This window comes from Mesoplodon densirostris, chromosome 16 (genome assembly GCF_025265405.1).
Source record: "Mesoplodon densirostris isolate mMesDen1 chromosome 16, mMesDen1 primary haplotype, whole genome shotgun sequence".
In the NCBI taxonomy this organism is placed as follows: Eukaryota; Metazoa; Chordata; class Mammalia; order Artiodactyla; family Ziphiidae; genus Mesoplodon; species Mesoplodon densirostris.
In genome coordinates, this window is record NC_082676.1 from 45,408,733 (window position 1) to 45,474,989 (window position 66,257).

Sequence of the window (66,257 nt, forward strand, 5' to 3'; positions counted from 1 at the left end):
TTTCAAGTTTTTATAAGTCGCAGCATTTTTTTTGTTTCTTTTGGGCCGTGCCATGCAGCTTGTGGGATCTTAGTTCCCCGACCAGGGGTTGAACCCTGGCCCTGGGCAGTGAAAGCACAGAAGCCTAACCACTGGACTGCCGGGGAATTCCCCCAAATCTCAGCATTTTACTCCCTGTGTATTTGATAAACAGACCTTGTTAATGTTAAATATAAGTAAATGTTGAAAATGAAACTTTCATGCTACAATTTCTCACTCCTGTTTGGAATTAGTGATGTGGTGGTGATAACCCATCAAGCAAATTATGTATTTACCAAGTATATTTTATGTGCTGGGTAAGATACAGTTCCCAGTATCAAGCTTAAATAAAGGTAGCTAGACATGAACAACCTAGTAACTACTCAGAGGAAACCAGGTGGGTTTGGCACCTGAACTGGGCCCAAGCTACAACCACTTTCCTGGTATCTCCCAGTAGGATATCCAGAATAGAGCCTATTATATGTAGCATTTTGCTTGGCAATCAATCATACAAAGCTCACTAGAATAGCTTTCAATCCTAATTTAGCTTCTCTGCCTTGATCTCAAGCTGTCACAGCAGTGGTGACAGCTTTAAGACAGGAGCTTTTCCACCCTGTACCATAGATGAACTCTTGAGGCTAGAGAGGTGAACTCAGTTTAAATGGCTCAGGGATCTCTACCAAGCTATGTGTCCAGCTCCATTTTTTTTTTTTTTTTTTTTTTTTGCGGTACGCGGGCCTCTCACTGCTGTGGCCTGTCCCGTTGCGGAGCACAGGCTCCGGACGCGCAGGCCCAGCGGCCATGGCTCACGGGCCCAGCTGCTCCATGGCATGTGGGATCTTCCCGGACCGGCACACGAACCCGTGTCCCCCTGCATTGGCAGGCGGACTCTCAACCACTGCGCCACCAGGGAAGCCCCAGCTCCATTTTTATATTCCTTATCCTCTCCAATGTGTACAAAGGACACAAGGCACACAAGCTAGCTTTCTATTCACAGAACAGTTTATTGACCTACCTCACCTGGCCGGCCACGTGGCCCTCTGGCCGGGGAAGTGTCAGTCTAGCCGCAACTCGGCTGGGCTGCAGCCTCTGCCTTGAGAAGGGGGCACGAGAGGCAGGAGAGAACACTGGCCAGGGCAGCCATGAACACAAGAGAGCCCCAGCAGAGGTCCAGACTCAGCTCCACTTGATGTTCCTGTCTTCCTCGGTCATGGCTGGCGTGTCAGTGACGAGGCCGGTGCCGATGGTCCGGTTGCCATCTCGCAGGGTGAAACGGTGGCCTTTTTCTAAGATCATTGGCTGCCGCAGGATTAGGGTGAGCTTCAGGTCCTCCCCGGGCATGGCAAGCTCCTGGAGGGCAGAGACAAGGACCACTCATGGTCTTCAAGGCGCCTCCATTCCCTATTTGTTTGCTACCAAGGAGGTTAAAGGTATGGGAAAATGAAGCAGGGTGTTGACTCCTTCTGGGGATACCTTCATCCCAGCTGTTAGGCACATGCAAACAACATACACAAAGGCAGGAAAGGACTGGTGATTAGTGTTTCTAACATTTTTCTTGAGAAAAAAATGTTTAGGGAATTTTGGGTTATACAAGTTTCTTAGTTACAGGGCTTCTCTGAGCTCTTATGTAAAATACACTGGAACTCTCAACCACAAGAACTTCTCTGGGAAATCTCTGTGGGTAAATGCTACCAACGCTAAGGAATACTGGATGAGGACTGATTCCCCCTAAATCCACTGATCCAGGCCCTTCCGTCACCAGTTCCACTTGCATCATCAGCCAGCTTCTCTTGAGGAGGGAAAAGTCCCCCACACTGTCATATACATCGTACCTTCCCTGGAGGCAGGACAATCCGACAGGCCATGTCCCAAGTCAGGGAGAACATGACAGGCATGAAGTGGGATACAAAGGGCTTGTGGCGGCCACCCTCCTCCTTACTGAGGATGTACACCTGTGAGAGAAAACGAGGGTGGAGCTGGGCGTGGCTGGAAGCCTCTCCATGGTGCCTGCCCACCATCACAGGGAGCCCTCACCTGTGCCTCCACCTTCTGGTGGGGCTGGATGGAACCTGGCTTGGCCATGACCAGGCCACGCCTCAGGTCCTCCCGCTTCAAGCCGCGGACCAGGGCCCCGAGGTTGTCGCCTGCCTCTGCCCTCTCCAGGCTCTTGTGAAACATCTCGATGCCTAGGAGAGAGGAGGGAGGAGGGAGGAGGGTGTGGGCAGAGGGAAGGCACAAGGGGTCTGGGAGGGGAGAGACCTGGAGCCCCTGGGTCCCAAGGCTTCCTTCTGTACCTGTCACCACACTGCGAATATTCTTGCTATGTCCCAGGAACTCACACTCATCTCCCCTCTTCAAAATGCCACGCTCTAGTGTGCCTGTCACCACCGTGCCCCGGCCTGGGAGAAACAGGACAGGATGTCAGGGACCCCAGGTGAAGCTTCTGTGAGAGAAAGGGAGTGCAAATGAGCAGGGTCCTCACCGGGGATAGAGTACACTGACTCTATAGGCAGCAGGAAAGGTTTCTCCAGGTCCCGGGTGGGCACTGTGATGTAAGTGTCCACAGCATCCAGCAGCTTCTGCACAGACTTCACGCCTAGCTCAGGGTCACGTTGCTATGAGCGGGAGGTGACAGGATGCTGAAACTTCCATTCTGCTCCTCTTACTTGCCAAGAGCCAGTCTCCAGACTCAGAGCAGAGCTCTGATGTCCATCCATCCCCATCCCCAGCCAGCAGCAGCTCCTGCCCGACCCCGCCCTCACCTCAAGGGCACAGAGGGCAGAGCCAACGATGATCGGAGTCTCCTCCCCTTTGTAGCCAAACTCAGTGAGCAGTTCCCTGATCTCCAGCTCCACCAGCTCCACCATCTCAGAGTCCTGCACAGCATCCGCCTTGTTCACATACACCACCACGCGCTCTACTCCAATCTGTAGGCGGGGAAAGACATAGAGATAGTGTCCTGAGTGGCCCAACGCCCCGCCCCCTTCCTCCTTCCACCCGTACCCAGGCTCTGGGTACCTGTTTGGCCAGTAATAAGTGTTCTCGGGTCTGGGGCATGGGGCCATCGTTGGCTGCCACCACCAGGATGCAGCCGTCGAGGGGGGCTGTGCCTGTGATCATATTCTGGGGAGGGAGAGGAGAGGAGACGAGAGGAAACACTCAGTGTAGGTCAGTGACCTCCTCAGCTCCCCAGCCACCTCCTTACCACCTGCTGTGACTGGCCAGGCCCACAGATCCATGATCTCAAAACCATACATCTCAAGTATCTTAACCTCCTCCCCACAAGCCTAACATTTTTCCCGAGGGGAGGCAGTTCCAGGCCCTGTCCCCAGCAGCTCTCACCTTAACGTAGTCTGCATGACCAGGACAGTCAGTGTGGGCGTAGTGGCGCGCAGCGGTGCTGTACTCCACATGGGCGGCATTGATTGTGATACCTCGGGCTCGCTCCTCCGGGGCGTTGTCAATCTCCTCGTATTTCTTAAATTTGGCCCCACCTCCCTCGGCTAAAACTAACGGAAGGAAGGGAACACACGTTTCAGCTGAAGTTCCACAGGTAGGGGAGGGGCTCAGGCCACACCCCTGGACCTCTCCTACCTAAACAAAGGACAGTCTGGGAGAAGCAAGCTTCCGAGACGCCCTCCTTCAACTCCTGGAGCAGAGGTAACTTCAGGTCAGAAAGAAAGGTTTATAGGGCCTCAAGGGCCATCCCTGTGACTACTCTAGGGTAACACCTCTGCTTACACGGCACTCCCCAGCGCTGGAGGTAGGCCATTCGGGGTCCCCCAATTTATGCATCACAAACTTCTTCATGTCTACGGGAAATCTGTCTCCTGCATCCTGCAACCTACTTTCCGCCCGAGTTCTGGCGCCTGGGGTCACACTAAACACCTCTAGCAGCCTCTCCGCGGGCTCCACCTCCCTGGCTCCAGGTCCCGCCAGCAGAGCGGGCGCTGCCGGAAGCCTCCACCCCAACCCTGCTTACTTTTCGTGATGGCCGCGGTCAGTGTGGTCTTGCCGTGGTCTACATGGCCAATGGTACCCACGTTTACATGGGGCTTGTCGCGCACATAGATCTTCTTGGCCTCCACAGCCAGGCCGCGGCACAAGAGGGGCAATGCCGGGGCCTTCAGCGGCCGCAAAAGACCCTTCAGCAGTGGGGTCGGGCCGGCGCCGAGACCTGCCGGGGCAGAGGCTTGGAGTCAGGGCGGGGGTCTGAGCCCGGCCGCTCCAGAAGAACCCACGTGAACCCGGGCCGCAATCGCCCTCCCCGCCCCCTCACCGCTGAAGAGGGGCGTCGCGCGCAGCAGGGTCGAGGCCGCCATTGTGGTCGTACTGGTGCCCAGACTAGTGTGGACCGGGCACTGGCAGCAGCGCGTGCAGTAAGCAAAGGGCAACTGTGGATGGAAGTCGCTTCCGGCGGAAGTGAGGGCCGAGAGGGCAAGTCTGGGAGCTTCTAGCCCCCAATCTCTATGGCCCCGTCAACTTCCGGGCGCGGGACGTAAGACGTCCAGGAAGGTGCTGATGGCTCTCGGCTGGGTGAGGGTAGAGAAGGTTTCCAAGGCGCCCTCGGGCCTCGCGAGCTCAGGGCCCACGCAGTTCTCTCTGGTGGCACCGGGGGGCGATGTGGAGCGTCCCACAGCGCACCTACGCCCCGGAGGCTCATGGGCGTTGTAGTTCCCAGGGCGGCGAGCTGTGCTGGCCCTGAGCGTGGGAGGGCGAGGCCAGGTCTGGAGGCACGGTCCCGTCCTCCTTGAGGCAGAAGCGGCTGTCCCGGCGTGGATGACTCCGGAGCGTCCTGGCCCCGAACCCCCTGGAGTGCGACCCGCTGCGCGGGTCTGGCGACAGATCTGGCGGCCGTGTGTCGCAGCTGGAGGTAGGACCAGGCCCTGCGGCCTGGCTGAGGAAGACCGTCCTGGGAATCTTTCGGAGGTGGGGCTCTAGTATGACCCATCTCTCCGCTGAACCTTTGTTTTCTTATCTGTAAAATGGGAATAGTAGTATCTACTTCATAAGGAGATGCTGACATCTGGCTCTGAGAGGAAATGAGCTGGGCAAGAGACAGAAAAGGGCTCCAGAAGCCTCCAGGTCCCACAGTCTTTGACCCTCAAATACCCCCGCTCCTGGCTCACAGCCTGAGGCGACAAAGTTTGCCGTCCACCCTTGTGGACCCTCAGCAGGCCAGAGAGTAATTCCTTCGATCGTCATTCCACCCACCCAATTTTATAGATGCCCAGGTGAGAGACAAACTTCTAGTGCCTTTAAGGGCAGCCTGAGTCTTTCTTGTTCCTGCTGTGTCCCTGGCTCCTACCAGAGGGCGGGGCACTCAGTGAGTACTCAATAAATGTCTGTTGACTGAATGAATGAGTGCAAGGATGACCTTTAACTTTAACATCCATCATCTCATCACCCTGGGATGATAATAGCAGCTGCTTAACCTTGATTAATGTTTCCGAAACTCATCAGACTCAATTGACGGTGTCTGTTTCAAATAGATTCCTTAATTCCTCCCTTGGAGATTATGATTCAGTAGTGTCTGGGCATAGGCAAGGAAACTATATTTATTTTTACCACACACAAACACCCTTGTTAAGCTCAGAGGAGTTTGGGGAACTCCTGGGAATTTCCTAAGACACTATTGGCCACCACCAGGATGTGAGATTTTGGGGGTTGGTACTTGAACAGATGCTTACTATTTTAGTGGTGCTATATTTATTTTAATGTGTATTAGTTTGACAGAAAGACTGGCATTGTAAATATTGAGTTGAAAAAATGAATCAATTTGAAAAACAATACTTGGTAGATAAAATGGGTGGTATGAATATATGGCAAATCTGGGGAGAGGTGAACATGAATGACTGAAATTTGCAAAACAGTGCTCGGAAAAGAGTCCAAAGGGAGAGAATTTCTTGTAGAGCTATTGAGTGTAGCATCCTCTGTAATAGTCAGGAGTCTTGATTTGCAGATAACAGAATTTACAGGGGCTGGTTTGAGAAGAGAGGGATTTGTTTAAAAGTGGTAGGCAGCTTGGGACTTCCCTGGTGGTCCAGTGGTTAAGAATCTGCCTTCCAGTGCAGGGGATGCAGGTTCAATCCCTTGTCAGGGAACTAATATCACACATCCTACGGGGCAACTAAGCCCACGTGCCACAACTACTGAGTCCACGCACCACAACTAGAGGGAGGCCCGTGTGCCGCAATGAAGAGCCCACTTGCCACAACAAAAGATCCCTCATGATACAACTAGGGGCCGATGCAGCCAAATAAATAAATAACAAAAACAAGTGGTAGGCAGCTTATAGACTTGTGGGGCAGGCTGCAGAAATAGCTCCTAAGCCATAGAACTGATCTGATAAGAAAACCGCTGCTATTGCTGCTGCCACCAAGCACTAAATGCCAGGATTTAGACTTATCTGTAACAGTGACTGCTTATGGCACTGAAGCCACTTTTGCATCAAGAAAGTGACCTTCTCTCTGGGCTTCCCTGGTGGCGCAGTGGTTGAGAGTCCGCCTGCCGATGCAGGGGACACGGGTTCGTGCCCCGGTCCGGGAGGATCCCACATGCCGCGGAGCGGCTGTGCCCGTGAGCCATGGCCGCTGAGCCTGCGCGTCCGGAGACTGTGCTCCGCAGTGGGAGAGGCCACAACATTAGAGGCCTGTGTACTGCAAAAAAAAAAAGAAAGAAAGTGACCTTCTCTACTCTCCACCCCCAAAGCCAGGCAAATTCAAAGGCTCACATGGATGTGTCTGATTGGAGAAGTTTAGATCATCATATTTCAGTGTTCTTGTATCAGAGGAGGCTGAGGGATGTATTTTCTAACTTTGTTGTAAGAACAAGACTGATAGCAGGGAATTTCTCCAGACGTCCAGCCATGCTTATGACCAATATCACAGTGAAAGAGCAGAATGAATACAAATGCCCAGTACGTGGATACAGTAGCATAAATTTTGACATAGCCACTAGATGAAATGTTGGGCTCAGGGTTGCAGAGACAAGAGCCAACCACCTGTGAAAATGCTTGTGAGCAGTGTTAAATGAAAGAAGTTTGGCCACTATAAAAAAAAAAAGCAAGTGTACAAGGTGGGAGTGGGGACAAAGTGGAAAACAATTCTGATTTTAGGAGGCTGTAATTTGCTTGGAGAAGGAGAGGTTTTTCTCGCAAACATTTCTTTTATGTGATTACAGTTAAAGAAGTTTTTTGTGCAGAATCTTGAACTCTTTAAAAAAGATGCTCTTGAAATCAAACGACCTTCTTGGTCTCCCCAGCAGTGCGTTCGTTCTGCTCTATGACAGACACTTTGAGCTCCCGCTTAACAACTATTTTTCCATCTTCCTGCAGTCAGGACCCTGATTCTGTTCAGGTGGCCCTTTCCCCAGTTCCAGGAATAAATCCTGACAGAGCTAGCCCACTTCTGTTCATCTTATTCTCCTTGCCAGGGGGTTTGTTTAGGGTTACGTGTGTGATTCCTTTGGGGCTAATGATTGGTAAGAAGATATCTACCTTGGGGAGGGCTTCTAGGAGAGGATCCCTCACTTTTAAGGAGACACTGACGAGATGGACATCCTTCAGCTTCTGGAAGTTGTTGGGTCTGGATGGGAAGCCTGGAACTACTGTGCCCATCATGCTCCCAGTCCATGATGAAGCCAAAATCCAGAAGAGGGCAAAGCGAAGAGGATCTTAGACGTCTGGGCTCCTCATGGTGTGAGATGACAAATGTCTTTATTGTTTAAGCCAGACTATGTCAGAGTTGTCTCTTACTTGCAGCCAAATACACCCTAACAGATAAGTCTGCCTTACAGCACTTGGTACCCTGAGACATATTTCTTGGTTTCACTTGTCTGAGACTGAGTGACTTGAGTAGGGCAAGGACTGGGCTTCCTTCATCTCCGTATACTCTGTGCCTGGCCACAGTAGGCCTCTGTGCATGTTTACACTTGAACTATATTAATGAGCCTTCCAAACCGAAGGGTGCTACCACTGTGATGCTATGAACCTAACATATACAAAACCGGACTCTCTGTATTCTCCCACACTCTCCCTACACATCTGAATACATGGCACCACCTTTCTCCTTTCCCCTCATCTGACATCTATCCATTACCCAGTCCCACTTATTCTCTCTCCAAAATAAGTCTCAGTGTGACCACTTCTATCTCCACTGTCAATACTGTGGTTCAAACCGGGATCACCTCTCCCCTAGGTTACCTCATGACCTCTCCAATGGGTTTCCCAGCTTCTGTCCTTATCCTCAATACCTGTCAAATCCATCCTCCACACAGCAGCCAGATCAATCTTTAAATGTGATTCAGAAATGAATCCTCCCTCAATGACTCCTTATTACACTTAGAATAAAATCCAAACTCCTGCTTTAAAATGGGTGAACTGTATGGCAGGTGAATTATATCTCAATAAACCTACTATTAAAAAGAAAATCCAGAGTCCTCCCGGTGGCCCACAGGATGCATGATCTGGCCTCTGCCAGATCTTTGACCCCCATCTCAGTACTATTTTCCTCACTCTCTCCCAGCCACACTGGCCATCCTTCTGTTCCACAAACATCCACCATTGCTTCTACCTCAGGATCTTTGCAAATGTTCTTCCCTCTCCCTGGAATGCTCTTCCCTAGAGATTTCCCCACAGCTTGTTCCTTCTCATCTTCCCACCTCAGATGTCACCTCTTCTGTCACTCTCTTATCAATGGTCCTCTTTGATTTTCTTCATAGCATCTAAATATCCAAAATTATCTCAGTAGTTTGCTTGTTTGGGGGGTTTGGTTTTTTACTTTTTTTTCTGTCTCACCAGCTCCTGACAGTAAGAACTTATTTTTCACTCTAGGAACAGTGCCTAATGCTTAGGTGAAGAAGTATTTGTTGAAAGAAGAATTTGTTGAATAATTTCAGTTGAGCATTCAATTAAGCATTGTGTTGGGCTTAAGTTTCTCGATGTTTTCAATGGAAGGCAAATTTTGTATTCACATTCATTTAAAAAATAAAGGTGAGTCACTGTAACTTTTGGGGCTTCTGCTTTATTATCTGTAAAATGGGGATGAGTGAAGAGGTTAAACCTGATGATCTCTAAGATTTTTTGTATCTCTGACTTCTAAAAGGAGATGGGGTCTCCTGTAATTGAAATAGGTTCTGGGGTGACCCACAATTTAGTGGCAAATTGGGGACTAGGACCCAGAGCCTTGTTGTTGGTGTCACTCAACAGACTTATTGGAAGCTCAAGGGCATCCTTCACTCTTCCCCACCAGCCAGCCTGGCAGTGTCTCCTCAGAAATCTTTCTGGACATTCTCCTTGGAACTAACCGCACTGCACTGCCTTGGCCAGGTCAGCATCAGCCCTCTCCTGGACCCCTGCACCCGTCTCCTCTCTGCATCCAGTCCTACCTCTCCCATACTGGCCCTGGATGCCCTTCCAAACACAGAACTCTTATCACACTCATGTCACTCAGATGTGACTGGAGACATTCCAGTTGGAAACACTTTGTGAATGTGACACAAAAGCTCCTAAGTAAAAGGCACTTGAGAGGCAACCTAGGTGTGTTAGTCAAGCATGGCTTCCTAGAGGAGGCTACACTCTGAAGCCTGAAACCAGGGGGAGGAAGATTGGCAGAATTAGGGGAAATGGTGTGTGCAGTAGCAGAGGCAGAACCTGAGTAAAGGTGGAGTTCTTCAGCTGTCAAAATGTTCTGATTGAGCAAAGCATGATTTGCTTGGAGGGTAGGAGGTTCTGGTCAAAGCACCAAGGCTGAATTTGACATCCCAGAAAATAGGACAAAATGAGAGAAATTTCCATCTCTTGGGGTGGGGGAGGGTCAAGATGACCTCCAGAAGAAGCCCACAAGCAACCATTTCCCCTTCAGTCAGAGACTCCAGTTTTCCTTTGAAGAGCCACCCTCTGCCATGCTCAGCCCATGGAGTTTGATTGGAGCTGAGCCCATCCCAACCTCAGGTGATGGGTACGTGACCCAGTGTTTACCAATCAGCATAATCTATTCCTCATAGTCACAATTGTCTGTTCAGTGTTAGTATTCTGTTTCAACCCTCACTGGTGTACTGAAGTGCAGTTCTGGCACTGACTGCCCAGAGTTAGCACAGACCCCGCAAGTTAAGGGCTCACTCCTTCACAAGACCGCACCCACTTCAGATGCCACCTGCAAGTGGGGTCCCCCAGCCATCTCTACTTCTGGTCAACTGCCTACGGATCTGGGAGTTTCCCATGACCCCCATCAGGTTTGATAATTTACTAGAACAACTCACAGAATGCAGGAAGGCACTATACTTACTATTACAATTATGATTACATTTTATAATAAAGGATACAAGTCAGGAACAGCTAAATGAAGAGCTACATAGGGAGAGGTCCGGGAGGGTCCACAGAGACACAGAGTCGGGGCACATCACCCCCAGCCCCCGACACATCAGTGTATTCACCCACCAGGAAGCCCCACTGAGCTTCAGTGTCCAAAGTTTTTATTAGGGGTTTCATTACTTAAGCATGATTGATTAAATCACTGTCATGTGACTGAACTCAATCTCCAAGTCCCCTCCCCTCCCTGGAGGTCAAACTGGCTCAAAATCCCAACCCTCTAATCACAAAGTTGGTGTTTCTGGTGACCCCATCCTGAAGCTATGTAGGGGCTTGCCATTAGTCAGCTTGTCAGCAGAAACTCAGGTGTGACCTAAGGGGCTCACGAATGACAGGCACATCTGTCACTGAGGAAATTCCAAGTATTTTAAAAGATCTGTGCCAGGAACATGGGACAAAGACCAGACAAATTCTTTATTATAAGATAGATAGGCATTGGGTGACCCAAGCTGAGCTGATGAGACACAACCCTATTGCACTTGCTGGAATTACTGGGAAAGCTATGATCTTTTTCTGCTAGGATTATGAAGCTGGTAGAGTGCCAGCTTGGAATTCTGGTGGCCATCTTGCTATCTATGAGGGGAAAACCTGCCTGAGGAGGAAGACAGTCCAGAGGAAAGCAGAGCTGAGACAGAGAGCAAGTTCAGACGGACATCGTTTGAGCCTGTGGCTCCAGCCACACCTAACATCATTCTACCTCTGATTTTTAAATTCTGTAAACCAATAAACTCCCCCTCTTTTCATGTTTAAACTACCTTAAACGGAGTGGGGGGCTGTTCCTATTACTTGTAACTGAAAGCATCCTGAGTGTTACATCCCCCGTTCGTAAGGAGGAAGAAGTGTTTTCCCTTTCATATTAATACCTTGGCTTAACCTGGGCCCTGGATCCATCCTTCCCACCTTCCCCAAACTTCACTCCTTCAATTACCATCCTTTCTACTGGCTCCTTTCCCCTAGGACTTCAGACATAATCAGGTTTCCCTCAGGATTGAAACAAACAAGCAATCCTTTCCACCCTCTAAAATTGCAGCCCTCCGTATCTCTCTCCTTCCCTTTTTGGCCAAACTATAGGGCAGCTCTCAGCATTCCTCCTCCCACTTGTTCACCTTCCATTCATTCCTCAGTCCACTACCATTGGCTTCTGCTTCCTTTTCACTTCCCTAAAGATACTCTCAACAAAGTCACTAAGCAATCTAAGTCAATGTATTCTATAGGAGACAATGGCGATGCACAGTACCATGGATTCCTCTTTATCATTTATCATTCCTCTTTATCATCCTCTTTATCATTTGTGTGTGAAGTGTTTGCCCAATCCCCCCCCACACCACACACACACACACACACACACACACACACACACACACACACTGTATTCCCACACCCCCTGGCCTTTGGTGTGTGGTTTTTCTTCCAAATAATTAGACCTTCCAGATTTTTTTTTTTTTTTTTGAGTACTGTCCTCAGGCTACTGGAGTCTTTGCTTTGACGAAGTGCCTGAGAATTGACATCTCCCAGGGGAAGCCCTAGTCTACAGCTGAGGGATGTTGGTATATGAAAGGCCCAGCTCCCTTGTTTCTGGATAAATCTGAGGCACAACTTACATCCAGGGCTCCCTTGAGGAATCAGGCTGAACTACTCTCTTCCTGAAATCACATGTTTGCTTGGTTTCCTCTCCTGCTTCTCCCACTCCTTTACTAGTTTCTCCTGGTAGAACTTTTTAAATAAATCACTTGCACAAAAATTCTCATCGCAGAGTATGCTTTTGGAAAATCTTACCCAAGACAACATCTCAGCACTTTCTACTTCTCTTTCTTTGCCTGCCTGTTAAATGTGGCTTTTCCCCCAGAATTAGATTTCAGGCTCTCTTCTCTCTACACATATTACCGGGATGATCTCATTCATGTCCATGGCTTTAACCACTAATGTCTGATCACGACCACACTACTTTGTGCAGCTGAGGCTGTAGATCCATCTCTGCTGGACAGCTCCACCTAGTTGCCTACAGGCACCTCTTACACCAATACAGTAGTCACTAGGCACATGTGGCTATTTTAATTAATTAAAATGAAAACTTCGGTTCTGGGAATTCCCTGGCAGTCCAATGGCTAGGACTCGATGCTTTCACTGCCCTGGCCCGGGTTCAGTCCCTGGTCAGGGAGCTAAGATCCTGCAAGCTGTGCAGCATGGCACAAAAAAAAAAAAAAAAAAGAAAAGAAAACTTCAGTTCCTTAGTTACACTAGCCACATTTCAAGTGCTTAAAAGCTACATGTGGCTAGTGCCTACCAAACTAGGCAGTACTAATACAGAACATTTCAGTCATTGCAGAGAGTTTTATTGGACAGCTTAGACACATTTCCAAACCTAACCCATCATCACCAGCCCCTTACCTTTCTGTATTCCTCAACTTTTCTCTCTCCTGGACAAGGATGGGCCAACTATAGAGAAAGGGTATGTAAGGGTATCAGGGAGCAGGGGGGTGATCACAGAACTAGAGGCCTTTCCATTGACATCTTTTTCTGAACTGGAAGATGGAATTGACAAAGATGGTGATGAAGACCTTAACAAAGGCCATCTGGGAGCCGATGTTAATTTGGTTAGAATTGGGGTAGAGATGGGGACAAAGGCTGATTAGGCCAGAACTTGCCCTTCCACAATGATTTTTTCCAACTCCATCCAGTAGCCTCAGCCTCAAACAAACATCTTTGTGTGAGTCAGGGCATTTATCCATCTCCAATCTCGTGGGTCACGAGGCCTTTGGGTTTCAGGATAAGCACATGATCCAAGCCAATCAGCTAAAGTCAGTTCTGGAAATTTTACTGCAAATCTCAGAAAAAAAGACATGCTCCTACGAGAGTTGCTAAGCTACAGGTCTTAAGTTTGGAGCTATGGAAATCCATTTTGCCACTAAGAGAGGCATGGGGAGAGCTCAGCCTAGAGGTGAACCACAGGTTCCCAATATCTTTTGGCCCTTTTATTCAGCTGTTCCTGAAGAAGCTTGATCCATTCTTTTCAATGGCTTGAGCAAAAAGATTCCCTTATTGCTTAGGCCAGTTGGAGCTGGGTCAATGAGAGACCTGATTGATTAGGATCTCATCGTGCTCATGATTTCGACTGCCCTCTACTACACCTTAATGAGTCTCAATTTCTATATCTGGCCTTGATGTCTCTCCTCAGCTCCAGACTGTATGTCCACCTGCCTCCTGACGTCCCACAGACATGCCCCAAACTGACCTCATTATTCCTGCCCCCCCAACCTTTATTTCCCAGTTCAGAGCTGGGACCTCCTAGAACCTCCAGTACTTTCCTCAGAGAAGCCAAGGTCGTAAGTTCAGGCTCCGCCTCCTCGCAGGGCCTCACCAAGGTCACCCGCATCTTCCCTCCCCCAGCTCTTTGGCGGCGGTGTCCTCGAACCCCTCTGCAGCCCGGCTGGGCGCTCTAGGCTACAGCAGGCCCTTCAAAAAGCCTTCTCAACTCGCTGGTTTCCTGGACCGGTGGCTACCCTAGCCTTCATCAGGGCCTCGGGATTCTATTCCTCTAAGGTGCCTTCTCCATGGTTGACTGCTCCCTACTGTCCCGACTTTCCTCTGGGAGGACGCTCTGGTGGGACCCAACCCCTTCCTATGGCTGCTTCTGCGGTCCCTTTTAGGCGCAACTGGAGAAGTCACTAAGCCCTCCGAGACACCCACCTTCTCAGCTCTGGAAGTGTGGCACGGAATAGGAGAATGGCGGAAGTGAGTGTGAACGTGCCCTTCCTTCTCCTCGTTCTTCTCTATGGTCACTTCCTTCGGTGACGGGAAAAGGGGGTCCCGGCGCCTGCGCAGAACCGGGCTGGGAGCTAGTCGCGGAGGGGGGGTGGGGCAGGGAGCGGGAGCTGCCGCCGCCGCCGGAGCTAACCGCGGGGACCGAGATGCAGGTGGGACCGGAACCGGAACCCCCCTCTTCCAGTCCCTCTTCCCTCTCCGCGACCCGGCCCCGGCGCCTGCGAGGAACCTTGGGTGGGGGCGGGCGTGGGGGGCTAGAGGCAGGAGGGGCGCCCGGCCCCGGAGAGTGCAGCAGAGCGGGCTGCTTCCCTGGAGGCTGCGGCCCCGGGGAATGGGCGGGTAGAGGGTGTCCAGGGAGGAGGGTCGGGTCGGAGTGGGTTGACCACCGGGTCCGGAGGGTCCGAGCCAGGAGCGGAGCCTGCACGCTCCACCACCCGCCCTTCGGGAAATATCAGAACTGAGCCGAGAGGCAGGTGCACTGGGAAAAGGTGCCTGAGTTCTACTTGGCAGAAGAGAAACTGAGTCACCAGCTCAGGAGCCGCAGGGTCAGCGGGCCTGAAGGGGGCTGGGTCTGCCTGTGGTGCAGAGGGTTGGGTCGGCCGGTGTGAGCTGAGGTGGCCTCTGCTTGGAGATTGGTCTCTCTGCTGTGTCTGCACCTCTTGGCTCGGTTCCCCCGTGCTCCATGACTCTTTCGTCTCCTGGCGTCTTCTCGTTGGTTTGGAATTGTCCCTATGGTTGGAGCCATCTGAGTGTGTAGGGTTTAGGTCAAGGAGAAAGGGGAGGGGGCGCTGACCGCGGGTCTGAGCAGGAGTCTGAGGTTTGGGGAGATTTGCCTGAACTGCTTTCACCTCATTCTTGGTGCCAGTCATCTTCCAGTATAATATGGGGGAGGAACACTAACGGAAGAGCCATGGGTTGTAAATTCCATGCCCAGCTCTGCCACTTGCTAGTTGTAAGACGTTGGGAAGGCTCTTCCTTTCGCTGATTTCTCTTTGAGAAAATTGGAACCCATAAAGATAGTAATAACGGCAAGTCATTTATTGTGTGCTTACTTTGTGTCAAGCAGGGACATGTTCTGTTTAATTCTCGCAACAATTTTAGGGGTTAGGGATCATTAGCTCTGTTTTATAGATACGAAAACTGAAGCTCTGAGAGGACATGTCATTTGTTCACGATCACACAGCTAACAGGTGGCAGAGATGGAGTTTCATTCTAAGCCTAACTCCAGAACCTGTGGCCTTAACCATCAGGCTAACCAGCCTTTAGGGCACGCTCCCCTGTGAGAGAAGAGGGAGGTGAAAACTCCAAGGCCCCAGCTTCCTGATATATTTTATTTACTTTGTGGCCAGCAGAGACTTGCCCGGACCCAACCCACAGTCTGTCCTCACCTGGTGCTGCTGCCTCTGGGTCCCCGCCTGGAGGGGCACCAGAGAAGTGGGCTCTGGGCATTCCAAGCCTCCTTGACAACAGTGCTTGGGTGCTGGGCCCTGGGGTCGGCTTTCAAGACAGTTGTTTGAATCCGTCATCCATCCATCCTCCTTAATGAGCAGCCTCCCTCCTCGGAGATGGACCTCGGGATACAGGAGGCAGGGTCTCTGAGCGCTGCAGGCCTAGCTCCCCTGAGAGCTGGGGCAGTGAGGGGCGGTGACTGAGGCTGGTGCAGTCAGGACTGTACGGTGGGAAAAACAGTAGACTTGGAGTTCTGAAACTTTTTCTGAGCTTCGGGTTCCTCATCTATTACAGAGGTTGTGAAAACCTCTCACAGGGAAAGGTAAGAATGGCACATGGGAGGCACGTAGTAAATACTGAAGGATGGTTTTAGAGAAGGGAGGTGACGTGGAGAAGAGTCCCTTTCAGAGGCAGGTGCTGCACAGCCGTCCACCACACCTGGAGCTGAAGCCAGGGAGAGTGGACTGGGGAGGCAGCTGGGTGGGTGCAGGCGAGACCTGGGGGTGGTGGGGCACGAGGATCTGGGGAAGGGAAGGGTGGCAGCGTGGTGTTCAGCCCTGATGCTCTCTTGAGGAGTCTAGACCAGAGGAGGGAGTCTGGCTCGGGGTGGGGCTCTGGCCCCGGTCCCACCTCAGCAGTGACTCGATGTATGTGCCTCTTCCTTCTGCAGCTGCTGCCGCTCTCCCTGTGTCTTCTGGCCGCTTCCCTCTTTGCTGCCCCTCCCCACAGGCTCTCCCTCTCCACCTCCTGGGGGCCATCATGAATGGTGCCCCTTCCCCGGAGGATGGGGCCTCGCCCTCCCCTCCCCCCTTGCCCCCACCCCCTCCCCCGAGTTGGCGGGAGTTCTGCGAGTCCCATGCCCGGGCGGCTGCCCTGGATTTTGCCCGCCGTTTTCGCCTCTACCTGGCCTCCCACCCCCAATACGCAGGGCCTGGGGCTGAGGCTGCCTTCTCCCGCCGTTTTGCTGAGCTCTTCCTGCAGCACTTTGAAGCCGAGGTGGCCCGGGCCTCCGGCTCCCTCTCGCCACCCATCCTGCCTCCTCTGAGTCCTGGTGTGGAGATCCCGCCACAGGACCTGTCCCTTGAGAGCTGCAGGGTGGGCGGGCCCCTGGCTGTGCTGGGCCCTTCTCGATCATCTGAGGACCTGGCCGGCCCCCTCCCTTCCTCAGTCTCTTCCTCTTCTACAACCTCCTCGAAGCCGAAGCTAAAGAAACGCTTCTCCCTCCGCTCAGTGGGTCGCTCGGTCCGAGGTTCAGTCCGCGGCATCCTGCAGTGGCGGGGGACTGGTGATCCTCCCTCCCCAGCGGGGCCCCTAGAGACCTCGTCGGGCCCCCCAGTGTTAGGTGGAAACAGCAATTCCAACTCTTCTGGCGGGGCTGGGACCATTGGTAGGGGACTGGTTAGCGATGGAACATCCCCTGGGGACAGATGGACTCACCGTTTTGAGAGGCTGAGACTCAGTCGGGGAGGGGGGACCTTGAAGGATGGAGGAGGCGTGGTGCAGAGGGAAGAGCTGCTGAGTTTCATGGGGGCTGAAGAGGCAGCCCCTGACCCAGCTGGAGTGGGCCGGGGAGGAGGGGCAGTGGGGCCTACCTCAGGGGGAGGAGGGCAACCTCAGTGGCAGAAGTGTCGCTTGCTGCTTCGAAGTGAAGGAGAAGGAGGAGGAGGAAGCCGTCTGGAGTTCTTTGTACCACCCAAGGTGAGGGCCAGAGGAGGAGGGTGGGTGACCGGGAGCGAGGGATTGAGCGCTGGGGACGTGGCCCACATGCCTAGCTTTGCTTACTTGGATTTTTAAAGCTAGCTCTTGACTCTGGGTTCCTAGCGTGGGCAGGACAGAGAAAGTAGTGTTATTTGTCTAACTCCCTTGGGGTGTGGAAGGAAAGATGAATCTCAAGGGAAAGGAAAGCTGGTCTCTGCACACCAAAAATCTGGATCTTGTTCTCTCTCCCAACTTAGGCGTCTCGGCCTCGACTTAGCATTCCCTGCTCTGCGATCACCGATGTGCGGACAACCACAGCCCTGGAGATGCCTGACCGGGAGAACACGTTTGTGGTTAAGGTAGGAGCCCTGGGCTCCCTTGTCCACTTGGAGCACTCTTAGCACATTGAAGCAAGAGATACTGATGCAAGAAGGGGCACACATGCCAGGTACCTTGACGGTGTGTCCCTGGGGCAGCAGCTTTTCTGGGACGAGGGGTGAGAGGGAGGATGTTCTTGTTCCTGTTGGAGGTGAATTAAGGCCTCGAGACCTGGAAGTGGCCTGTGGGCCTCCTCTTGTCCCCATAGGTGGAAGGCCCCTCGGAGTATATCCTGGAGACAGCTGATGCTCTACACGTGAAGGCCTGGGTGTCTGACATCCAAGAATGCCTGAGCCCAGGGTGAGGAGCCCGTCTTCTGTCACTGAGGGGACCAGGGGGTGAGGGTGGTGAGCAGCCTTTTGCCTCTCCCCTGGTGACTTTCCTCCCAGCACCATTTTCCCTGTCTCTGCAGACCCTGCCCTGCTACCAGTTCCCGCCCCATGACCCTCCCCCTGGCCCCTGGGACCTCATTCCTGACAAGGGAGAACACAGACAGCCTGGAGCTGCCCTGCCTGAATCACTCGGAGAGTCTGCCCAGCCAGGGGCTGCTGCTGGGGCCCAGCGAGAGCAGCGACCGCCTTTCGCAGGGTAAGGGTGGAGCCTTAGAGAGCTGTGAACCTCGGGACCCGCCACGCAAGAACCCCCGGCCATCAGGCCCAGGCCCTCTCTCCAGGCTCTGCTGTGCACCCCATGCCTGCTCCTCAGCTGCCACGACCAAATGTCTGACTTTTGTCCCCGAACGTGCCTGACCACAGTTTACAGTTTAGAACCATCACCATCAACAGCCCCACACGAGCCCCAGGCCAGCTCCTCTCCAGCCTTCTATGCCCGGTCTTGTCCCTCTTCTGTAAGCCTTGTGCCGGCCACCACTCTGGCTGGAGGTAATGGTTCTCTTCTCCAGAGTTTCCAGAACGCTTTGTACATATCTTTGTTTTGTTCTTACTCGCATCTCTGTGCACATGTTGACGATACTAGATTTTCTTTTGACTCCCTACTTTTAGACACACGTATATGCTACCCACATACATAAACACACAAAGATGCGTCTGCCTGGCCCCAGCTCACCTTTCTAGACTCCACTACACCCTTTTTTTCTGATCCTCCATTCCGAGCTTCAGTTTCACTGTGCTTAGCACACAGGCTGTATGCGATGAGTAAACAAATGAATTAAAGACTCTTTAAGAGCCAGAACGGACCTTACAGGTCGTCCATTCCAATCTCCTCGTTTCTCAGGCAGCTAAGAGCAGAGAGGAGAAATGGCATTTCTGAGGGCACCTGAGAGTCACTGACAAAGCGGCTATGCCAGCTTGTTGCCTGAGCCATAGCACTCTGCACTCCGCATATTCCCATCCTCGGAGCACTGATCATGTACAACATGCCTGTAGGCTCGCGCCTGCCGCTCAGCAGACATTGAGGAGCGCCCTAGTACATCCTCGACCCTCTGTTAGGCTCTGGGGCAGGCTGAGGGGCTCAGAGCTGCCCCGTGGGCTCACAGTCTAGCGGAGTTGGCAAGACATCACTCCCTCTAAAAAGCAGGACTCCCAAATGGAGACCCTGTGCTTAGTGTCCTCTGAGCGGCACCAGCAGGAAGCCTCGGGAGCTCAGAGGAGGAAGAGAATCATGGAAGGTGGGATAGACGGGGAATTTACACAGGCGAGGTGCGAAAAGAATGTGGCTTGGAGAAGCTAGGAGAGCAGAGACCTGAGATGGGGAGAGGCCCAGAGAGCTGGAAAAATTAGACGGGATAATTGGGTTAAAGTGGAGGACACAAGAATACAAGTTAATCTGAAGATCAGGTTGGTTAGGTTGGGGGGATTCACAGAAGGAGAAGCTTTGATGCCTCTCAGAGTTGGGGGTTTTGTCCTGCAGGCAAAAAAAGGACCCCTTTTAAACGTGAAAATATTTGAGGGATTCTACCCCCCCCCATCCCCACCTATGCGACTATAGCTGTAATTTCAACTGTTGATTCAGAAGAGATGTAGGCACATTAGGATTCTAGGACCTTGTTGGAATAACTGCAGTCCTTCAGCAATGCGTGAAGCATAAGTTAGGAGACATTGATAAAAACAGTCAGGGCTCAGTGCCTGAAGAAAGATTCAGCATTTCAGCCAGCTGACCACCAGTGTACCCAGGGTAACCTGTCAGGTGGGGAAGTGGGCCCAAGCAGACCAATCCTCCCAAAGAGTAGCTTCTCAAGCTCTCAATTTTGCCCTCCTTTTTTTTTTTTCCCAGGGGCATATGGGGGCCTCTCAGACCGCCCGTCAGCGTCCATCTCCCCCAGTTCCGCCTCCATTGCTGCCTCCCATTTTGACTCAATGGAACTGCTTCCCCCAGAGTTGCCCCCCCGTATCCCCATTGAAGAGGGACCCCCAGCAGGGACAGTTCATCCCCTCTCGGCCCCCTACCCACCCCTGGACACTCCGGAAACAGCCACAGGTACCAGCGGTGTGAGTGTGTTGTCTGCCTCCAAACCTGGTTGACCACCTGCCTGAAACTCTTGGTCTTGGGATCCTGAGGGATCTGACCTGGGGGCCTGATGGGGGAACGGACGGGGAGTGACATATGAGGGGAAAGCAAGGCTTTTCATCTCCCAGGATGAGGGAGGCTTCCCTGACACCTCAGTTTCCTTCCCTCTCTCTTTCCTGAAGGGTCGTTACTGTTCCAGGGAGAGCCAGAGGGAGGTGAGGGGGATCAGCCCCTCTCAGGGTATCCTTGGTTCCACGGGATGCTCTCTCGACTCAAGGCCGCCCAGCTAGTGCTGGCTGGAGGTACCGGCTCCCATGGCGTTTTCCTGGTACGTCAGAGTGAAACGAGACGGGGTGAATATGTCCTCACTTTCAACTTCCAGGGCAAGGCCAAGGTGAGTGAGGAGAAGGCTCCGCTGTAGGCAGTGGGCCTGCGGGTAGGGTGGGGAACGCTGCCATCAGGGGAGAAGGGTTCTGTGACTGGCGGGGTTCGGGCTCCTGCTTTACCCCACTCATCCTGCCCTCAGCACCTGCGTCTCTCGCTGAATGAGGAAGGTCAGTGCCGGGTTCAGCACCTGTGGTTCCAGTCCATTTTTGATATGCTCGAGCATTTCCGGATGCACCCCATCCCTCTGGAGTCCGGAGGCTCCAGTGACGTTGTCCTTGTCAGCTATGTCGTGTCCTCCCAGCGACAGCAGGGTGAGCAGAGCAGGTCTGCAGGGGAGGAGGTGCCCGTGCACCCAAGAAGTGAGGAGGTGTGTGTGCCAGAAAGACGGGGCGGGGGGCTTGAGGAGAAGAGGCTTTGTCAGGGAGAGAGGGGTAGAGAAGTTTCCTGTGTGCTGGGTTTCTTGGGGAAAGGAGTACATGGGGATGTAGGAAGGCAGGGGGCTCCGTGCTGGAGCCGGGAGGAAGTGGAGAGCTGGGTTGGCGCATTCCCATTCCATCGGACCCTCTGTTCCATCGTTTGTCTGTCTCCTAGATCCATCCTCCCTGGCCTTGTCTTTGCCCTTCATCACAACCTTGCCTTGGGCCTGCCCTTCTTGGGGGTGCTCGGTCTGATCCCCCTCCCTCCTCCCTTGATGTCTGATGTCCCTGTCTGATCTCTCCCTTTTCCCCACCCCGACGTCCCATCTGTCCCCACGTTGCCCCTCCCCCCCAGGCCGGGAGCAGGCCGGGAGCCATGCAGGGGTGTGCGAGGGAGATCGATGCTACCCCGATGCCTCCTCCACCCTCATGCCCTTCGGAGCGAGTGACTGTGTGTAAGTGTGGTCCTCCTCTCACCGCCGCCCATGATCCATCTTCCATGGATGGGGGTTGCTCAGGAGATGGGATACGGGGGAGATAGCACATGGCTCCTGGGGGGATGAGTGAAGGGGAGGCTGCTACAAGAGCTTGCCTCCCTCCACAATCAGTCTGTCTTCTTACCGTTCCTATCCAGAACCGAGCACCTCCCATGACCCACCCCAGCCCCCTGAACCCCCTTCATGGACAGATCCCCCACATCCTGGGGCAGAAGAGGCGTCGGGGGCGCCAGAAGTGGCGGCAGCAACAGCCGCAGCAGCCAAAGAGAGGCAAGAGAAAGAGAAAGCGGGCAGTGGAGGGGTCCAGGAAGAGCTGGTCCCCGTGGTTGAGCTGGTCCCCGTGGTTGAAATGGAAGAGGCCATAGCACCAGGCACGGAGGCCCAGGGAGGCGCTGGATCTGGTGGGGCCCCCGGGGTAACCCTGATGCTGCAGCTCCAGCAGTTACCACTAGGGGGCGATGGAGAAGAAGGGGGCCATCCCAGAGCCATAAATAACCAGTACTCCTTCGTGTGAGATACCCTACCCCACCCTTTCTCCACTCTTCTTGCTCCCCAGCCCTCAGTTCGTGAGATTGGGGCTGGGCAGGGACATAGAGGAGCAGTGGGAATCCCCTCCCCACATGCTTCATTACCCTTGACGGCTAAGGGCATATATGTTGGTACAAAAAGGTTCAAGAGCCCTGCTAACTCCCCAGTTCATACACTACAGGTGCCCTGTCCCCTGGGCAGGGGATTCAGGCTCCAATTACCTCCCCAAGGGGCTCTTATGGTCAGCCCCATCCCTGGGGGCATTTCCCCATTAACCACTCCTCAGCCCAAGGAAGGGTGAGGGGGAAGGGCTGTCAGTTATATTAAGGTGGTTGTTCTTGTTGTTTTAAACAAAATGGAGAAGCATAAATAAATAAAAGGGTTTATCTCAGTTCCATCGTGATGGCTGTGGCCAGTTTTTGCAGTGGGGACTGGGACAGGTGGGTCAGGAAGGCAGCCCACTCAGTGTTGCGAGCTCCAGAGCTGAGAGACTGGAGGGCTGGGTCAGGTTGAGTCCCTGTTGCTCTCCAGACCTGTGTTTTCGGCCCATCACTCCTCTGGGGGCTGTCCTGTTTCTTGAGCGGTAAGTGCAGAGCCAAACGGTGCTTCTCGGGGTCTCCAGCCAAGTTCTCTTGATGGGACAGGACAGTGAACGGCAGGATTGATGACCTCCAAGGAGCCTTCCTGCTCTGAATTCTTCAGTTAAGGCTTCCTACCCTAGGGAGAAAGCAGGCCGAGAGAGATTGTACGGGGGCTGGGCTGGGGGCATAGTGGCTGTGTTGGGAGAGATTTAATGTGGCAGCCAGAGGGACCCAAGGGCAGGCTGACTGCCCCCCTTCTCAGAGCCAAGCTGGGAAGCTGCCAGATAGTTGATAAAGAGTGCTGGTTTCCACTCCTGCCTTTGCTTCTCATTTGCTGTGTGGCCTGGGCAAGGTGTAGCCTCTCCAGGCCTCAATATCCTTATCTGTAAAATGGGAAGTTTCATCTAGGTTGGAGCTGCTGACATGATTTGCTTGGTCTGGACAATGTTTCCATTGGAATTTCACATAAAAGTCCAGATTACTGGTTTCTCTTGAAAATTAGAAGATCCAGCCTCACGTGGTATCCACCTTCCACTTCTGCTCCATCCCCACCAGCCCACTTCACTCACATGATGTACCTAGCTAGGCCTGTGAGCATTTGAGTTTGCAACATCTCCTCCCTGCGCCGAGCTGCCCCCCACCACCCCCACCGCCGACCATTAAACCCAGGCTCTCCTCTCTGGACTGAATTGTGGCTGTGCCCTCCTCCAACCGAGGGCACCCCTGGGCTTCCCAGCTCTGTGGGTGCCAACAAGGAGGGGCCGGGTTCTGAAGAATCCCACCTGTTTTGTTGGCCCTCTCCCTTCCCCACCTCCATCCAGTTCTGCCTCTTAACCATTCTGCCTCACTTTCCTTCCCGGGCAGTGTGGAGTCTACACTTCCATGCCCCTCAGCCTCTGCCCCCACCCCCGGGAGGCCCTATGACCACGCTTATGACCTTGCTATTCTGGGCCTTGCGTCCTGTTGGGAGATGGACAGGAGACAGCTGGGCTCACAGGCCACCCAGCCTAGGGGGCTAGATGGGGGAAGCCTGCTGACTCTCCTGGTTTTGTCTAATCCCTGGGGCTACCCCAAACCTTGGCCTCAGGAGACTGGGGATAGGATTGGCCTTGCAAAGGGAGGGGGATGGTTTGGGGATCTGGATGCTGTGTTCTCAAAGTGAGATGGCGAGTGAACGCTGTGGCGCCCCAGGGTAAGCAGGACCTGATCCTCTCCTAATCTAGCAGCAACTGGTGCTGCGAGGCTCCCCCCTCCCACTAAATCCTGCCAGCCCTCAGGGACTTGCCTTCTGAAGATGTGTGGGGGAAGGGCACAAGAGCCTCCTCACCACCCCCCCGCCTGCACCCCCAAGATTTGCATGTCTTGGCTGGAGGAGCCTAAGACACTTTCCCTCTAAGCCTGTCTACGGATGGTTCAGCTGAAGTTCGGAACTGGCCGGGGATTGAGCAGGCTCTACCTCTGTGTCCTTCAGAACTAACGACTCTCCCATTCTCAGCTTCAGTGCTCAGGAGGGGACGAACACCTTCCACCTCTGGGCCTGGAGACCCTAGGTGAGGGCTCCAAGAGAGCACGCGCCTCCATCCCAGTTCACACCCAGCCTCCCTGATGGTGATCCTTTGGCAGCTCTTGGCTGGTGGCTTTCCCTCTCTGGCTTGTTTCCCCTCTGGGAAGCTGGGGGAGGCAGAAATGAATAACCTTACAGGGCCCTGTTGGCAGCAGTGCCCTGTAAAGCCTGCCTCCTTTCCTCGGCCTCATGCTCTCCAGTCCCTTGAAGCCGAGATCTGTCCAGTCTTCTCCCCCTTCTCCGTGTTGGGCATTCCTGCTCCTTTAAGACAGTGCCCCTGTCACTCCTCTAGGTGGTGGTGGGGAGAAGCCAGCCAGCACCAAAAGGCTTGGCAGATGCTGAGCCTGACTCTGGCCTAAGAAGGTGGGTGCTGGGCCAGGTGGAGGATGTGACCCCCAACACCTCACACCATTGTCTGAGCCCTCACACCCGCACATTGCAGCAGGATTCTGCTTCAGGGAGGGGTTTGTTGGACCCATGAAAAGGGAGAGGGAAGGAGCGCCGTGTCCTCGACTCACCCGAGAGGCTGCCCTCCCCCAGGTCCAGGCAGAGGAAAGGATGGGTATGGGGGCTAAATCCTTCAGTGCCATCCACCCCTGCTGGCCTACCCGCCCCCCAAAAGTGGGGCTTCCCTTTCCTTTGCCCCGCTGTCTCCTGTGCCATTGTCTGCTTAGGGACTTGAGTGCCAGACAGCGAAGCGACCTTGAGAACCCTTTCAGTGGCCTATACCCCTCACTGTTCATTTCAGGAAACTGAAGCCTAGATGGAGGAAGGACTTGAGGCCAAGGCCATAAGCCTGCTTCCCCTCACTGACCTCTCACAATTCTCTCATTCAGCCTTTCTCCTCTCTGCCCTCCTTTCCTCCCCTGCCCATACCCCATGCTACCCTCTTGTCTGTTCCTCCCGCAGCTGGTAGTAACCAAGAGATGCCCCTATCCCAGAGCAGGGATGGGGGTGGGGTGTTCAGAGCAGCTGCTTCTCTGAGGAAGCTGATACTGAGGCCAGCCGCTCAGCAACAGCTTGTGGCTTTGCACCCAGCCCTGAGCCCCCACCCACCTGGCTGCTGCATGCCAGCTCCCTTTTCCCCACTGCTCCTCAGACTTCCCTCTGACCCTGGCAGCCCTATCTCTATCCCCCCAGCTATGACTGTCCTTATTTCCCCTAGACCTGTCCCCATCAATCTGCCCGCCGTCCATTCCTTTGGTCTGGAGCCTCTGCTTTATCCAGCTTCCCCGAGCCCCTTCCCTTAATGTCCCTTCCCTCAGCCCTCTGCCGACAGGGTATGCCCAGGGTATGCCTGAGCACACAGCTCCGATCCTCACTCCCTTTGAGGACAGCTACTTCAGGGCCAGGGCGGAGTGCAACCACACGCCACGTGGGGTCTGCCATGTAGACCCCGTGGGTTAAAGAGAGCACAGTGTGGGATGAGGTGACCCTTATTCCATGACTTGGGGTGACCCCTGCCCCCATTCTGAAACATTGATCCCTCTCCCTCTGCCATCAGCACATTCTGTAGGCTCATGGGTTACCCGGCTGCCTGGGTATTCCATTTTCTTGGTGGGGGGCATTCCCTGTCAGGGTGCGGGGCCCTGAAGGCTCTGTTCCCAGTGGCTGAGTTAGAGCGATGGGGAGGGGGGGTTTACGGGAGAGACAGGCAGTCCTGGCTTTGCTCACCAGGGCCTGGACACTAAATCCCTTGTTGATGGCTGCGGCATCCCCTCCCTAGGGTAGGGTTACCGTCTTCTGCCCTGTCCCCTTGACCCTCTCCCCTCCCTACTTCCCCTTGTCCCTCTAGAGCCACTTCCTCTGGCCCCCAAGGGATGTTCCCCCCCTTTTCAATCCCCTGAGGGTTGGAGTATCTCTGCTGCCCTTTCAACAAGGTAAGTGAGAAAGGAGGAGACTGGGGCAGTAGAAACAGGCAGGTTCAGGGGGATGAGACGGGAAGGGGACATGAGGAAAGGGAACGGTGAAGGCCTGAGAGGAGAAGTGGGCTTAAGGGAAGAACTGGAAGGGGTGAGGCTGGAACAGGAAATTCAGTGCAGCTGAAGAAGTCGAGGCAATTGGGGGAGGGCTCAGTAGCAGAAGACAGAACGTGAAGTCTCTGCCCCCCCCTTCCCTGGGGCTGGGGCCACCTTAGCTTCCCTCATGAGTGACATCTCAGGCTGCAGCCCCACTGTTCCCCCTCTGTCAGCAGAAATATCTCTCTCTTCTGACCCCTCCTGCTAGAGTCTCAGCCAGCCAATCCCTGATCTGGGGGAGGGGGGAGCCTGGCCCCCCCCCCACTCCCTCATAAGGACCAGCTGGGGGCTGAGGCGGGTGGCTGGCTGCTGCAAGTGGAACGGGGGTCGGAGCTTCGTGGAGGAAAGAATAACTTGGGGGTGCAGGAGAGAAAAAGGAAGAAACCCAGACAAACAGGCAGGTGGACACACTGAAGAAGGCCCCTGACGTGTGAGAACCCCCCAGAAGGAACACACCGCCCCCTGGCCCCCAGGAAGGGAGCACAATGGAGGCTGCACACTCCAAGACCACAGAAGAATGTTTGGCTCATTTTGGGGTGAGCGAAACTACAGGCCTTACCCCGGACCAAGTTAAGCGGCAGCTGGAGAAATACGGCCACAATGGTAAGTGTCCCTTGATGGACACACACACACACACACACACACACACACACAGACTCACAAACACACTGGAGCCTCTCCCTCCAGGGTATCTTAGGGAAGAGGTAGGACATGGTCCAATGACTGCAAGGGAGGGGAGGATACTGAGAAAACAGGGTCCCTGAGACCCTGATTTTTGGGAAGTTTTATGGGATAACCCTGGTGAATCTCAGCTGCCCTTTTGATGGCCTGATTCTCTTACCTTAGCCACAAAGTCCTGGGTGGGCGGCATTAGACTGAACGCCAAATGAATATGTCCTTTTCTTCTTTTTTCCTGGGCAGAGCTCCCTGCCGAGGAAGGTAAGTTACTGGAAGCCCTGAGCTCTCATAAATGACACCTCCTCCCCTCTGTGCCCCACTCCCTTCTCCCTGCCCTTCCCTTCCAACTCCTGGGGCAATTGTTCCTCCCCAAAGGTTAGAGTCTGGCTGGGGGCAGAAGTTTCCAGGCACTTTCTCCTTGAGGCATCCAGTCCTTGAACAACTGCCCACCACTTTGAGGAGCCTGTTTCTGGACTCCCGGCCAGCTCCTCTCAGCCCTTTTCTCAGTACCAAATGGCCTGCCTGCACCTGGAGTCCCAGCTGTTCATCCGTTAGACCTTAACCCCGGGGGCCCCCTCCCCTTGCCTCTTCCCTCAGGGAAGACCCTGTGGGAGTTGGTGCTAGAGCAGTTTGAAGACCTCCTGGTGCGGATCCTTCTCCTGGCCGCCTGCATTTCCTTTGTAAGTGTGGGAGGGCATCTGGGGGCAGGCTGGGAGTGTGGGTTGGGGGGATCTGGAGAGTCTGCTGGCGGGCAGCTCCAAATCATCGGCTCCTGTAGACCAAGCGTTCAGCATCCTTTTCTACAGACCAGAAATGAGGGAGGTGGGGTGACGCTGATTTGTATACTCCTCTGTCCTCCCCCACACCCCGCAGGCAGGTTTTATTTTAAGCTTTAAGGGTGTTCTCAGCCAAAACACTGAAGTTAAGCCGCCCCCGGAGCTTCAAGGGCTCCGAGGGCTCGGGTTACCCCCCCGAGCGCTGGGCTCCACAGCTCCGACGCTGCTGCTGTTCCCAGGCCACCGCTGCTCCCAGCATGCCCCGGGGGTGCACGCACTGCTCCACCAATCCCGGGACATCTTGACGCCCCTGCCCCGCCCTCCTGACGCTGATTGGTCGAGGCAGAGACTCCCCTCGTAGAAGCGGGAAAGAGCTGCTGGTGCGAGGGTGACTCCAAAGAACCAGAGCCTCTCCCGTCTCTGGGCCTCACCTCCCCACTCACCCCATCAGGGCTAGAACTCCCAGGATCCCCCTCATCACCTACCTGGCCTGACCCTCCCCTTCCCCCTCACAGCCTCAGGGCTGCCCCCACCGGGTCTCAAGGCCCTGCCACCTCTCCTGTCCTGGAGATCCCCTCCGCACCCACCATCCCAGCAGGCCGGCCTACGTTTTGGAGTTTCTTCCTTAACATCTTAGTGGTCCTGGAAGACAAGACTCTGGAGGCAAAAAAGTCTCCCTGTCTCCTGATGTCTTTAGTGGAGGCCCCTTGGGCCCCTGAGTGCTAGCTGGCAGGGCCTCACTTCTCCCTTCTCAGATTTGCTCCTTGACATTTGCCTGAGGCTGTTGCCTGGCAGAGGCAACAGCTGGGGTGGGGTGTGCACAGGAGGCCCCGTAACACTATCCCCCACTCCTGCTCCCTCTTGAAATTGGAGCTCCCCTGCCTGGGGCTGTTGGGGGAGGGCCGTGTGTGGGCCAGGCGCCTGCGAGGACCACAGGGTTTTTCCTACTGAGTTTTGGCTCCCGGGGGATGGATGTGGCTGCGGGGGTAGTTGGCCTGGGTGTCCCCTGAGCTTCGTTTACAAGCCAGTAACTTGGTCAGGGAAACCTGAAGCATTCCCAGTTAATCCCCTAGCTGCGCATGTCTGTGCGGCCTGCACCCGCTGAATAACAGTGGTGGCCGCTCTTATGTGAGTTCGAGCTGTGGAGCACGTAGACCCTTAAAGGGATGTGGGGCTGCAGTGCCCCCATGCTGCCCTGCCCCGTTTGCTCCTGCACATGTTCTCACCTCCATTTCCTCTCCTTACTCACTTGAGGGGCTTTAGTACCTGTTATTCTCCCTTCCCTTGCTCCCCAGGTGCTGGCCTGGTTTGAGGAAGGTGAAGAGACCATCACCGCCTTCGTTGAACCCTTTGTCATCCTCTTGATCCTCATTGCCAATGCCATCGTGGGGGTTTGGCAGGTTAGCTTTGACCCCGCCTCTTTCCTTCACATCCTGACACTGGACATGAGGCCAGCCTCCCTCCCTGTCTCCTTCTCCTCCATCACTTACCCTGGGCTTGCCTTGTTCTGAATTGGGCAAAAGGACCAGAATGTTGGAAAGAGGCAGGAGACTGGTGTTCCCACTGTCACTTGCTGGTTTTACAACCCTGGGCAGGTTCCTTCATCTCTCTGAGTCTCAGTTTCCTCATCCATAAAATGGGGCTCATAATCCTATCCCTCAGAGTTGTGGTGAAATTTAACAAGATGATGAGTGTGAAAGTGCCCAGCCCTGTGTCTGGCGTAAAGGAGGATCTCAGTAAATGCTAGTTTGATGTACTTCTTTCTCTTACCTTATACCACCCTCTGCTTTTCCTGTCCGCTGCTTTCTGATTGTCTTTGATTCTCCTTCCTTCTCTCCCCCAAACCCCCTTACCTGTTCTCAGCTGTGGGTGATGGTTTCCTTAACCGTCATGTGGGGTTTGTCTGCTCCCCTGGGCCAGGAGCCAGGACTGCATAACCTGCCTCCTTCTCTGTGATGTCCCTACTTCCCCCAGGACTCTGGCCCCTGCTCCTCCGTCCCTACACCTCCCCATCCTCCCTGACCAGTCCTCTGTCATTCCACGACCTTCCTCCCTCTGCTGACCCTCCTCTCCTCAACGCTGTCCCCCCAGGAAAGGAATGCAGAGAATGCCATTGAGGCTCTGAAGGAATATGAACCGGAGATGGGGAAGGTCTACCGAGCTGACCGCAAGTCAGTGCAAAGGATCAAGGCTCGGGACATTGTCCCCGGAGACATCGTGGAGGTGGCTGGTGAGTGATGGGGACGAGTGGTCCAGGATGGGTTCGAGGTCAAGAAGATGTGCATGTTGGGGGCTGGTCAGGCCCTGATCCCCAGTGTCCAGGAGGTAGCCAGGATGGTGGAGTCTCTGCTTCTCCTTCCCAGACTCCTCAGGAGGTCACCCCAGGGCACTGTGGCCACAGCACCCCCTCTCCATCAGAGTCTCAGCAGGAACAGCCAGTCCTGTCCCTGACGCTGCAGACAGACCCCTGCTCCCCCTCCTCTCACCCAGCACTCGCAAGTAACAGGTGGAACCCAGTCCCTGCCAATGTCCCTGTCTCCACCCCTCTCCTGAGGCCTGGCTTCCCTCTCCTTCCACCCACCCCCAAGCTTGGTCAGCTTTAAATCTTGACCTCTCAGTACCCTTGAGGCTTCTCAAAGGGGAAGGAGCAAGGGTAGAAGGGAGGAGGGGGGCCGGAGGCTCAAGCCCCCGACCATGTAAGGGAAACTCAGGCCCCAGCAGAGAGCACGGGACTGGGAGGAGGGGAGCTCAAGGAGGGCCCCGCCCCTCTGGTGAGGGACACTTAATGCCTGACCAGGGAGGGGTGGGGGCCGGGAGGCTAAGATTACTGGAATTCTGCCCCCTTCAGCGGTTTTTATATTTGCCCTGTGCAGGCCTTCCCACGTCTCCAGGCCCCTGGCATAGGAAGATGTGTCTTTCTAGGCCTACTTCCCTCCACCAGATACCCAAGTCCCCACCCTGGGAAGCTTGGTGACAGGGAGGGCGGGTGAGCTGAAGACTCCGGTGCCCCATCACAGGGCCGTCCTGCCACGGTGACAGTTTGGAGTCAGTGCCATGAATGTCTATAAATATAGCTTCAGTTTGGGTGACAGGGTGTCCCGCCCAACTCCATTGCCGACCTCCCCACTCCTCCATCAGCTTCCTCTGGCACCGGAGGAGGAACCTTGAGGACAGGCAAAGGAAAGCAGTCAAACCCCATCCCCAGGACCATCCTTGGGACCAGGCGGGATGAGGCCGGGAGGCAGTTGGCTTCCTTGGAGGCCTCTAAGTCTGGTGGGGCATCTGCCATGTTCCCCAGGAAGTTTCCTGTGTGGACCCCCTCCTTCTGTGCACATCCCTTGCCCTCCCGCCTCCCTGTTTTCTCAGCTCTCTGGTGTGTATGGCTTCCCCCACGCCCCCCAGAGCCTTGTTTCCTGCAGACTCCCCTTCTCTCCTGCCGTCTCCCCAGCTCACTCACTGTGGCTTCCTGCCTTTCCCAGATACTCAGGCCAGGGCCCGGCAGGCTTCTGATGTGCGTCCCGTCCCTGCCCTGTGGACCTGCCAGGGCTGCACCCTCTGCCTCTGCTGCTCCGCTGCTCCACTCTCTCCGCCTGCGTCTGTCCTCACACTTCCCTCTCCTGCTTTTCACTCCACCTTTTGTCTGGGTTGACATTGATTTTCTCAATTCGCATATTTTCCTCCTGTTTCTTGCTGCCTTCTCCGGCTGTTCCACTTTGTTCTCCGCCACGGACGCAGGTCTATGAGACTTACCCTATTTTCTCTAGTTCTTTTCTTGCCTGTCCCTCCTCACCTTTCTCCCTCGTGTTTCCCTCTCTGTTTTGCTCTCTCCCGGCCTCAGTTTTAGTTTCTCATTAGATGGCAGGATTGTCCCTGATTTTCCCTGTGTCATTCAGGGTACATTTATTGAGCACATACTGTGTGCCCAGACCTCCCCTCGCCAGGCTCACAGCCTGGTAGGGAGAAAAACATTCAGCAGGGAGGACAATTGGAGTGAGTGTTAGAGGGAGATGCTTGCTTGGGTGACAGGAGCACAGCCCGGGTGACCTCCCTGAGACCTGAAGGATGAGGTGAGGTCATCAAAGACTGGGTTTTTCTTAGGAAGAAAGAAAACTCCCATCTCAACTGACTTCACTCTCCTCTCGTCTCTCCACAGTGGGGGACAAAGTCCCTGCAGATATCCGAATCCTCACCATCAAGTCCACCACCCTCCGGGTCGACCAGTCCATCCTGACAGGTCTGCTGGCCAGGGTCAGGGGATGAATCAAAGGGGAGGGGGATGAGGATTTGATGAGGGAAGAGCTGAGTGGACAGACAGGGATGAAAGGGGACCCTCAGCAGTAGGGCCCCCCTCCTGGCCCCGTAGTGGCAGCGACATCAGCCCTGCTCAGCTTTGCCCACTGCCTAAGCCTGGAACACAAGGGGTCATGGGAAATGGCGGGATGTTTGTCCCCATTTCCAGATGGCCATCAACCCGTCCCTTCCACACGGACATACGGACACGCTCACCCAGAGAAATATCCTGCCTCCTCAGAAGCCCCCAACTGAAGAAGCAGAGATTCTGGGATAGGATGCAGGGTTCAGATACACTTAAAACCTCAGCTGCTTCTCCTTTTGTCCTGGGAGAGAGAGGGTGAAGAGCCAGTGAGCATGCTCCGTGGTCCAAGGAGGCAGGGTGGGCTGGCCCAGGGTGATGGCCTGAGCTCCTGCCATTCAGGTGAAGGAGGCAAGGTCCCAAGGGTGGGGGTCTCTCCCTCCTAGGAACGTGCTCTCCAGTTGACTGCGCACTTCCACATACGTCAGCTTGTTTGACTTTCACCAACACCTTGCTCTGAAGTGTACGCATCCTTGTCCCCATTTTACAGAAGAGCAAACCAAGGCTAAGTGATCCAAAGCCATGCTGCTTGTGAGTGGTCAGGCTGGGACTGGGGTCAAGGTCTTTTCACTCTAAGTGCAGTGGGTTTCCCATCTGCCTCCAGGGCCTTCTTCCAGAGTCCAGACTTCCTCCAGGATTGTTGCTTGGTCCTCACCAGGCCCTGTCCCACCAGGCAGAGAGTTAGCGGGGAGAAGTATGGGAGAATGACATGACGTCATCTGAAAACCCCTCTGCCCCGTCTCCACAGGCGAGTCTGTCTCTGTCATCAAGCACACAGAACCTGTTCCCGACCCCCGAGCTGTCAACCAGGATAAGAAGAACATGCTTTTCTCGGTGAGGCTTCCAGGGCCAGCTGTCGCGCGCTCAGGCCGGGGGCCCTGGTCTGGAAGAGACATGGCGGTGTGGGAAGAGATGAGACCCACAGCTGGGGGGATGCGGTACGAGAGGCATCACCTGACTCCCTGCCTCTTCTTCCCCCTCCAAGGGCACCAACGTTGCAGCCGGTAAGGCCATAGGCATCGTGGTCTCTACTGGTGTGAACACTGAGATTGGGAAGATCCGTGACCAAATGGCCGCCACAGAGCAGGACAAGACCCCTCTGCAGCAGAAGCTGGATGAGTTTGGGGAGCAGCTCTCCAAGGTCATCTCCCTCATCTGCGTGGCCGTGTGGCTCATCAACATTGGCCACTTCAACGATCCCATCCATGGGGGCTCCTGGATCCGTGGTGCCATCTACTACTTTAAGATTGCCGTGGCCCTTGCTGTGGCTGCAATCCCAGAAGGTAGGGCAACCTCTCTTTTTCCTCCCATTTGCTAATCTCATCTGCAGAGATCCTTTATCCAAATAAGGTAACATTGACGAGTTCCAGGGATTGGGACCCGATATCTTTGGGAGCTGCTCTTCAGCCTAGCCCACTAGGTCTCCCTCCCTCCCCCAGTATCATTCCCTCACCCCCTCTCCTTCCTCGCCACAGGCCTTCCTGCAGTCATCACCACCTGCCTGGCCCTGGGCACCCGCCGGATGGCAAAGAAGAACGCAATTGTGAGGAGCCTGCCCTCCGTGGAGACGCTGGGTTGCACCTCTGTCATCTGTTCCGACAAGACAGGCACCCTCACCACGAACCAGATGTCTGTCTGCAAGGTCAGGGAAGGGTGGCAACTCCCACTTAGATGGGAGGTGAAATGAGCCCCCAAAGTTGTGGTTACCCCTTCATCATGGGTAGCTTTTCATTTTGGCCTGAGAAAGAAATGCTTAGATGGCACAGAGAGTGCCATCCTGCCAGCTATGAGAGGGAGCAGAGAAGCCCCCTGGCCCAGGCAGGCAGCTCTCTGCAGCCTCCGTCCGTGTGCTAGATGCTGCCCTGTGTTATCTCTAATCCCCCACAGCAGCCCTTCAGGGGAAGGTCTTGTTTACCCAGTTTTCCCGAGGAGGAAACTGAGGCTCTAGGAGATTCAATGCACAGTTAATAAGGAGCAGAATTGAGTTTCAAATCCAAGTCCATCTGGCCCTAGAGTGCCTGCCTGTGCACAGACTACCCTCCAGAGAGGGCATCCATGACAGGGCCTGGGACGCCCAGCCACACGAATCCTGAACAGCATTTCCTGAACCAGGGCCCTTGGTCTTTTCCGTGCCTTGGACTCTTTTTTTATATATATATATAAATTTATTTATTTGTTTATTTATTTTTGGTTGCATTGGGTCTTCATTGCTGCGCGTGGGCTTTCTCTAGTTGTGGAGAGCAGGGGCTACTCTTCGTTGCAGTGCGTGAGCTTCTCATTGCGGTGGCTTCTCTTGTTGTGGAGCACAGGTTCTAGGCTCACGGGCTTCAGTAGTTGTGGCACACAGGCTCAGTAGTTGTGGCTCGTGGGCTCTAGAGCGCAGGCTCAGTAGTTGTGGCGCATGGGCTTAGTTGCTCTGTGGCATGTGGGATCTTCCCGGACCAGGGCGGGAATCCATGTCCCCTGCACTGGCAGGCGGATTCTTAACCACTGTGCCACCGGGGAAGTCCCGCTTTGGACTCTTTGGCAGTCTGGATCTCTACATTTAACATTTTCAATGTATAAAATAAAACGCACAGGATTCTGTTTCTAAAATACATCGGATTGGGAATTCCCTGGTGGTCCAGTGGTTAGGACTTGGTGCTTTCACTGCCGTGAGCCCGGGTTCAATCCCTGGTCAGGGAACTAAGATTCTGCTAGCCACACAGCGTGGCCAAAAACATAAATGAAATAAAATACATTGGACTGGGCTTCCCTGGTGGCGCAGTGGTTAAGAATCTGCCTGCCAATGCAGGGGTCATGGGTTCAAGCCCTGGTCCAGGAAGATCCCACATGCTGCTGAGCAGCTAAGCCAGTGTGCCACAACTACTGAGCCTGCACTCTACAGCCCGTGAGCCACAACTACTGATCACACGTGCCGCAACTACTGAAGCCCACGCGCCTAGAGCCCGTGCTCCTCAACAAGAGAAGCCACCGCAATGAGAAGCCCACGCACCACAACGAAGAGTAGCCCCTGCTCTCCGCAACTAGAGAGAAGCCCGAGCGCAGCAATGAAGACCCAACGCAGCCAAAAAAAAAAAAAAAAAGATAATAAAATAAATAAATTAAAAACAAACTACGCATTTAAAAAATAAATAAATTGAGTGTCTCTATTAAAAAAATACATTGGATTACAGAGGAAACCAATGACTGAAATACAGCAGTCAAAATATTTTAAAAACAGATTTGTACGTATAGCTGATTCACTTTGTTATACAGCAGAAACTAACACAACATTGTAAAGCAATTATACTCCAATAAAGATGTTAAAAAAAAACACACAGATTTTTGATTTGGTAAAACATATGCTTCTTTATTAATGTATTAAGTAGCAAGTCCAGCAGTGGGTCTCATAATTGCCATAACGCTGAAGCGGTGATGAGCGTAAATGCTATTTTGAGAGCCCTGCAACAATACAGTGTGACAAGAGAGTATTTGTGATTATATTGGCGACCAAGTCACAGGTTTTGCTAATATTAATGTGGTCCATCGCCCCCATTCATAGTTGGATGGAAATGCTAAATGTCAGAGAGAAAATAAAAGATGTAATTTTTGTTTCGCCATCAAAGTTCACAGACCCCCTTGGTCTGGGGTGTCATCCATGGACCCCAGGCAAAGGACCCCTGACCTAAACAGAATTCTCTGGAATAGCATGTTTGTGAAATAGAAATTGGTGTCCTAAGAATCAAGGGTTGTGTGGTCAGACGAGGCCGAGAAAGGCTGTACCACATGCCTGTTGGCATTTGAAAGCCTCGGAGAAGGCTGACCATAGAGAGGGTGGATTTCACTCAGTTTAAACGAGTTTCCCAAACTTACCTGGCCACAGAACCATTTTATCCTGGAGCACATCTTAAGCCCCATCCCTTCCACGCGTGCTCTGGCTCAGAGTGGGCTTCTCCCCTCTGCTCTGGGTCATCTACATCCCTCCAAAGCACAGGCTTCAAAGCCAGACCACTGGTCTTCTGTCATGTTTCATAGAAATGAATTAATTGCCCACATTTGAAAAGTCGAGGGACAGCATAGGAAAATAACCTGAATTTCTAATTCTTCCTGCAAAACTGGAAGATCTGGCCACAAGAGGCTGGAGCTGTAGATAGGCCATGTACTGACAGGTAGACTGGTGGCCACCACACCTTGTGATGCACGTCTTATTTTACTAATTGATCTGGAAGAACCTCCAGCATGGCCTTTTGTTTTAAGGCCATGAACACAGAACATAGAGAATGATTTGCAAGTGAGTGGTGTGAGAGGGGAGGAAAAGGGAGGAAAAGGGAAGGACGAATCAGGGGATGATGGTGGGAAGTTGGGTAAGTCCGTGCAGATGGCCGGGTAGAGGGACACTTGGGGCACGGGCCCCCTTGGTGAGGACTGCCTTCAGGGATGGGGAGAGTTAAACATCTGTGTGCATGCCCTTCTCCTCTGCAGATGTTCATCGTCGACAAGGTGGAAGGGGACATCTGCCTCCTGAACAAGTTCTCTATCACTGGCTCCACTTATGCTCCAGAAGGAGAGGTGTAAGTTCCCCCAAAGTCGTCTTCCCAGTTCCTCGTGCCCCTCCCCACCACACACACACACACACATATCCTCTCTCCCTGGGGCCTCCCTCTAGTTTTGTCTTCCTGTTTCTCTCTTGTTCCTTCCCCAACCTTATTCTCTCCCACCTGATCTCCAAGTTGGTTGCCATCTCCTTGCTGCATTCCCCATGCTCTCTCTGCATCTCATTCCCTATCTTCTCTACCTGTCTCTTTCCCTTCCTTCCTCCCCACCCGGCTGCCAGCTTGAAGAATGATAAGCCAGTCCGGACAGGGCAGTATGATGGGCTGGTGGAGCTAGCCACCATTTGTGCCCTCTGCAATGACTCCTCCTTGGACTTCAATGAGGTAACCTGTCCACTCCTGAAGCCGCCCCTCCTTCCCCCTCCAGCTGGCTCAGAGTCCAGGCCTCCTTGACAGGCCGCAAGGAAGGGCTCAGGGGTAGGGGGTCCCTTGTACCAAGCCCTCTCCTGGGTGTAAGGGGAAGAGAGTGGCTTGCTCCCTTCCCGTTCTAGGTGGAAGGTGGGCATGATAGATGGGAGCACGGGGCTGGGAGCCCAGGGCACCTACTTCCTCTTCCTCCTGTGCCCTCTCAGGCCAAAGGTGCTTATGAGAAGGTGGGCGAGGCCACCGAGACAGCACTCACCACCCTGGTGGAGAAGATGAATGTATTCAACACTGAACTGAGAAACCTCTCAAAGGTGGAGAGGGCCAACGCCTGCAACTTGGTGAGTCTAGGCACTCCCTCCCACGGTCCTTCTCCAGCCCAGACTACACAGGCCAGGACCTAAGGAACCTCAGGAGACAGGGTCCCCCACCCCCACCCGGGTCAGGCTGGTCAGGGCCTTGTGCCCCATGCTGGGACCCAGCCAGCACAGGCAGAGAGCCTCTCCACAGCTTTCCTTGGCAAGGCTGACTCGGGGTAGGACCCACCGCACCTGAACTTACACTGCTCTTCCTGGTGCCCGGTTGCAGCCTCCCTGGAAGAATTTAAGATCACTTTTCCTGTCGTGTCCCTAGTTGAAGGGGACAGAGCTGGACACAGAAACCACAAGTGGCCCATCCTGGGACAGCCCCAATTTAAACTATTACCCACTGTCTCTAGAAACACACTCGTTTTTATCAGATCACAAGACCTGATTTAGGATTTGGGAAATATGACTGCCTCATATGCCTCTGCTTCCCTGTGTCCAGGTGAACAAGCCCAATTCTGTGACTATCACTCCAAGTTCTTGCTATTAATATTTACTGAATGTCTATATTGAATTCCGCTGGGGTATTATATTCCCCACACGGCTCATTCCTTTTTTTTTTTTCATATAGGCAAGATGCTCATTGCTGCTTTATTTAATATGACAAAAATAATGAAAACAACCTAAGTATTTATCAATACAGGATTCATTTTAAAAATTTACAAATGATAATAAAAACATCAAATTATTTTTATTTATTGTTTTTATTTTTGTTTTGTGGAGAAACATCTAGAATGCATTTGGCACATTCACTTTTATGGAGTGCTTAGTACTACGTGCCAGGTACCAGCTCTCCATTGTCTAGCAACATATGTCTGTAGACTCACACATGTGGTTGTCTACATTTAAATGATTACATAAACGTAAAAACTCAGTTCTTCAGTTGCACTAACCACATCCCCCGGGCTCAGTAGCCGTTGTTCGATTGCACCGTATTGAACCATCCAGATTATTAAACATTCCCATGATCACGGAAGGCTCTGTCGGACAGTGCCACACTCCACCATCCTGTTTCTATTGTGCTTTAACCTGAACCTAGTAAGACAGTGGCAGCACTAGCCTTGGAATTCTCTCCATTCTGCTGTAGGCAGCAGACTTGGCTTTACCTCAGACTCAGCTTGGGGTCTGCTCTGACCTCCAGATCCTTTTTGACTATGTTTTAAGGGGTCTGGGACTCTTCCCTTCTAGCATAGCATCATCACTCTTTCTCCACCGGTCTCATATCTGGCCTCTCCCTCCCTGTCTCCTCTCTCCCAGGTGATCCGCCAGCTAATGAAGAAGGAATTCACCCTGGAGTTTTCCCGGGACAGAAAGTCCATGTCTGTCTATTGCTCTCCAGCGAAATCCCGGGCTGCTGTGGGCAACAAAATGTTTGTCAAGGTCAGGAATCCGAGTGCGCCTCAGCCCCCCTTCTTCCCAGTCCTGACCCCTCCTCTCTTCTCCCCGCCCCGCTCACCATGCACTGGAAGGAACGGTAGTCTCTGAATACTGTTCTGTTCTCCTAGGGTGCCCCAGAGGGGGTCATCGATCGCTGTAACTACGTGCGAGTTGGCACCACTCGGGTGCCCATGACAGGGCCGGTGAAGGAGACGATTCTGTCGGTAATCAAGGAGTGGGGCACTGGCCGGGACACCCTGCGCTGCCTGGCCCTGGCCACCCGGGACACCCCCCCAAAGCGAGAAGAGATGGCCCTGGAGGACCCTTCCAGGTTCATAGAGTATGAGGTGAGCAGACGGAAGCCTCCCGTTGTCCCAGAGTCACCTGCCTCACCCCCTCCGCCACCCTTGTCATTTCCTACTTCGTCATGGGGCCTAGAATCACAGGACGTTAGAGTTTGAAAGAACATTAGGAATCATCCAGTCCAGGGCTACTTGGCTTGTGGTCCGTGGACCCATCTGAGATGAGGTGAGGTGCTGGCTCCAGAACAGAAGCCAGCCAGGTCACTAAGTACACTCGGGTTTAGCTGACGTGTTTCCACAGTGAGGTTTTCTAAGGACGTGCATCAACCTGCATTCTGGCACTAGCTCTTTATCTCGGAGTGGACCTGCTCTCTGGATAGCACCAAAGCCCACTCCATTTTATAGAGAGAACATTGTGGCCTGGCAGGTAACACAGATTTGCTCAAAGCTGTAGACCTAGTGAGCAGCCCTGCTGAAAGCAGAAACAACCTCCCTCACTTCCAGTTCAAGTTCTTTCTATGAAAGACACGATCTGCCACCTACAATGGGCCTGGCACTGCCAGGCCTGCAGGCACACATGTGAACATTTCCCACCCCTGAGCTTTGAGGCCCCACTGAGGTTTAAACACCAGGCCCAGGGACAGCTCTCCCCTCAGCTTCCCCCAAGCTTCCTCCTTGACCCTGTCACTCTCTTCTCTGTCTCCCCAGACGGACCTGACATTCGTTGGCGTGGTGGGCATGCTGGACCCGCCCCGCAAGGAAGTCTCAGGCTCTATCCTCCTGTGCCGTGATGCTGGCATCCGAGTGATCATGATCACAGGGGACAACAAGGGCACAGCCATTGCCATCTGCCGACGAATTGGCATCTTCGAGGAGAACGAGGATGTGGCCGACCGAGCCTACACTGGCCGGGAGTTTGATGACCTGCCCCTGACCACGCAGCGGGAGGCCTGCAAACGTGCCTGCTGCTTTGCCCGCGTGGAGCCCTCCCACAAGTCGAAGATCGTGGAGTACCTGCAGTCCTACGATGAGATCACAGCGATGGTGAGAAGACTGGCATGGGGCGGTCTGCTTAGTGTCTATTGAGATGACCGTCTTGGGGAGCAGGGGCCCTGGTGAGATGCACGGAGGGGAGGGATTCGGGCCCCGATGGAAGAGTGTCAAGGAGGGTACGAGGAAGGGGCCAGTGCCCACCTTCTTTCCCTCCCCACAGACAGGTGATGGCGTCAATGACGCCCCTGCCCTGAAGAAGGCGGAGATCGGCATTGCCATGGGATCCGGCACCGCCGTGGCCAAGACGGCCTCCGAGATGGTACTGGCTGACGACAACTTCTCCACCATCGTGGCTGCCGTGGAGGAGGGCCGTGCCATCTACAACAACATGAAGCAGTTCATCCGCTACCTCATCTCCTCCAATGTGGGAGAGGTGGTCTGGTGAGCAGCCGGGAAGGGCATCCAGGAGGAATTCGGGGCTGGTGGGGGGTGGCCACAGGCCTGGGGGGCAAGACAGACGTGTGACCTCCTCCTTCTGGCAGCATCTTCCTGACAGCTGCCCTGGGGCTGCCTGAGGCCCTGATCCCCGTGCAGCTGCTGTGGGTGAACCTGGTGACAGACGGGCTCCCGGCCACAGCCCTGGGCTTCAACCCCCCAGACCTGGACATCATGGACCGGCCCCCCCGGAGCCCCAAGGAGCCACTCATCAGTGGCTGGCTCTTCTTCCGCTACATGGCAATTGGGGGTGAGCAGGATGAGACCCCACACTCCTTCCAGACCCTCAGGGCTGATCCCCTCTCTGGGACACCAGCTTCCCCACAGCAGCCACTGCAGTGGGCCCTCTTCCTCCAGCGGCTGTTCATGGCCAGGAGGCCCTCTCAACTCCTCCCGTCTCCCCAGCCCTGGGCCCCCAACTCCCATCTTCTCTCCACCACAGGCTACGTGGGTGCAGCCACAGTGGGAGCAGCAGCCTGGTGGTTCCTATATGCTGAGGACGGGCCTCACATCACCTACAGCCAGCTGGTAGGGCAGCACGGAGGGAGGTGGGAGGAGGCGAGGGGAGCAGGAGGGTGGCGTGGAGGCTTTTTCGGGACCCCGGCTTCTCCCCTCTCCTCCTGCAGACTCACTACATGAAGTGTACGGAGCACAACCCTGACTTTGAGGGTGTGGACTGTGAGGTCTTCGAGGCCCCCGAGCCCATGACCATGGCCTTGTCCGTGCTGGTTACCATCGAGATGTGCAATGCTCTCAACAGGTGGGGTCCGCGCCCCCTCCCCCTGCGGCGTCTGGAGGCCACCCTCCCCCTGCTCACCACTTCTCTCCCCTTGTGCCTCCACCCCTGGCTCTGCCTGGCCGCCCCCTTGCAGCCTGTCTGAGAACCAGTCGCTCCTGCGAATGCCGCCCTGGGTGAACATCTGGCTGCTGGGCTCCATCTGCCTCTCCATGTCCCTCCACTTCCTCATCCTCTACGTGGACCCTCTGCCGGTGAGCCTTCTTCTGGCCAGGGGCCGCCTGTCCCCCCCCACACACACAGGGGGCTTCTGCAGTGGTCCGCGACCACGACCCCTGCCAGAGGGAGGAGGGTGGGATCAGGCTGGCGCAGCGGGCAGCGGCGGCTCCTGGGCGCCTTCTCACTGCCCTTCCCACCTCCTCCCAGATTATCTTCAAGCTGCAGGCCCTGGACCTGCCCCATTGGCTCATGGTCTTCAAGATCTCGTTACCAGTCATCGGGCTCGACGAAATCCTCAAGTTCATTGCCCGGAACTACTTGGAGGGTAAGAGCGCGCCGCCCCCAGCCCTGTCAGCCCCCGGGCCCTGACACAGCCCCTCCCTCCAGGCCGAGAAGGCGCCTGCCCCGCTTCCTTGTCAGGTGGGTGAGTTCCCGGGGCCCCAGCAGGCCCCGTGTCCTCCGGCGAGGGGCGCACTCAGCCCCTGACCCCCCTTTGCCGGCTCCTCCGAGCCCGGGGCAGACACGGTCTCCTTGGCACCCCAAAGCCTCCTCAGCCCTCTTGGTCCCCTGCGCCCACCTCCCTCCCTCGATAACGGCTGTCTCTGTCCTCTCTGGCCATAGGATAACCCGTTTCCCCCTCCTCCATCTCTCTGAGCCGTGTCACAGGTATCACCCCCCTTCTTGTCCGTGCCCTAGCTGCTGTGCCCCTCTGCCCACACCGTCTCCCTCTTAGGCGGCGCCGGGGTCACGTGCCCTCGCAGCTCCACCTGGAGCCACTGCCGCCGCCGCCGCCGCCACTGCCGCGCTTCCAAGTGGGGCTGGGCTGCTGCCCTTACTCTGCAGGGGCGGCACTACCCGGCCCCCGGGCACCACTGTCTGCTGGGCTGCGCTGAGTCGCGCTGGCTGGCCGCTGAGCCGTGTGCCGCTGGGGCTGCAGTGGCTGGGGGGAGTGGGGGCTGGGGACACAGGTGAGTGGGGGGTGGCGGGGGCCTCCAGGTGAGTGTGCTGGGGGACTGGGACAGGTAGGGAGCTGGGAGGGACTTCTCGTCTCCTGTGCCGCCCCGCCACCAGTCTCATCCTACCCCCTTCTCCTTCCAGATCCAGAAGATGAAAGAAGGAAGTAACCAGTCCTTTTGCCCTCCCTTCCCCACCCTGATAGTGACGCGTCTTCAGCCAGAGCTGTGGCACAGGCCTCCACCACGTGCCCCCCAGCCCGACATTCTTGTTTATAAACATAATGTCCCCTTCACGTCTCCTCCCCCCTCAGCAACCGCCCCCACCCTTTGCCCTTGTAAAACCTCCCCTCCCCGACCCCGTGGGGCTTGCAGGGACAAGGCGACCGATTGAGCTGAGCTGCTTATTTATTGAAAATAAATGACAGAAAAATCTGGCCTTGTCTCCGTGCACACCTTGGGGCCTGGTTCGGGCCCCTGGGGACAAGCATCTTAGTGTCATGCAGTCCAGGAAGCAGCCACCTGTCCCAGGGCGCGTGTGTGGAGGGACCCGGGGACACGACCCAGGGCTCTCGGCCACCACTCACAGCTCGGCTGTGCCTGGGGAAGGGGATGGAGGTAACAGGCATGGCTGTTAGGCTGGGTGGGGGCGGGGGCGGGAGGCTTGGAGCCCAGGAGGCAGCATGGCAGCCAGAAAGCCACAGGGCTGAGCCTGCCCCTCTGGTTTCCAGAGGGGGTTGGGACCCTCACCCAGGGGTCATCTTTGGAAGCAGAAGACCCAGCCGGCCCTGGGAGGAGGCGCTGGAGGGACAGGGCAGCGGTGGTCCCGTCACCTCAACCCCAGGCTTGGAGAGGGTGAAGACTCCATCCTGAGACCCCCAAAACCTCGGCCTCACGGTTCAGGAGTGGAGAAAGACGGTCTCCCCCCAGGGTGGGTGGTGCTGGCCCCTCAGGTGTCCTTGATGTCCCCGACGTCCCTGAGGGGCGCCTCGTCCATGATGCTGCGCACTTGCTCCAGACTCTCTGCCTGGCGGATCCGTTCCAGGCGCACCTGTGGGGGCCGGCAAGGGAGGCAGAGGGCCCTCGGTGGGAAAATGCAGCCTCCACCCCATCGGCCAGCCCCCTGAGGGGGCCAAAGCACGGGACCAGTGTACCCAGGGGCCTCACCTCCCCCAACCCCCAGTGAAAATGGTTCAAGGGAAGAAATGCATCCTAAGAGAGCAGCCTGAGGAAGGGTGGGCAGGGGCAGGTGGAAGTGACGTGATGAGCACAGGGCACGTCGGCGTGCCAGGCCCTGGGCCACGGGCTTCACACCACCGACAAAGATGGAAGCACAAGATCTTCAACGTTTTTTGAGCACTAGCTCAGAGGAAAGGACCATGCCATCCCCAGAGGGAGGGAGAGGACTCTTCTAACTGGGAGACTATCCTTGCAAGACGGAGGACAAGTCACCTGGAGTCATGCCAGTCTGGTGGGGAGGGGACACGCCGTACCTGCAAGGCCTGGGACAGTCGTACGAAATCCCTCTGCACTTGCTCACTGGTCTCCAGCTCAGCCTGCAGCCGCAGCATCTTTGCCCTCTGTTCCGAGAGGAGGTCTGTGAGCTGGGCCTGGGGGCACAGGACGTAGAGCTGGGGCCCTGGGCTGAGGAAACAGGATGTCTGGACAGGGTAACCCCTTCAATATCGCCCCCGATCCTCACCTCTTCTGTGCGGCCCAAGCCCGGTGGCTGCCTCAGGACTTCCTGCTGCCTGGCCTAAGGGAGACATAAAGGGCAGCAGGGGCTGGTGCGGGTCCTCTCCACGCTGCCACCCTCCTCCGCCATCCCGGCCTGGCCCGGTCCTGCCTCACCCTGCTCTGCTCCTGCTGGACCCGCTCCATCTCCATCCTCAGGCTGCACAGGGAGGCTGGGAAGTCAGGCAGGGCCAAGTCAGGCCCACGCCCTCTCTCCTTCCCCGCCCCGCCCGGCCCGGCACAGGCTCCAGCCCATACTCACCCTCTAACACCTCTGTGTGGAAAGGAAAGAAAGAGAGGTCAAGGCTCATCATTCTCGCACTGCTTCCTCTCTCCCCTCCTGGTGCCCAGGCAGTCCCCGAGGGGGTGGGGACTCAGCCTCACGGGGAGCGAGGGTGGGGTGGCTCGCTGCCTCCTCCCTCACCTGTCTCCTCCCGCTGCACCCTCAGCTGCCCCTCCAGGCTGGCCCTCGCCGCCGTCTCTTCCTCCAGCGCCTCCCGCAGGGTCACGATCTCAATCCGCAGCCGCTCGGCCTCGTGCTCCTGGGCCTGCTGGTGGGCCCGCGCCTCCTGCTGCGTGCGGCGCACCAGCTGCCGCAGCTCCTGGAAGGATGCAAGTCACGGGCTGGGTGCGGGGCCGGCCGGGGGCCAGTGGCTAGAAGGGGATTGTGGGGAGGGGAAAGGAAGGAAAGAAGGAAGAAAACATAACAGAGGAAACAACCCAAACACCCATCACGGGGAGAGTGGACAAATACCCTGGGACGGCGGTGAATATTTTCCCGCAGCACAACCCGGAGTGGAGGATCCTCAGGAGCGGTGCTGAGTGAAAGCTCCAGGAGACTACCCAGAGCAAGATTCTGAGTTTTTATAACTAAAAACAACTAAAGTTAGCACTCCACGGTTTAGGCAGACGTGTATATGTAATAAAAACGATCCCAAAGAAGGGAAAGGGAATGATAAAGCTCAGGACGGCAGAAACAGAGCCAAGGAACACGGGGCAGGGCGCATGTAAGGTGATGTCAGTTATAGTTCTCAAGGTGGGCAAGGGTTCCGGCTGATGTTCATATTTTTAATAAATTCAATCAGCAGAGGCCAGGCACAGATCAATGACAGCTTGTTATGAACCAAAGATTATGATGAATTCAATTTTGTGGATCTCATGTCACTTAAAAATAACAAGCCAAATTACTGCTTCCTTTGCGTCAAGCATTCTGTTAACTCATTTTCTCTCCGTGCTGATGCTGGGAGGGGGTGTGGTCCCATTTGGCAGAGGAGGAAACTGAGCCTTAGAAAAGTTGAGTGAGTTGGCCAAGGTGACGCAGCTAATACACAGCAGCCTGGGTCCGTCCCCGATTCCCGTGGCCCCAGGCCAATGCTTTGCTGTGTGTGGAGAGGAAGGGCCTGTCCCCCGCCTTACCAGCAGCGAGCCGGGCAGCGACTCCTCTTGGCCCTCATCCTGCTCCAGGCTCCGGGGGGCTGAAGACGGCAGCTGCTCAGCCCGGAGCCCTTGGTTTTCCTCAGTCAGTCGCTTTACCTCGTGGCTCAGGCACTTGTGCGAGGTGGCCAGCTCTGCCTGGGGATGGACAGTTAGGACGAAGCGATGAGGGGACAGGGGGTCTCCAGTCTCCCGTGAGGCCAAAGCCTGAACACTCCTCCCAGTGGTCAGGAATGACAGCCAGGAAGCCCACGCCCTCCTTCTAGGCTGAGAAAGAAAGAAACACCCTTTAGTAAGCATCTTTGGCTCCCAAGCTCTTTTTTGTTTCTTTTTGGCCACACCACGTGGCTCACGGGACCTTAGTTCCCTGACCAGGGATCGAAACTGGGCCCCCTGCGGTGGAAGCGCGGAGTCTTAACCACTGGACCGCCAGGGAACTCCCTCAAGCTCTTTCTACACCCTCCTCGATGACTTGGAGGTCACACAGTGGCAGCCAGAGGCCACATCGGGTGTTTTATTTGGTCCATATGGGTGTTTTTAAACCTTCAACAAGGGGCTTCCCTGGTGGCGCAGTGGTAGAGAGTCCGCCTGCTGATGCACGGGACGCGGGTTCGTGCCCCGGTCCGGGAGGATCCCACATGCCGCGGAGTGGCTGGGCCCGTGAGCCATGGCCACTGAGCCTGCACGTCCGGAGCCCGTGCTCCGCAACGGGAGAGGCCACAACAGTGAGAGGCCCGCGTACCGCAGAAACAAAACAAAACAAAACAAAACAACCTTAAACAAGTACAACATTAAAAACTGGGAGACTACACACAAACATCCGGATCTCTGGCTTCTCCTGACAAATGAGAAAACCAGGCAGCATCAAGCCTGCACTCCCACGCACCATGGGCAGCGAGTCAAGGGGCACTAGCTCCCTTTACAGGGTCTCTTGGTTTGCCCTGCTGCTCCTTCCTGCCTCACACGTGGCCCAGTTCAATCATCTGCCTCTCCTGTCTGGTCTCAGGAAGTATCTGATTTTGCAATCCCTGCTTTTCATTCTCACAACTCTGTAAGCTAGGACCCATTATCTCAATTTCAAGGCATCAAGGCTGAGGCTCTGGGCTTGTGGGATTAGCAAAAGATCACAGAGTGAGTGCGTGGTGGGTTCTTCTGAATCAGTACCAGGTGCCCTTGAAACCCTTTTACCCACCTGGCACCAACTCCAGGGCAAAGCCAGAGCGGCTGGTGGTGGGGTGGGGGCAGGGGGCGAGGCAGGACAGGTGCCTCAACCTTCCACGTGGCTCCCTCAACCAATTCCCGTCCCACTCCTCTCCCTCCCATCCCGGCCCCCAGCCCTCACCATCTGCAGCTGAACCCGCTCCTGGGCCTGGCTCACGGTCCCCTGCAGGGTCCGCAGCAGCTGCTCTGAGTTCTGGACCTGGGCCAGGAGCACCTGCATCTGTGGGTGGAAGGGGGGCGAGGGTGAGGCCGGGCCAGGAGGAGGCAGGGAGCGGAGGCCCTGCGGAGCAGAGGCTGAACCCACCTGCTTGGCGCAGTCCTCGTTACTCCGTCTCAGGCCCTCTTGCAGCTCGTCCCGCTCCCGGCTGATGCTCTCCAGGTCCTTCTGCAGCTGCCGCCCCTGCCACAGACGCCGGCCTCAGCCTCAACCGCCAAGGGGAGGCTTTCCCTCCTCGCCAGACCTCTCACGCCTTGCCCCCTGCACCTCGGTGGGCAGTGCCATCATCCACCCAGTCATTCAAGCCAAAAGCCCAGGAATGGATGCTGACTCTTCTAAGTCCTCCACTCCCCAGGTCCAACCCACCAGCAGGCCCTGCCCGGCGGCCTCCAAAGTGGATTCCAAATCCACCCATTTCTCTCCACCTCTGCTGCCATCTCCTGGTCCCAGTCACTACCTTTCTCTGAACTATGTCAAGCATCGCCCTCCCAACCGGTCACCACCCTGCTTCTCCCGTTGCCCCCTCCCCCAACTGCAGTCCATTCCCACCCAGAGGCCCCAGTGACCTGTTAAAAGCCTGGAGCAGAGAAGGCTTCTCCCTGCCTGACATGCCACAGAGGCTTCCTGCAGCTTCTCCTCTAAGATGCAAACTCCATGGCTGGCCCCAAGGCCAAGGCCGACCTCCTGTGACCCCTGCCTGCCTTTCTGACCTCATCTCTCTTCCCCTCCTCTGTGGCCTTCCTGCTCCTCAGACGCACCGTGGTCTGTCCGTCCTCTGGGCCTTGGAAACTGCAGTTCCTTTGGCCCCCAATCTTCAAAAAGCACCTCATTTTCCAGCCAGGATGGTCTCCTGCATTGCCAGTCTCTATCCCATGACCCTATTAAGTCTTGTTCTGGGTGTCTCACCCTGTGACACTGTCTTCCTCATGTGCCCATGTGCATGTTTGGGCCTGGCTCCCTCACTAGAGGAAGCTCCAAGAGGGTGGGAAGTTTCTTCTTCACTGCAGGATTCCCAGCTCTAGCTCAGGGCCTGGACATAGTAGGTGCTCAGTAAGTACTTGAAACAAGAGACGGATGGGTGCACGTCGGCAGCCCACTCTGCCCACTCCACTCACCTCCACCTGCAGCTGCTCCCACTGGTTGTCTGGGACGAGCTGGTAACCAGGAGGGGGCAGGTAGATGCCCTCAGGGACCAGGGTGCCCGTGGACACCAGAGAGGCTGTCTCTTCCTGCTCGGGGCTCAGGCCATGGCGGCTGCGGGGCAGGGAGGAGCTGCCGCTGGCCCCACCGCCGAGGGAGAAGGAGGAGATGGAGGCGCTGTCGTCACAGTTGTGGGCGAAGGCCTCGGCCGCCGCGCCCCCGTCTCCACTCAGCTCCTCGAGAGGCTCCAGTGGGGGAGATGGGTCCCGGGACAGGAGCAACTCCGTGGAGCCGTGCAGGGAAGGGGGATGCCGGGGACGTCTCTAGGGAGAGGGGGCAGGGAAGAGGCTGGGGGGCCAGGGTCCTGTGCCGCCCCTTCTTCTCTCAGCGCCCCCTGGCCACCCCCTCACCTGGATCTCTTGGATCAGCTCCTCTGCCCTCAGCAATTTCGCCTTCAGCTCCTCAATCTCCTGCTCCATGGGCAACACGATCTCCCGCAGCTTCTCCGAGTCCTCGTGGGCCTGAGGAAGGGGGGTTGGGCAGTGACTGTCCCCCCTCCCGACTGCAGGACCCTCAGGACTGTTCAGAGCTTTCCCTCCAAGCACATCAGCTCTTCTAATCCTCCCAAGAAGGCACCGTCCACCCCCATTTTATTTATTTACTTTTTTAATATTTTATTTATTTATTTTTGGCTGTGTTGGGTCTTCATTGCTGCGCGCAGGCTTTCTCTCGTTGTGGCAAGTGGGGGCTACTCTTCATTGCGGTGCACAGGCTTCTTACTGCAGTGGCTTCTCTTGTTGTGGAGCACGGGCTCTAGGCGTGCGGGCTTCAGCAGTTGTGGCACGCAGGCTCAGTAATTGTGGCTCACGGGCTCTAGGGCGCAGGCTCAGTAGTTGTGGCGCATGGGCTTCGTTGCTCTGCAGCATGTGGGATCCTGCCGGACTGGGGCTCGAACCCGTGTCCCCTGCATTGGCAGGCGGATTCTTGACCACTGCGCCACCAGGGAAGTCCCCATCCCCATTTTAGAGAGAGGAACACAGAGGCTCTGAGAGCTTACATGACTTGCCCCAGGTCACATGGTACAGAGCCAAAGTTACAACTACCTTCCTGTTGCCCACTTGTAGAGTGACATACTTTTCTTCCCCAACATCATGTATCCTGTTTTCTTTTATCATAGAACGTCACATTTTTAGTTGGGCTCATGACCTAAATTCTAGAATACCATCTACATTTCTCAGCTTTCCTATAACTAAGCATGGCCATATGACTAAGTTCCAGCTATGAGATGTAGGCATATGTGTCAGGTGCAACTTCCAGGACAACTCCTCAAAGGGAGAGGGTGGGCTTTTCTTTACTCCTCCTCCTCCTTCTTGCTTGCTAAAATGTGGACGTGATGGCTGGTGCTCAAGCAGTCATCTTGGACCATGAGGCAGTAAGATACCCATGGCAAAACAGCAACATAGGAGGAGCCTGGGTTCCTATTGACTTGTTGAGCTGCCACATCAGCCCTGGAATGTCTACCTCTGGTTCTAAGAAAAACAGATTTCTATCTTCTTTAAGCCACTGTTATTTGGGTTTTCAAACTTTGTCCTAATCAATATGTCTTCCCATACTCCTATCACCAGCATATTTCTGGCCACTTCTTTTCAGTCTTTTCAGGTTTGGGATCCTGTTGAACTTGCACAGCCAACAGCTTCTGGACACCTCCACTTGGATGTTGCACAGGCTCCTCTGTCCAAGTACAGCCAAATCTGAAACAACTCATGACGCCGCTTCTCCTCCCATAAGCTCCAGATTGGCGAGAATGACCCTGCTATCCACCCAGCTGTCCAAGGCATAAATCTGCCAGTCATCCATCCTCTTCCAAGTCATGCCATTTCTACCTCTTGAATCACTCAAAACCCCATCTCAGACAAGTTCAGTTTAACCCTCCAAATCTCTTATGTGCACAGTGGCAACAGGTAGGGTAAGCCTGTATGCTCTGCAGATGCCCACGCCGTAGATGGACGCAAGGCCAGGACTGGAACTTCCCGACTCTGGGCCTGTGGCTCCTTCCGCCATACCAGGTAGCCTTAATTTAGCAGAGCCCTCTCCTTCACCACCCTGTGTAACCACTCCCTGAGGAACACTCTGAAGGCAAGTAAGTAGCAGCCTCTGCTGGCAAACTGTGGGTTGGAACCTTCCTTTCTTGGGCTCCTATTTTGATGTGTCCTTCTAACCAGGCAACTTACTCCATCTGCCTGAGCTGAAGTTTCCTCACGTATAAAGTGAGGTAACTACCTACCTCACAGGGCAGCTGTGTGAATCAAATGAGGGAAGATGTGAATTTGCTCTGAAAGATGAAGAGTTTGGTAATATGTGCTTCCTACAATTGTTCATGACAAGAGTAATGGAGGCAATATACCACAGAGATTAAGAGCAAAGCTTCAGAACCAGACTGCCTAGATTTTAAAATCGCAGATCTGCTCCTTTTTATGTGTATAACCTGGGGAGAATTACTAAACTTCTCTGAGCCTCACCTTACTCATCTGTTAAATGGATCTAATGGGTCCCTCTTTTAGGGGAAAGATTGGGGAGACTTGAGTCTGTCAAGCAGGTATTGCAATGCCTAGTGCATGAGAGGTATCCTTAAATTCTAGCTCCCTCCCCTCTACATGACATGACTTTTTTTTTTTTGGCTGCGCTGCGTGGCTTGCGGGATCTTAGTTCCCCGACCAGGGATCGAACCTGGGCCCCTGCAGTGAAAGCACAAGTCCTAACCACTGGACCGCCAGGGAATTCCCTACATGACTTTTCTTAATTTGGGAGGTAAACACACCTGGCCATCCCACTAGTAAGTGGCAAGCCAGGACCGTGCTGAGTACAGGGCTCGTGTATGTTATACCTAGAATTATTACTGGGTGCCCTGCTCCCAGTGATGTTGCAGTGGGGCACAGATAATCCCTCTGCCCCACGGTCACCTTTGGCTGCTTCAACATATTTCCAAATCCTTGAGGAGGGGGCGGGTAGGCTATCCCAACCCCAACCTTTTCCATCTGCTTCTCCAAGGAGTCCAGGGGGTGAGCCCTGGACAGCAGCTGCTTCAGGCGCCCCAGCTCCCGCTCCTTCTCCTCACAGTCCTGCTGCTGCTGCTGCCGCTCCTGCTTCAGAGACGTGATCTGGGCTTCATAGCTGCTGATGGAGTCTGGCGAGACAGGAAGGGCAGAGGAGAGGGAGGGTCAGTGTGCCAGCCCTACCTCGGGGCGAGCGGGGGGCGCTCCATCACTGCTGCTCTCTGCAAGGCAATTTACCATAGCAGTGATGACAGTGGACGTTGTGGTGGGATGGTCCTGGGCAATCAGTTCGCCTCTCTGCATAATGTCCTCGGCCAATGATTATCCCACTGGCTTGTTACAGGATCAAATGACATGATATCTGGAAGGGGTTCAACCCTCTTCCTGGTACATAATAAATGCTAAAGATAGGCTATCTGTTGCTATTAATACATACCGATAACAATCAATATCTAATAAGAGTCATAAATATTCACTCTGGACCAGACTCTGAGCTGGGCTCTGGAAATAGAGAAATTAATCAAACACAAACCCTGACACCAGGAGCCCACAGTCCAATGAGGAAGACAGCTGTGGAAATAGTTACGAAGCAGTGTGAGGAGAGCTCGTGAAAGGACCACTCCTGGGCTTGTGGCTCCCAGAGGAGAGAGCCCCTCGCTCTGCCTGCCAGGCCAGGAGAGACACCAGCAAGTGGTAAAGGATGGAAAGGACACATTAAGTAACAGGAGCAAAGGCTCACAGGTGGGAAGGTGGACGGTGTGGCTGGGGCATGGTGGGCACATTGGAAAAACTGGAGTGAAGATATAGGAGGAGATGCTGGGAAGGGTGGAGAGGGTGGCCGTGAATGGCTGCTAAGGCCTTGAATGTCACACCAAGGAGTTTGGGATTTATCCTACATGTCAGTGGGAGGTAAAGGGATGCTGGGCGGAACATGGTCATTTTTCATTTGCATAGTTATTTATTTTAACACATACTAACATTAGAAGTAAGGGTTCTGTTGCCAGACTGCCTGGGTTCAAATCTTCTCCTTTCTATCTGTATGACCTTAGGCAAGTTGTCTAACCTCTCTGGGCCTCAGAGCTTCCTCTGTAAAATGGAGATGGATAATAGTTCCTAACTCATAGAGATTATTATGAAGATTAAATACTCATAAAGCATTTAGCTCAGTGCCTGGCACTCAATAAGTGTTATTATTATTATTATTACTATTATTATTATTTAGGACACAGTTTCTTACAGGGACAGGAAGTTCCCTTTAAAATAAATGTATATAGGTTTTTTAAAAGGGGATCTATTTAAAGAACAATATTAAGTAGATGACAGGGTAAGTCATACAAGGACAACCATGTTGCACAGATGGTACATGGATGCCTGAAATGTGGGGAACCATGGCCCCAGAGAAATCTGGAGCCAGGAGCAGTTGTTAGGGAAATGACATGGTGGGATGGGAACTGTAGGAAGTTTAGTCTGGAAGTCAACGTCAAGGCCAGATTATAGAGGGAGACTTGTAAGAAGACTGGGACAACAGTCCGGGGGAGTTGACGAGAGCTTTGCTACAGCAGTGGCAGTGGAAGCAAAGGGGTGGGATGCAACTGGGAGCTATTGCAGAGACTCTGGCCTTGGACTACAGGAGAAGGGGAATGGAGGAAAAGAAGCTGGAGGATCTGGGACAAGGGGAGCTGATGCATCCCAAGTACAGAGGATGAGAGGGAGAGAAGTCTGTGCATGTGGGGCGGGGTGGCGGGGAGGTTGTGCGCGGATGTAGGGGTGTTTGGGGAAGAAGGGAAACCAGATGATGAGACTTACAGAGACTAGGCCCAGGGCCGAGTCTGAAGGCCAGAGGCTCAAACGAGTTCTCAGGGAACTGAGAAGCTGCTCACTTTCAGGGTTGATCAGTCATCAGTGAGGGACAAGAAATGACACGACATGGGGCCAGGGAACAGGTAGCAGCTCCGAGCTAAACTTAGCTGGAACTGACAAGAGCTGCTGCTAGCGCAGGCAGTGCCGCTATGCAAATTAGAAAAGGGCGCGTCTCCCTCTGAGCCCCTGGGTCTGCCCTGCGCTAGGCAGCCCTGCTAACCTACCCCATAGGTGTAGGTTATGCCCGCTGACCCCTTTCTTGTCATGCACTCCCCCTTATGGGGCTGAGGGAGTCTGGGAGGAGTGCCTGCCTCACCTTTCAGGATGGCCTGCAGCGAGGCCACCTCCTCTTGGCATTGCCGCTGCACTGCAGCCACAGCCTCGGCCTTCGTGCTCTCGCTCACCTCGGCCACAGCCTTCATGGTTTCCATTTCTGCCAGGGCGCCTGCCAGCTCAGCCCGAAGCCGGTCGAGCTCCCCTGATTCGGCCTCAACTTTTGCCCCCTCCGGGATCTGGGGGTCCAGCGCTGTGAAGGACAGGGATCAGCCTCTTTTCTCATCACTCTCGGATTCCCAATATTCCCAGGGCATCAAATCCTCAACTTCTGCAACTTAGTACAGCAGCCAAGGTCCCTGCACCTTTACCTAGCCCCGCCCCACTCACCTGGCCCCTCCCCTTCCCCGACTCCTCCTCACCTAGCTCTGCCTAGTGTTGCCTAGAGCCCCGCCTCTTCCTCCCTCGGTTCACCCAATCCCCTCTTTTCTCTGACACGACCCTTCCCTTCTAGTGGCTCGCCCCTTTTCCACCTGGCTCCTCCCCTCCCACACTGGGCCCCACCTCTAACCTGCCACTGGCCCTCTCCCTTGAATCGCTAGACCACGCCCCCTCCGTCTTTCGCTCCCCCCCCCGCCCCGGCGGCGTGGTCCCGCCCCTTTCTCCAGGCTCCCCCCACCACCCCCCACCCACCGACGCCGAGCTCGGCCCCGCCTCCGGCCTCGCCGCCCCTCGCGTGCACAGACGCGTCCTCACATACCGGCCTCCGGCTGCCGCCGCCGGACATCCTCACCCGCGGCCGCCGGCGCGGGTGCCGCCATCGCCTCTGCTCAAACGGCGGGTTCCCGCACTCCCCGGTGACTGCGCTCACCGCTTCCGGGTCCTCTCGGCTGTTTCCGGATCCGCTCGGCTGTTTCCGGATCGGCCCTGGGCTCGAGGCTGAGGCCGGAGTTGGGGAGGGGTGGCCGAGCCTCGGCCGAAGATTTCCGAGTGGACGCCCGCGGCCGAAGATTTCCGAGTGGACTCCCGGCCGCGGCCCCAGGTCCCGCCCCTCCTCGCCTTCTTTGTTGGGCAGCGGTGCTCGAGAAGGACGCCTGCCCTTCAAACCCCGAAGTAGTTCTTTCGTCAGAGGCCTTTGGGCGTCTCCGCGTGACCTTGGAAGCTTTGCTCAAATTACACGTCCTCCGGGACGCCCACTGCCTCAGCCTAAGGAGAGCGAAGCTCTCGCGGTCTCTCCCAAGCCCCGGAGCGGACCTCTTTGATCGGCCCCTGGCCGCCCTTCCGCCAGAGCTAGGCTCACGTTACAGCGAATTGTGGTCTAGCCTCCCTGCACCTCCGCTTTCGTGGAGCGTCCCTCGGGGCAGGGCTGCTGGGTCGACTTCACTTTTCTGGGCGCCTGGGTCCCCGCGTAGTCAGTCGTAGAAGTCAGAAACTTCCATGTCCCCACCCCCACTTTGATATTTAGCCGGTCACCGCTTCCTGCTAATCCTCCCTCCACCTCCCAGTGCCTCTGAAATCCCTCCTTTCCTCTGTCGGCCGCTGCCCTAGGTCAAGCTCTCATTATCTGTGACCTCTCCCCTCCAACAGCCGACCTGACTTCTCCCCTTGGACGGTGACAGGTAACTCAAACTTCAGTCTAGAGCCTTGATTCCCTTTCTCCCAAACCCGTTTCTCCCTCTGGAAAGTACATTCCAGGAGCCTGTAAGTCCTTGGTTCTTCGTGTCCTCCTGCAAGTCATGTCTCACTTAAAAATGGGCGAAGGACAGGAATAGACATTTCATTGATGTCGCAGATGGCCAATATGTGCATGAAAGAAGATATTCAACATCATTAGCCATTTGGGAAGTGCAGATTTCCTACTTGCACACCTACCAGGACAGCTAAAATTTAAAAAGAGGGATAATACCAAATGCTGGTGAATAGATGGAGAAACTGAGTTTCTCATGTATTCCTGAAGAGAATGTAAAATGGTATAGCTACTGTGGAAAAGGGTACGACAATTTCTTACAAAACTAAACATGACCTTACCTGAACACATCAAGCTTTCCCCCACCCCAGGTCTTGGCTCCGAAGTCACCTTCTCAGTGAAGCCTTCCCTGACCACCCTTTCTAAAGTAGCCACTTCTATCACCTGTCCACCATTAGATCGCATTAGAGACTTCTCACCACCTGAAATTGTTTATTGGTTAACTTATTTATTGTTTATTAACAATTGGTTAACCAATTGTTTACTGGTTAACTTGTTTATTACCCCCTTTAGCCTTCTGTGGCCCCCAAGACTTGAATCAGAGCTCCATGAGATTAGGAACGTTGTCTTTCTTGTACCCTGTTATTTTCCCAGCACCTAGCACAGTGCCGGGTAAATAAACAGTAGTAAATAAATATTTGGTGAATGAATGAATGAACACTTTCCTTACTGATCTCTCTGGCCTCCCTCCAACCTCCTCCCCTCCCCCACCCCACTGCAACCTGGGTAGTTTTAGAAAATGCAAATCTGACCAGGTCAACTCCTAGATTATAAATCCCCAAGAGCTTCTTGCCCTCAGAATAAATTCCAGACTCCCTGCATATGTGGCAGGGTTTCTCGGGAAGGGCATGAAATGATGCCTGTAAATAAGGTTCCGGTCAACTATCAGGCTTGGATTTTAACCCGAGACCCTGGGAGTCATTGAAGGCTGTTGAGCAGGGGAAGCACACGGCTAATTCCAAGGAAACACTCTCTGTGAGGAATGTGGGTGGGAAGTAAAGGAGGTAGAGGACAGAGAGCCCAGAAAACAAGCTGTTGAAATGGTTCTGGTTGAGAAGAGTCCAAAATAGGAGAAAATTGACTCTAGAAATATTGAGGATAGAAAATGAACTAGCTTTGGTGACTGAGTACATGGGGGAAAGCGAAAAGAAAGTTTCCTGTCACTCTTCTAACTTCCTTCCCTTTTTATTTATTTATTTATTTTAGTTGATTTACAATATTATGTTAGTTTCAGGTGTCCAGCAGAGTGATTCGGTTGTGTATATATAATATTTTTTTCAGATTATTTTCCATTATAGATTATTACAAGATATTGAAGATAGTTTCCTGTGTTACACACTAAATCCTTGTTGCTTATCTATTTTATGTATAGTAATTTGTATCTGTTAATTGCATACTCCTAATTTATCCCCCCCCCCCCCCGTGCATTTCCCCTTCGGAAACCATAACTAACTTACTTCCTTTATACAACAAACACTTATTGAGCACCTACTGGATGCCAGTGAACCAGGCAGTAAAGACCCCTGTTGTAGCACAATGAATAATCTAGGGCAGGTGGCCAATGAGAAGACTAAAAAGTAAACAAGCAGACTTTGGGACTGGGGCAAAAGCTGGGAAGGAAATAAAACAGGCGTGTGAGGTTAATTTCAAAGTACCTGGGGTGTCAGGAAAGGCCTCTCTGAGGAAGCAATGTTTGAACTGAGAGTTGAGCAAGGAAAGGAGCCAGTGGAGTGAAGAGCCGAGAGTAGATCCAGGAAGAAGGGCAGCAAGTGCAAAGGCCCTGAGTCAGGGGCAGAGTGGCGGAGAGTTGAGGTAGGAAATATAGTCACGGGCAGTCTCCCTCAGGTCTTTGGAATATTTATTTTAGGCAGAAAACAGTCGCTGGAATGTTCTAAGCAGGGAGCTGACATGCTCTAGCAAGAAGACTCTGCGTGTGAGGCAGCTGGAAGCTAGTGAAGGGATGAGAGAGATTCTGTTGAAGGAAAGGCAGATGGGGTCCTGCCACCTCACCGGCTCCATTCTCTTCCCCGCTCCCCAGCCACCCCAACCCCCCCAAAGGGAGGTGGGGGCCCTGCCAGCTGGAGGGTCCCCTGGGGTTTGCCTAAGGCAAACAGGAAGCCACAGGCCAGTGAGACGGGCCTGGGAACCAGCAACTGAGAAAGCAGGTCTCCTGGGTCCCTGGCCCTTCTCCCTCCGTGACTGCAGCAGTGATAGACAGAGATTCACATGGAGGGGGTGGGGCGGGTGGGGGGGAGGAGAGAGAGAGAAAGAGACATGGGGGTGTGTGTGTCAGAAGAACAGATTTAAGAGTCAGGACACCTGGGTCCTGGTGCCCAGTTGTACCACCAGCCCAATGTGTGATCTCAGGCAACACCCTGCCTTTGTGTGTGTGGGGGCTCGATTTTCCCACTTCTAAATGGGTTCCTTCCATAACTGAAGCAGGGGCTTCCTGGGGAAGAACTGGGAGACAAAGGGGCATTAAGCATCAGTCATTCCTCAGTACCGCTGCAAAGGAGCCCCAGTGGCAGAATGGCTTGAACCCTTAGCTATTAATGGACACTGTCTCTCACGAACTGAGAGCGCTTGCTATGTGCTGTGCTGAGCTACAAGTGCCATACATATATCATCCTGTTTAACCTCCACAAACAATATATATTTTTTTAATTTACAAAATTTATCTTCTTATATAAATTATGAATTTCTCTGGGCAGACAGCCTTCACCTTACTGCACTAATAGCACATCTGTAACACCAAGCTACAGGGTAAGTCTTAACAAGGTCTGTATTCAACATAGCACTTGTCTACCGGGCACTGTAGAGCAGGATGAGGAAAAGCCGGGATCCATCTCAGGCGAAGAAGGGGGAGGGGGCAATGTGTCTCCCCTTCTGACAGTTGGTTTTCTCCCGGGAAGGGGAACATGCAAAGTTATGTCTGGATTCTGGAAGTGGGTGGAGATCTTGGAGGCTGAGAAGCCCAAGGCAGCACTGCAGCTCGGCTCCCTTTATCTCTGAGGGAAGCAGGGACTCCTCTTTCACTCATCTGTAACACGTCACTCTGGCCTAGCTGATGCTTTGGGGAAACAGGGACAGGGGTCATCATCGAATTAGCAGCAATTAAGAACAGGCCATACACTGCCACAGTGTGGAGGTGTCATCCTGGCCCCAGGGACCTGAAAGCACAAACAATATTTTGAGACTACGGTTATTATCCCCAGTTTAGAGAGAAAGAAACTAAGGCTTAGAAAGATGAAGACAATTAGCCAAGTGGCGGAGGTGGAGGATTCAAACTCAAGTCTGCCAGATCCCACTGTATGTGTGATGGGCTGCTTGTACGGAGGTGGAGAAAGGCCCAAGAGACGTCGGTTGAATGAATGAAGGGGGTGTGTGTGTGAAGGGAAATGAACTAAGAGCCTGAGGTTGAAGGAGGGAGGAGGAGGAGAAGGAGGGAGCCTGGATCCACTCATTCAACAAATATTCCTTGGGCGCCTACACAATAACGTGCCAAGCACTGTTCCGGGGCACTGTGTGTACAGTTGTGAACAGGACAAAGCTCTGCCACAAGGGGCTTTCTAGTGGAGAAACAGAAATCCATTAAGAAAGGAGACACGCAAATAAGATCATCTCACATGGTGGTAAGTGCTGTGATGAAAATAAAACACGGTAGCAGGGAGGAGGTGAGTTTTGTGGTTCTGGAGGGGTGCGTGGAGAAAGGGCCTGAGGCATGACCACCCCTTCCTCTCTGGAGGGACTGCCCATCCTCCCCCACAGACACCCATGGTTCAGTGCCCACCAGGTCCCCGCCTGCCCCAGCATCCCCCGCGCGGCGAAGCTGGGTGCCCTGGGGAGTCTGGCCACCATGCCACCTCCTCTCCTCCTCTTCTTCCTCCACCTGTTCCTTACCCCCATGGGAGTCAGGCCCCAGGAAACACAACTACTGGAGGCTAAAGGTATGTGTCCGGAAGGCAGAGGTGGATGGAAGGGCTGGAAACCTGGGTTCCGGTTGGGTGCCCTTGGCCAAGTCACTTACCTTCTCTGAGCCTCCATTTTGTTATTTGTAAAATTCAGGGGAAGACTGCAAGGACTCTGAGGACTTATCCACTCCCAGCTGGTGGGGTCGTTGGCTTTATAACCCAGTCTGAGGAGTGAAGGGGGCTAGGGGCTCCTCACTCCCCACCCCCATCCTTCTCTCTCTCCACAGAGGGAGGCAATGCTGTGCTGCCATGCCTTGAAGGTCTCTCAGATGGTCCCCCTGAGCAACTGGCCTGGTTTCGGGGCTCCCAATCAACACCCTTCTTAGAGCTGAGCCTAGGGTTACCAGGCCTGGGCATCCATGTGGGGCCCCTGGGCACCCTGAAGGAGCCCCAGGGAACCTTGCTGTTCATCTTCAATGTCTCCGACCAGATGGGGGGCTTCTACCTGTGCCAGCCAGGCCCCTCTTCTGAGCAAGGCTGGCAGCCTGGCTGGACGGTCAGCGTGAAGGGCAGCGGTGAGGTCCGGGCTGGGGCGGGGAGGGCTGGATGAGAAGAGGGAGGCCCACCGTAGATGGAGGAGGTCCAGCAGCTGAAATGGATCTGGAGGGAGGGGCTGGAGTGTCCGAGGGACAAGCCGGGAGCCAGTTTTAGGTGGCTTCTAAAAACTGCTGTGGCTTCGTGACGGCAGCACTGCGCTGCTCTGTATTTGTCTTTCACTCTTTTCTCTGAGTCGCCGTTTCTCTGTCTCTCTCTGGGTCTTTGCCTCTGCCTTTCTGGGTCTCTGTATCTCTCTGCCTCTCCTAGATGTCTCTGTATCTGGTTCTGGGTATCTTCCCAGGAGAACTGTTCCGGTGGAATGCTTCAGACCTAAATGACCCAAGCTGTGGCCTGGGGAACAGGTCCTCAGGGGGCCCCAGGCTCTCTTCTGGTCACCCCACAAGGTCCCAGCTCTATGTGTGGGCCAAGGACCGCCCTGCGATCTTACGCACAGATTCTGCCTGTGCCCCACCTAACGGCACTTTGAACCAGAGCAACAACCACGGTAAGGTGCTGGGGAGATGCCAGGAAGTGGGGGGATGATAACTGGGACCTGGATGGTGTGCAGGGGAGGAGACCCCCAAGGACTACACTTTCCTAGCCTTGGCTCTCCTTGCCCCAGACCTCACGGTGGCCCCTGGCTCCACACTCTCGCTGTCCTGTGGGGCATCCCGTACCTCACTGGCCAGAGGCCCCATCTCCTGGATCCATGTGCGTCCCAAGAAGCCTAACATCAAATTGCTGAGCCTAAACCTGAGTGAGGATGCCCAACTCAGAGAGATGTGGGTCATGGGCACCCTTGGGGGAAAGGCTGTTCTGTTGCTGCCTGAGACCACAGCTCAAGATGCTGGCATCTATCATTGTAACCATGGCAACGTGACCACCCAGATGCAGCTGAAGGTCACTGCCCAGTCAGGTAGAGTTTCTCCCAATTGTGGGGCATCTGAGTGGGGCTACTGGGAAGAACCGGAAGCCCGGCAACCTTGGTTCCCCAACCTGAGGGCTAGTAACAGCCTCACCCTGAGCCCCAGCCTCTACACTGAACACTGACCCCAACTTTTTCCTCCCTTGCTTCCAAGACACTACTTTTCTGGGTCTTTTACCACTGGTTGTTCCTTCCCATCAACTTTGGGAGAGGCTTCCTTCCTCCCTCATTCCTCACAGTTGGAGCCTTGAGCCCTCTTCTTATCCCTGTCTACACTTTCTCACCCTTGATTACACACTCTTCTTGTTTGACCTCCTTTACTCCCATGGCTCCTTAGGCCACCATGCCTTGGTGACTCAGTTCCATACACCCCACACCCAGCCAACTCCTGGCATTGCCATTTGATGTCCATGGACATTGCAGGCTCAACAGGTACAAAATCAAACTTGGTATCTTCCTCAAGCACAGTCTTCTAGGTGGCCCTAGAAGTGAAGGACACTATCACCTGCCCATGTGCCCAAGCCAGCAACCTGGGCATCCTTCCTTTTCCTCACCTGTCCACCAAGTTGGCCATAATGTCCTGCCCATTCTGTCTCCCTTCTTTCAATCCTACCATGTTACTGCAACCACAGTTCTCAAACTCATCCTGAACTTTCCCCCCAAACTCGACCTCAGCAGCACATTGCTGCATCTCACCTCTAACCCTGTGAACTCGACTCTGCCCTTTACGTTGACCATGGCTGTCCTTAACTGCAGCGGGAAGCTGATCATTATGCTCCCCTTAATCCTAACATTGTGTCTGACTATAGTCATAGTTTGTTCATGGTTTGCTTAACAGATGCCACTCCAGGCCCCGTGCCAGGCTCCGGGTCCTCAGAGGGAGGGAGGAGAGCCCTCCCTATAGCTTGGGATGTTGAGGATCTGTGTCTTGCCCCAGCCCCCCGAGACTTATGGCCCTTTGAGATCCTGAGGCTGGACAGCAAGATGCCAGCCCGGGGTCTTCATCTCATAGCTCCTTCCCCCTAGCAGTATGGCATTGGCTACTGGAGACTGGTGGCTGGATAGTCCCTGTTGTGACTTTAGCTTATCTGATCTTCTGCCTGGGTTCCCTGGTGGGCTTTCTTCATCTCCGAAGAGGTGAGTCATGTCCCCCAGCTGGTCTTCCCAAACTTACCCCTCCCTCCTCAGGAGAGGCCACACTGGCCAGTCTGACAACCATCTGTTTCTCCTCCCACACCTCCCCCACAGACCTCAGAATCCTGCCCCCACTCCTTTTCTACCCCCTCCCCCAAACTACCCGAGCCCTTTGGAATTTGAAATCCCATCTCCTCCAAGTGACTTCCCCAGCATCCCCCAAATCTTCACTCTTGAGTCTCTCTCCTCTGATCATTCCCCTTAACTCCCCCCAGCCCTGATCCTGAGGAGGAAAAGAAAGCGAATGACAGATCCCACTAGAAGGTAATGATGCCAGCGCCCTCCAGGCTCCCACTCCTGCACTTTCACCTTATGCTTTGCACTTGCTGTTTCCTCTGCTCAGGGTGTCTTTTCTCCACCTCTATGGTTGAAATACTGCCCAACCTTCAAAGCCCAGCACCAAAGCTACCTCCTCTGTGAAGTCCTCCTTCGAGTGATCGCAGACCCCTCTGTAGGCTGTGGCAGAACAGAGGTGCTCATAACAAGTGACCACATTTTAACCTCTGAGGGTCTAGCCTGAATCTTGAGTGTCCCCTCCAGTCCCCTCCAGGCCTGGCCTCACAGTGCAATTCCCCTTCCTCCTCCAGGTTCTTCAAAGTGACGCCTACCCCGGGAAACGGGGCCCAGAACCAGTACGGGAACATGCTCTCCCTCTCCACTCCCCACTCAGGCACGGGTAGGAGGCACCGCCAGGTCCCTGACCCAGAGTTAGAACCCCACCCATTTTCCTCATCCTTCTAGACCCCTGAGCTCCAAGTCTTCCCGAGCTCAGAGCTCCGCCTTCAGAAAAGAGCCCGCCCCATGGTGCGGAGTCCCGCCCCGACTTGAGCCCCTCCCCCAGGACCAAGGTCCGCCCCCAGAACTCGTATCCCCGCCCCCAGACTCGGGACCTGAAGTCCGGTTCTGACCCCAGAACCTCGCCCGAGACTTCAGGCCACGCCTCTAGATTTAGATCCCGCCCCGCTGGCTCAAGGCTGGGTACCTAGACCCGGAGTCCTCCAGCAGGCCCTGAAGCATCCTCTGCCCGTAGCCCTGACCGCCCCCATCTCCTCTCACCCGCCAGGACGCGCCCAGCGGTGGGCTGCGGGCCTGGGAGCCACCGTGCCGTCCTACGGAAGTCCGCACAGCGACGTCCAGGAGGCCAGAGCCGCGGGGTCCCGGAGCCCACCAGGAACCGGTGATTGAGGGGGGTGGTTACTCACATGGGAGGTATTGGAGTGGTCTGTGGCAGGAATAGTGGACTGGGGCCTGGAGGAGGGGGCCTGTGACCCGGTTCCCACCCCCATCCCCAAACCCCAGGCCCAGAAGAAGAGGAAGGGGAGGCCTATGAGGAGCCGGACAGTGAGGAGGGCTCCAAGTTCTACGAGAACGACTCCAACCTTGGGCAGGACCAGCTCTCCCAGGGTAAGACTGCCCTCCCTCATCCTCACCTTCTCAGCCGGGGTGGACTGTGGGCCCTCCCTGGATCCCTCTCCTTCTCCACCAGATGGCAGCGGCTATGAGAACCCTGAGGAAGGGGTCTTGGGTCCTGAGGATGAAGACTCCTTCTCCAACGGTAATCTGGGGTACTTGTGGGGCCTCATAGACTTGGGAGAACCCACAGGGCTGTGGATCCCCTACAGGGCCGGAGTGGTCCCTGGAGTTCTCTTTTTTTTCGGCAGCAGCTGAATCTTATGAGAATGAGGATGAAGAACTGGCCCAGCCAGTTGCCAGGACAACAGGTGTGTGTGAGGATGGTCACATTCCTGCGGGGTGGATGGGGGTGGTGGTGTGTGTGACGCGAAGGCCGGGAGTGACTTCCCTCTTCCTTCTCCAGACTTCCTGAGCCCCCATGGGTCAGCCTGGGACCCCAGCAGGGAGGCAACCTCCCTTGGTGAGAAGTGCTTGGGACCTGCCTGTCTTGTCCAGGTTGGGTTGATGTGGCCTCGGCTCTAATGTCAGGCCCGACCTTGACCTTGGTTCTGACCCCAAACCCAAGCCCAATCCTGACCTTAGATTTGACTCCAACTCTAACCTCAACACTGACCCCAGTGCCCATCCTGATGCCCAGTGTTCATCCCATCCCTCATCATCAACATCAGCCCCAACCCCAATCCAGTTCCAGCCTGGACTTTGACCTCCAGCTCACCTCAGCCCCAATGCAGGCCTCACCTTTGACCTGAGCTCTCTCTACAACCTCCTCACAACTCTGACTTTGACTCCTTCCAATTCCGTTCTTCACTTTTTCTCTGACCACGACCATAATCTAACCACACGTGATCAAACCCCACAACAAACAAGGGCCAGAACCTGATGCTAACCCTGTCACTCCTTCCTAGTACAATATTGTTCAAGCCTTCCACTTTCCTCTGCCCCTAAGACTCCCTCAGTATCTTAGGCTGCACTTCCCTTCCCCAAGCCCCCAGCATGGCTCCCAGGCTTCCAACTCTCCATCCCCTGGCCAAACAGGGTCCCAGTCCTATGAGGATATGAGAGGGATCCTGTATGCAGCCCCCCAGCTCCGCTTTGTTCAAGCCCAGCCTGGTCCCAGTCACGAGGAAGGTGGGTGCTTCTCCTGCTGTCTCCCATTGTCCTCTGAGGCTTCCTCCCTCCCAGCTGACTTTCAGCTCCACTTATGTCTTACTCCTTCCTGGTCCTGACCAGATGCAGACTCTTATGAGAATATGGATAATCCCGATGGACCAGAACCAGCATGGGGAGGAGGGGGCCACATGGGCACCTGGAGCAACTAGGTGATTCCCTTCAGGTGAGCTGGGAACTGCCCTCCAAGGATGGGAAAGAAGGAGGGAGATGAATAGGGATGGAAGTGGGGTGCTGGCTCCTGGACTGCTCCCCATTACCATTTCTTCTGCATAGCATGGACCTCCTCAGGCCCCTGAGATCCACACCTGACTCTGAAATCTTGTACCCCCAGCAGATGGCGCCAGCCTCTGGAGCAGTGTTACTCAGGATGCGTGTATCTGTGTACACACACAGTGTACACAAGCTAAACTTCGGCCCCCTTTGCACTCCCCAAATAAACTCAGTGACCTCTTCCAATCCTGTGACATAGTGCCCTTTTGTGGGAGGGGAAGGGAAGGTGAGGATGCATGTATTCCCATCCCCTCTTGAATCCAGCGGAGGAGGGAGAACTCCATCTCCGGAACCACAGGGCCTTTTCCCGCCTGGGGCTTGGCCTGCACTCATCTCCCTCACTTGCCTGCCATTCCCGCCAGCCAGTCATTCAGTCATTGTTCATTCGGCAGTTGTATTCGTGGCGCCCAGTGAAGACGAAGCAATCCAGGAATTGGCAGTCATCACTGCCATTTATTGAGCATCTGCTGTGTTCTAACATCAGTGAAGGCATTTAACCTTTCTAATCATCTGTTATGTGCCAGGATTGTATCAAAGTATTTTATGTATATTTTAAGTGTGTGTATGCTTATATATGTTAGCTCATTTTATCTTCACAAACAACCCTGTTTCATAGATGAGGAGACTGAGGCAGAGACCCTAAATTACATGCCCAAGACTTACCTAGTTAATAAATGTTGGGGACAGGACTTGAACTCTGGCCGTCTAATTCCAGAGCCTATATCATTCTTGACACTCTCCCTTCCTAGCTGCAGTTGTGTAGATGGAAAACCGAGGGTCAGAGAGGCCAAGTCATGCAACTAGCACTTCACAGAGCTGAATCCAGAAATCTGGCTGCTGTTCTAGCCATTGTGCCTACTGCCTGGTAAACTGCCTATGATATAAACCACAAACACAAAGACTTCAGAACTAAAAGTCTCCAGGCCCTGAAACCATTATGTAGCAAGCTCTACCACTCCCAAATTCCTGCCTGTCTCAGGCAAAGGCGGACTCAGTCATTGATAGTCTTGGTGTCTTCTGCCTGGTCTCCCCAGCTCCAGTGCTCTTCTGAAACCCAGGACTGGCATCTGAAACCTAGTCCCTCTCCTGCTCCAGAAGTTTCAGTGCTCTCTGTAAGATTGCCTAGACTTTTTCAGTACCTATATTTTTATTTCTAGAATTCCTTTTTTTTTTTTTTTTTTGCGGTACGCGGGCCTCTCACTGTTGTGGCCTCTCCCATTGCGGAGCACAGGCTCCGGACGCGCAGGCCCAGCAGCCATGGCTCACGGGCCCAGCCGCTCCGCGGCATATGGGATCTTCCTGGACTGGGGCACGAACCCGTGTCCCCTGCATCGGCAGGCGGACTCTCAACCACTGCGCCACAGGGAAGCCCTAGAATTCCTTTTCTTAATGTACGTGTTCTTTCTTCATAATGTCCTGTGTTTGTTTTTGAGACTATTCCTTCTTTATCTCTGAACCTTGAAAACTTACTTTAACTGTATTAACGCTATTATGATGTGCCAGGCATTGTTCTAATAAATGCTTTACAAGTAGCATCCTATTTTATCTTCATGACAATTCTATGAGGAAGGTACGCTAAAATTATTATCACCTTAGAGCTGAGAAGACTGAGGCACAGAGAAATTAAATACTTCAGTTGCTAGCTGACTTTAGGCAACTTACTCAAGCTCAATGATCCTCAGTGTTCCCAGTTATAAAGTAGCATTAGGGAGGAGGTGATTATCATCATCTGTACAATGGGGT

General features: G+C 54.4%; 5 protein-coding genes and 1 long non-coding RNA gene across 16 annotated transcripts; 4 read left to right on the forward strand and 2 right to left on the reverse strand.

The window, feature by feature from the left end:
* Positions 1-998: 998 nt before the first annotated feature.
* Positions 999-4,438, reverse strand: TUFM (Tu translation elongation factor, mitochondrial). The gene is made up of 10 exons (XM_060077705.1): positions 4,298-4,438; positions 4,001-4,195; positions 3,361-3,527; positions 3,037-3,141; positions 2,781-2,945; positions 2,501-2,633; positions 2,313-2,417; positions 2,053-2,204; positions 1,851-1,970; positions 999-1,368 (listed from the first exon to the last, which is right to left on the reverse strand). The coding sequence occupies exons 1-10, from the start codon at positions 4,338-4,340 to the stop codon at positions 1,195-1,197; spliced, it is 1,359 nt and encodes a 452-aa protein (XP_059933688.1). The 5' UTR covers positions 4,341-4,438; the 3' UTR covers positions 999-1,194.
* Positions 4,439-4,634: 196 nt separating this feature from the next.
* LOC132476422 (uncharacterized) lies at positions 4,635-11,280 on the forward strand. Of its 2 annotated transcripts, XR_009530137.1 has the most exons (4): positions 4,635-4,947; positions 7,586-7,715; positions 8,852-9,010; positions 10,908-11,280. It is a non-coding gene; the product is annotated as an uncharacterized LOC132476422 (long non-coding RNA). The 2 variants fall into 2 exon arrangements; XR_009530138.1 differs by lacking the exon at positions 7,586-7,715.
* A 2,678-nt stretch (positions 11,281-13,958) lies between these two features.
* SH2B1 (SH2B adaptor protein 1) lies at positions 13,959-22,363 on the forward strand. Of its 6 annotated transcripts, none has more exons than XM_060077966.1 (9): positions 13,959-14,119; positions 16,269-17,296; positions 17,554-17,655; positions 17,883-17,974; positions 18,087-18,262; positions 19,907-20,110; positions 20,323-20,534; positions 20,667-20,838; positions 21,578-22,363. In XM_060077966.1, exons 2-9 carry the CDS (start codon positions 16,358-16,360, stop codon positions 21,952-21,954), a joined length of 2,274 nt encoding a protein of 757 aa, XP_059933949.1. In that variant the 5' UTR covers positions 13,959-14,119; positions 16,269-16,357; the 3' UTR covers positions 21,955-22,363. The 6 variants fall into 6 exon arrangements, with proteins under 6 accessions (XP_059933949.1, XP_059933947.1, XP_059933948.1 ...); XM_060077964.1 differs by lacking the exon at positions 13,959-14,119 and adding an exon at positions 14,230-14,301; XM_060077965.1 differs by lacking the exon at positions 13,959-14,119 and adding an exon at positions 14,311-15,920.
* A 3,597-nt stretch (positions 22,364-25,960) lies between these two features.
* Positions 25,961-42,568, forward strand: ATP2A1 (ATPase sarcoplasmic/endoplasmic reticulum Ca2+ transporting 1). The gene is made up of 23 exons (XM_060120063.1): positions 25,961-25,993; positions 26,577-26,734; positions 27,053-27,070; positions 27,407-27,489; positions 28,881-28,985; positions 29,677-29,815; positions 31,739-31,819; positions 32,706-32,791; positions 32,943-33,240; positions 33,433-33,599; positions 36,422-36,510; positions 36,774-36,876; positions 37,125-37,256; positions 38,538-38,660; positions 38,786-39,004; positions 39,668-40,003; positions 40,173-40,393; positions 40,495-40,697; positions 40,890-40,975; positions 41,074-41,207; positions 41,320-41,437; positions 41,610-41,727; positions 42,501-42,568. The coding sequence occupies exons 2-23, from the start codon at positions 26,617-26,619 to the stop codon at positions 42,524-42,526; spliced, it is 3,003 nt and encodes a 1,000-aa protein (XP_059976046.1). The 5' UTR covers positions 25,961-25,993; positions 26,577-26,616; the 3' UTR covers positions 42,527-42,568.
* A 177-nt stretch (positions 42,569-42,745) lies between these two features.
* RABEP2 (rabaptin, RAB GTPase binding effector protein 2) lies at positions 42,746-54,629 on the reverse strand. 5 transcript variants are annotated; one of them, XM_060120064.1, is made up of 14 exons: positions 54,048-54,629; positions 53,331-53,540; positions 51,128-51,285; positions 48,512-48,622; positions 48,077-48,424; positions 47,049-47,144; positions 46,866-46,964; positions 45,506-45,790; positions 44,514-44,691; positions 44,352-44,363; positions 44,207-44,262; positions 44,058-44,111; positions 43,849-43,965; positions 42,746-43,406 (listed from the first exon to the last, which is right to left on the reverse strand). In XM_060120064.1, exons 1-14 carry the CDS (start codon positions 54,106-54,108, stop codon positions 43,305-43,307), a joined length of 1,887 nt encoding a protein of 628 aa, XP_059976047.1. In that variant the 5' UTR covers positions 54,109-54,629; the 3' UTR covers positions 42,746-43,304. The 5 variants fall into 5 exon arrangements, with proteins under 5 accessions (XP_059976047.1, XP_059976049.1, XP_059976048.1 ...); XM_060120066.1 differs by having other exon boundaries at positions 43,849-43,935; positions 45,506-45,661; positions 51,062-51,285; XM_060120065.1 differs by having other exon boundaries at positions 43,849-43,986; positions 45,506-45,661; positions 51,062-51,285.
* A 4,261-nt stretch (positions 54,630-58,890) lies between these two features.
* On the forward strand, positions 58,891-64,679 carry CD19 (CD19 molecule). The gene is made up of 15 exons (XM_060078052.1): positions 58,891-58,981; positions 59,233-59,520; positions 59,844-60,047; positions 60,165-60,458; positions 61,494-61,604; positions 61,877-61,925; positions 62,249-62,337; positions 62,725-62,838; positions 62,961-63,065; positions 63,148-63,216; positions 63,326-63,382; positions 63,478-63,534; positions 64,110-64,202; positions 64,305-64,407; positions 64,576-64,679. The coding sequence occupies exons 1-14, from the start codon at positions 58,891-58,893 to the stop codon at positions 64,391-64,393; spliced, it is 1,710 nt and encodes a 569-aa protein (XP_059934035.1). The 3' UTR covers positions 64,394-64,407; positions 64,576-64,679.
* The last annotated feature ends 1,578 nt before the right edge of the window (positions 64,680-66,257 follow it).

Bases quoted from the DNA above. Each gene is read 5' to 3' on its own strand.
- TUFM (XM_060077705.1), bottom strand. From the start codon at position 4,340: ATGGCGGCCTCGACCCTGCTGCGCGCGACGCCCCTCTTCAGCG. The intron at 2,418-2,500 runs GTGAGGACCCTG...TGTTTCTCCCAG, and splicing joins GTCAGTGTACTCTATCCCCG to GCCGGGGCACGGTGGTGACA. The intron at 2,205-2,312 runs GTACAGAAGGAA...CCTCTCTCCTAG, and splicing joins TATTCGCAGTGTGGTGACAG to GCATCGAGATGTTTCACAAG.
- SH2B1 (XM_060077963.1), top strand. From the start codon at position 16,244: ATGTATGTGCCTCTTCCTTCTGCAGCTGCTGCCGCTCTCCCTGTGTCT. The intron at 17,975-18,086 runs GTGAGGAGCCCG...CTGTCTCTGCAG, and splicing joins CAAGAATGCCTGAGCCCAGG to ACCCTGCCCTGCTACCAGTT. The intron at 20,111-20,322 runs GTACCAGCGGTG...TCTTTCCTGAAG, and splicing joins CACTCCGGAAACAGCCACAG to GGTCGTTACTGTTCCAGGGA.
- ATP2A1 (XM_060120063.1), top strand. From the start codon at position 26,617: ATGGAGGCTGCACACTCCAAGACCACAGAAGAATGTTTGGCTCATTTT. The intron at 38,661-38,785 runs GTCAGGAATCCG...CTGTTCTCCTAG, and splicing joins GCAACAAAATGTTTGTCAAG to GGTGCCCCAGAGGGGGTCAT. The intron at 40,698-40,889 runs GTGAGCAGGATG...TCTCCACCACAG, and splicing joins CCGCTACATGGCAATTGGGG to GCTACGTGGGTGCAGCCACA.
- RABEP2 (XM_060120064.1), bottom strand. From the start codon at position 54,108: ATGGCGGCACCCGCGCCGGCGGCCGCGGGTGAGGATGTCCGGCGGCGG. The intron at 51,286-53,330 runs GTGAGGCAGGCA...CTGTCTCGCCAG, and splicing joins GCTGCAGGCCATCCTGAAAG to ACTCCATCAGCAGCTATGAA. The intron at 48,623-51,127 runs GTTGGGGTTGGG...CCCCTTCCTCAG, and splicing joins TGGAGAAGCAGATGGAAAAG to GCCCACGAGGACTCGGAGAA.
- CD19 (XM_060078052.1), top strand. From the start codon at position 58,891: ATGCCACCTCCTCTCCTCCTCTTCTTCCTCCACCTGTTCCTTACCCCC. The intron at 58,982-59,232 runs GTATGTGTCCGG...CTCTCTCCACAG, and splicing joins ACAACTACTGGAGGCTAAAG to AGGGAGGCAATGCTGTGCTG. The intron at 60,048-60,164 runs GTAAGGTGCTGG...TCCTTGCCCCAG, and splicing joins GAACCAGAGCAACAACCACG to ACCTCACGGTGGCCCCTGGC.